Genomic DNA, 72,089 nt, shown 5'->3' with positions numbered 1-72,089 from the left:
CAGGGGCAGCACTGTTCTGACACATTTACCAAGTGACATAGAAGGCTGTGAGTTGTGAGAGTGGGGCCCAGAGTGGGAAAAGGCTCTGTGTCAAGGGTAGGTTGTGATACAGCAGCCCTGCTGCTTAAACCGTATGCCTAGCAGACCCTCTGTTATTAGAGGTATCTGTGGTGGGGAAACATGCCATGTGGAGTTTATGGCAAACCCAATAGGAGAGACAATGTAGACCCCTAGGGTTCTGGATCAAGGCCATGCCATCTGCAGTAGAGAATTATATACCATTTGAAAGAATGGCTCCTGGCATGCTAATGGGCCCTGGTTGAGATGCCGTGCTGAACCATGGGACATCATGTGACCATGTGGCCAGATTGCTCATGATGGTTTGGGTTCTGTTCAACCCACCAAGTCATAAGGTCAGGCCAGCCTAGGAGCAATCCATCATAAGAGAGAAGTGGGACACTGAGAATCAGCCATGAGCAGGGCGAGTGGGCACAGGAAAGCTGCACAGTCAGGTGGCCTAGACTCTCCCACCACCCCTGCATCAGCTCCTCTCTACACATTTACAATGTTCACATCTACAATGATGACTCATAGGCTCATGAGGGCTACATAGCCTCTTACTGAAAAAAGACCAAGCTTAATGTGTGGAAGAGTCAGATTAGCTTGTGTGTACAGGTAAGAAATGAACAGCGATTGCCTTAAAGCCCTTCCTAGGAGGGTCCTTGAAAGACAGAGAGAGGTAAGGGAAAATCCTCCCCCAAGCAGGAGGACCTTCAAACTGTGTACTTGATCATCCACTTTTGAGGGAAAAGAAGTGGCCTGCACAAAGGTTCATGGGCAACAGCGAAGGCAAGGCCCAGAAGGAGCAAGACTGGAAGTCTCAGGGGCAAGGACTATAGGGCTGAGGATGGAACTACGGGAGCAGACCTAGAACTAAGAGCTTTGCATTGCTTTTACAGCATGTCTACTATAGGGGAGCACCAGAGCACGTCTACTACAGGATAGGTCCTGAACACCAAGCTGGCAGAATGACTCACCAGCTGGTGTGAGCTAGCCTCTACCATTTCCCCCCTAAGCACTGGTACAAGTGGAGGATAAACACTCTTACCTCAGTAATGGAAGGTCTGCTTGGGCTCAACAGCATGGGTCCCTCCTACTCATTAAAGCCAACTTAGCTGGGCATGGTAGCTCATGCCTCATAGTCCCAGCAACTTGGGAGGTTGAGGCAGGAGGATCACTTGGGTCCAGGAATTTGAGGCTGCAGTAAGCTATGATCATACTACTGCCCTCCAGCCTGGGTGACAGAGCAAGATTTTGCCTCTAGAAATAAAAATTAAAAAATAAAGGTTAACTTGGTCATTGCCCCTGCTAAACGTCCCACCTGCAACCCACAGAGATGAATGCTAAGCCCAGATGGAGCATCATCTCTCAAAAAGACCCAGCCAGCCACCAAGTGGGAAGTTGGTTACGTTGCGCCTTTTCCATTCCAGGAAGGGAAGTATAATTTATCTTGATTAGAATTGGTACATATTCCAGGTATGGGTTTAGTTTTCCTGGCTGCAAGGCCACAGGTGGAACCTGCAGAGTGTTCCACTGATGTAGGAGTCCAGACAACATTGCACTGGACCAAGCAATCCACTTTACAGCAAAGGAGGTGCCCCAGAAAGTATTTGACAGAGGACTCTACTAGTCCTATGCACTTAGACGCTGCTGGCCTGATGGAAAGATGAAGCAGGCAGGCTTGTAAAGGAGCAGGTTAAGCACCGGCCTGAAGATGATTCTCTGCATGGATGGGACTCTATCCTTGGGGCTCTAAGTTAATCACCATTACATGGTACTATAGTAAGAATACACAGGTCCAGGAACCAAAGAGCTCGAGGAGGCACAGCCCTGCTCTCCATCACTCCCAGTGATCCTCTTGGGAAATTTGTACCTGGATTCTGTAGGCTTAGAGGGTTTGGGTCCAAGAAAGGGAAGAACACTTCCACCTGGGGACAGAGCAAGTCTTATTAAATCTTAAGCCATAGCTGCCACCAGGTCTTCTAGACTCTTGTGCCCAGAGACTAAGAGGTAAGGATAGGAGTTGCCCTTGAACAGTTAGCTCTGACGGCTTGGGAGCAGTGGGGCTGCTGCTGTACATGTGGTGGGGGTGGTGTCTATGTTGCTGTGTTTTGGTCTCCCCTGTAAATTATGATGGTGGACAAGTGAAGCCTGCCCAGCCTCAGAAGCTCAGGGTGACTAGGGGCTAAGTGACGAGGCTCAGGTCCACCCCACCGGGTCCACCATCAATGTCATCAGAGATGCTCACTGCGGGGACTATGGAACGGGTCAGGGTGGGGTCAGGGTGACTGCGAGCAGTTATAGTCCCAAGATTAGCTATAGCCACAGGGGCTGTAATTTGTCCCAATAACTGTCCCTTTGAGGTTTTCCCAGGCACAGAGAGACCACGAGAATCCTGAGGCACAGTTCCCAGACGGGGGGAGTTGTTGTACAGTGTGTACCTGAGCATGCGAGAAACGCGTGAGAGTGGATGTGTGATTCGCCACCAAGACCCCCACACCTGGGGACTAGCTCCCCTGTCCTTAGCCGTTAGGAATGTTAGCTGCAGTCAGCCCATAGACATGTCCCTTCCAAAGGGAACCACCACACCCTGGCCTATGCCCTTTCCTGGGGGCAGCTCCCACCTAATGCCCGATTGGTGAGGGGGGTGAAAAAACCCAGCCCCTTGCCTCAGTTTGATCCAAGGCTAAAGTGATATCTGGGCTCCAGAGCTCTCCATGTGGCTGCCTCTATTGCAACAGCACCAGTCTTACACCCTCCCTCTGTCACAGGGTGGCTGGCGACAGGCCCACACAGCCGAGCTGCAGGCGCATCTCTGCCTCCTGTTTTCCAGGGAACTTTAGCCTAAGACCACTCGCAACTGGGTCTACAACAGGCAACTCAGAGAAATAGAATAGCAACTTCTGGGTCAACTGGGACATCCACAGCACACTTTTCAGAGTTGTTTCAGCCTAAATTGGAAAGTTCAAGTGAACACTGAAGTAGAATTTTTATAACTCAAACATGTCCACACTACCCATCCTCAAGCCCTGCACCCCCACCCCCACCCTGCCTCCTTTCCTTCGTGAGCCGTAGTTAGTGGAACAAACATTCTGGGTCTGCAGTTTATTTGCCCTGCACTAAAAGAGCAGAAGGTAAATGCGAAAGAAAAAAGAAAAGAGAAACAAAAACACACGCTGAGAAGTGTTCTCTTTCCAGCCAGTCACATAAATGTCCATAATTAACTTTTTTGGGAGAAGTTTTGAGTATTTGTATCTAAATACTGACCACCACTGGGCGCGGTGGTTTACTCCTGTAATCCCAGTATTCTGGGAGGCTGAGGCAGGGGGATTGCTTGAGCTCAGGAGTTTGAGACAAGCCTGAGCAAGAACAAGACCCCCATCTCTACTAAAAATAGATAAACTAGCCAGGCAAGTGGAGGGCACCTGTAGTCTCAGCTACCTGGGAGGCTGAGGCAAGAGGATGGCTTAAGCCCAGGAATTTGAGGTTGTTGTGAGCTGTGATGATACACCATGACATTCTATCCAGGGCGACTAAGTGAGATTCTGTCTCAAAAATAAATAAATAAGTTTCAAAAATTAAAAAAAATAAAAATAAATATAAATAAAATAAAATAAACACTGATCACAAAAAGTGATCAGTAAAATCTCTGGAAAGTTAAAGGAAAGGCTTAAATTCCTATTTTAGTAAACTTGTGTGTTCAATTCAATCTTCCGTCATTTTAAAAGAAATTAAATTTGGGGGGGCACAAGGGGAAAAGTTATTATTCTGGCTTATATGGTTGGCTCAATGTGAACAGGTGTTTGAAATTCACTGTTGGATAAGTTAGGTTCAGATTCAAAACTTTACTTTGGTTAAAATAAATATTCCAAACTTTTTTTTTCTTTTTTGCTGACAAAACCTTGTTTTTCACCCCTTTTTCTTTTTTCCCCAAGCAGGAAGGCACAATCATTCTACAATACTGCCAAATATAACAAACATCTACAGATGGGTTGGTCTGCAGCTGGAGGCTTTAACTTTGTAGTATTTATTTGAAATGTCCAAGCCAGCAGAGCAAGGCTAAAGCAGAGTGGGCACAATCCACAATGTTTTGGCTCTGGAGCAAATAGCAGTTGAACTTAGTTTTTTCAGCTAAAATGGAATTTATGCAGATGTGCTTTGCACTAAATTCATTAAACAATTACATCCTGGTGCAGTTTTCACATTTTTGTAAAGGATCCGCATAAGCACTAATTAGATCTAAAACAATGTTACTGGGCAAATTACAGTGCCGATTGTTCAGCTAGCCTCGCATTCTGCATCTGCTTTGCTGTGATGATGATAATTTAGGTGCAAGCAATACAAATGCTGGGGTTTTGTTACATTTAATAGAAATATTTATTTAAAACATACTATAGATTAATTGGTAATGTAACCATTTTTAAAGAGCCTCCAAATGCTTTCTCACGGACCCTCCAGGGTAAAAATGCAATCTGTGAAGAGACAGTCTTTGCAACTTCTCACAATTGCTAACTGGCATTTCCTCAGTGAGGTTTGCTATTGAAAAGGCAACTTTGCATTTCATTTGGCTCCAAGTGCAAGCTGGGTTTGCTGGATTACAGCAGTGCCTTTCAGAGTGCTGTGGCCTGTGACGTGAAGTCATGCTTTCCTCAACAGCTTCCAGTCCAGGCAACCCACGCTACCTCTCTGGTGGATCAGTTTGAAAGGGTGACTTAGTATTGGACAATGATTCAATGTCTTGAGTATTTCAGACATCAGAGTATGGTTCTTCCATATTCATCTTCTATTTCATAATCATAATTATAAGAAGGCCTATTAACATTGAAACATAAAATCAATTCTGCAGAAGTGGGGACCTTCAGACAGGGTTTCTGTGGCAACTTTGAATGTACCAACTTAATTCAGGGCTCGCTCCAGCCCAGAGTCACCTCTATTATTGCTCTCATTCTAGACATTCTTTAACTGGCCTGGCTGGCTTTGCAGTCAGGGATCCTGAGTGTAATCGTTCTGTTCTTGTGCAGGAGAACCACTACAACTAGTGAGCATTATCTTTATTCCCGGGAAGGAGGCCAATGCGGTGAATCAGTTTGGCCACTGGTTTGCTAAAAACCACTCCTGTTGTTTGACTTTTCAAATGGTTACTTTTATTGTTTGATGGAGCCAGCTGTATAAGGGCAAGTTCAGTGCCAGCGCTGACAAAGACGAAAAGGGAAAATTAAACCCTGAATGTAATCAGTGCAAAAATCTCTCCTCTCTGTACAGGAATATACTGTACTAATTATTAGTGCAAAGCACAGCAAGCATTAATGGTGCTCTCAGAATTTAGCATCCATGCCCACCTTTTGGAGGGCCTTTCCATTTGATCCTATGTTTTTTGCTAGTAAGAGGGATTGAAATTAGAAGGGTGATGATTCCTTCTACAGACTTAATTGGTGAGCCTGAAATTGCTGTGCTGGTAGAATACGAAATTATATCTTCCTTGAAGGAAAAACATAATTTAGCACCAGGGCTTTGGGTTCTTCCAAGACAGAATGCATTATGCCCATATAAAAAAGGCGAAATCATATTTGTAATAAAAATGTTATTTTTTTTTAAAGACTCATAAAAAAAAAAAAAAAGAAAAGCATTAGTAATTACTAACTTGAACCCCAAGTTCTTATTCTTTCACCCTGGGAAGATATTGGTTCTACACTTTACTTCTATTTTGTGTTTTGTGGTAAGTGGCAAATAATGAGAATTTAATTTTTCCCAACTTAAAAATAATGAGTTATTTCTCAGACTCCCAAAAGTTTCCTTTGGATTGGTAGCAAACGGAGAGAACCCTAACCAAAAGGCTGAAATTTTAGAAAATTAGAACAACTAGAAGTGGGTTATTATGACCACTTTTTCGGTTGTAGCAGTGTTAATAACTCCTGTAGCTGACAAAAATTCTAATTAAATATGAAACAACAGACCTCGTGGAAAAACTGATTTCATTCAACTGTTGTACTTTTTGGCTAAAGGGAATCGAATTTTTGGTGTTGGCCTGGGTGATACCACCTTCCACTAACTTTCTAAGTCCCTGGACAGTGGCCATCTATGGCCCTATGGGCAACTCTTGGTTCCATCTTCTCTCTCTCCTTCTTTCCTGGCCTTTTTCCTTCTCCCATTCAACAAGAATTTCCGAATTGTTCCTTTGGGACAAGTACCCTATCAGATACTATAGAGCCAGAAATGAGTGAGCCAGAGGCCCTGCCTTTATAGAATTCATGATCTAGTAGGAGACAGCCACACGCCCTTATTCAACCAACACATATTGGTTGTTCCTGATAGAAATCTTAGGCTGTATATTGGGAAAAACCCAGAGGTTGGGTGTCATGTGGCTATAATCCTTATAAAGTAACTTTACCTATTAGTGAAACTGACCCCTGAATTTTATAGTTAGAACGTTATCTGACTAATATTGCATACCTGATATAACATTACTGTATCAATTGACCAACTAATATCCATCCAAGAAAAAATAACAAGTTAGCTCTAATTGAGAATACTGGAAAGTTCCTCGGTCCTCCAGAATAGCGCTCCATATGGCCTTGTAGAAATTACCGAGATTAAAATTCCCTCTTAAATGAATCTTCTTTAAGGAGCTTAACCCTTTAACCAGTTTGACTTCATATTAACCAGATTAACTTTAAATCATAGGACTTTCAAGCACTTCTGGTAGAAATTTGCCAGGCTGGATGTTGCTTCTGCACTAGCCTAATGGCTGTGTCTCTGCTTGCACTTCTAGCGTCTGTGTGTCCTTGTTCTGTGTATGAGAGGAGAATTTCACACTGGGACTTCTACGTGCATATGTCAGAAAGGTTTGACACTATAGAGAAATGAACTTAGGATAAACTTTAAGCGATAGAGTGTTAAATGAGTCTGCATAATCTGAAAGGAATTAATGTATTTGATCAAGCCATTTTTATCCATTGCTTTGCAACAAAAGGGAGGAACTATTGTGATGGGAGAAGAAGCCAGGAGCTTATGAATAGCAAAGACAATCCTGAGTATCTGGGGACTGAGGGCCCTATAAAGCACAAACAAAGCTTCCCGGGTGGATATGGGCCTAAGAGACATTAATACCTAATTATACCTGGAATTTTTCCTGCCTATTAGCACCAATTCCCCCTTTAAAACACTCAACAAACCACACATGTTAGGAGGAAGTTTGATACTGGGATAGACTGTCCTTTCTATACACATTAGATTCAAGTTGGTTCGACATTTTAAAGAACCTACTATGAGGTGCCAAGCATGCATATAATTTGAGGACATCATAAGGTTCAAAAGATATGATCCCTTTTTGCCTTCAAACTACTTAGTGGGGACAGGAACCATATACGTCATTATTCCTCAGACCTTCAAAGTACAGCACAGTATCTGGCTCTTATTAGGTGTTTTCTGCTTATTGGTGGAGACAGACACCTAACTAGTTAATTTCAATATAAAACTGGTAAGGAAGCCATGAAAGTTCATGGGAGAAGGCCCTAACCCAAACTCTTTGATAAAGGATTTGTACATGTTATCTGGGCCTAGAAAACTGGAGAGAGCTTCCAGACAGAGGCAATGGTATGAACAAAGTCATGGAGATATGCAAAGACATGACATTTGGAAAAACTACAAGTGGTATGGTGTTCACAAAGCCTAGAGCTCAAGGGGGATCATGGAGAGATAAACCTTGAGAGGCAGATACAAATCAGACTTGTGTCCTGTAGGCCACACTGAGGGCCTTGGATTTTACTCTGCAGGCAATGAGAAGGAGAAGGCATGTGAAATGTTTTCACGACAAGTCACCACTCTCATGTTCAATATTCTCTCACTCTCTTAGAATAGCTGATATGTATTGAATGCTTGCTATTTGCTAGTTGCACATCTGTATGTAGATGGCTTTGCATTCCCGTTTTATAGATGAGAACCTTGACACAGAGATTGAGTAACTTGCCTAAGCGCATGTTGTTAAGAGCTTGAGTTAAGTGCAGAGCTTGCACTTGAATCTAAGACTGTCACTGCAGCAAGAGACAAGGAGAGTCTGCAGGATCTCACAGAGAAGTAATACCCACCTTTCTGCCTTTCTGACATCCTCGGTCATAAGGGAAATGCAAATCAAAACCACAAGATAGCACTTCACACCCAGGAGGATGATTAGCATAAAAAAGCCGCATAACAACAAGGAGTGGAAAGGATTGGGGAAGTCAGAACCCTCAGATATTTCTGGTGGGAATGTAAAATGGTTCCGTTTCTTTGAAAAAGTCTCACAGTTCTTTGGCTGATTAAATACAAAATTACTGCATGATTCAGTAATTCCACACCTAGGTATATGTTGTAGACCAGTGATTATCAACCAGAGCTGTGCACACTGGTGTACCGTGAATTTTTTTTTTTTTTTTGAGACAGTCTCACCATGTTGCCCTTGGTAGAGCTGTGCCATCACAGCTCACAGCAACCCCAAACTTGGGCTTAAGTGACTCTCTTGCCTCAGCCTCCCCAGTAGCTGGGACTACAGGCACCCGCCACAACACCTGGCTATTTTTTTGTTGCAGCTATTGTGGTTTAGCTGGCCCGGGGCAGGTTTGAACCTGCCAGCATGGGTGTATGTGGCCGGAGCCCTACCCACTGAGCAACGAACACCACCCCATGAAAATTTATAAAGATCATTAATGAAATTCTTTTCAAAAAAATTTCAAAGCACAGTAAGTATATTCCTTTTTTATTCTTTTTTTTGGGAACAATATCATGTGTGTGCTATAGAAGTTTAACTATGGGTTCAAGTGTCCTGTGATATTTGAAAAGGTTGAAAAACAGTGCTATAGACAATGTTAATATATCAAAATTCATATATTAAATCCAAATGCGTAATATTTGGAGGTGGGGCCTTTGGGAAGTGACTGTGTCACAATGGCAGAAGCTTCGTGAATGGAATGACTCCTCTTCCTGCCATGTGAGTTTACAGCAGGAAGATGACCATCTGTGAGCCAAAGCATTTCCTCCCCGACATCGAATCTGTCAGCACCTTGATCTTGCACTTTCCAGCTTCTAGCACCATGAGAAATAAATATCTGTTGTTTATATGCCACCCAGTTGATGGTATTTTGTTAAGCAGCCCAAACAGACTAAGACAGTATACATCCAAGAGAAATGAAAACACACATCCACACAAAAATTTGTACAAAACAAACGTTCACAGCAGAGTTATTTATGATAGCCAAAAGGTGGAAACAGCCCAAATACCCACCACAGGTGCCCACCACAACACCTGAAGGAAAGTACTACCAAATCCAAAAAGGGGGGGGGGGGACCAGATATGTAGCAGCACCCCTCGCCCCCTACCATAAGAATGTGACCTTTTGTAACTGTCCTAGGAAATAGCCCCGAGCTGAAGCAGATAACCGGTAACTGGTTCTGAAAGAAAAAAGCTAAGCAAATGTTTAACTGCTGATCTTGTCTTAAGACAGATGAGTAATGAACCAGAGTTCTTCTTATCTGGAAAAGCCCCTATGTCTGTTACCCCTCCCTAAAGCCCCTGCTATGTCTGCTACCCCTCCCTACTTTATGGTTTTTGCCTTTATAAGCTTGTAAAACCTGCTGTTCAGGGCTTGACTCCTTGGCTCCTAAAAAAGTTGCGAGTCAAGCCCCAGCATGCTGGAATAAAATCCTCTTGCTGTTTGCATCAAGCGCCGTCTCTTGCGGTTGATTTGGGTCATCATCGCTCAGGGCAGAGTGGGGGGTCCTGCCCCAAGTCTTTCACACCCAGCTATTTTTTGATTGCTGTTCGGCCGGGGCTGGGTTTGAACCCACCACCCTAGGTATATGGGGCCAGTGCGCTAACAGCCAAGCCATTCTTTTTTAAGTGATGAAAATGTCCTAAAATTGGCTGTGATGGTGTTTGAAAAACCTGTGGACGTACTAAAAACCACCTACTTGGGCATTTTAAATGTGTGAATTTTATGGTAGGTGAATTATATCTCAATAAAGTTGTTTGAAAAGATCAGCTTTGAAGTTCTCTGAAAGGAATCATCAGGATCTCATTCTACGAAAAATTAATAATTCCCTTCACATGGGTCAACTTGATTCAAAAGGTGGTGTTTTTCTTATCAAGCTCCGCTAAAAGATAAGGTCATGGGTAGGAGTCAGAAAATTGCATTCAAATCCCAGCTTTGTAAGTTTTCAAACATTGGACAAGTTACTTAACCTCTCTGTAAGCAGCCTTTTCCTCATCTGTCTCATGGGAGCACTGCTGGTAAGTCTGCACTTTGTAGGGCTGTTGCGTGGACTGAATGAGACTGGTTGGGTACACTCAATTAATACCTGGTTCCAGCAGGTGGTCCAAGCACACTGGTAATTATTAACAACAACTGATGTTCATGTTAATTATAACATGAGAGAAAAAAGAGTTAAGAGAATAAATAACTTCGTGAAATAATCTCTTCAGATTCCAACAAAACAAATAGTCAAATCAGTATTAAAAAACTAGACTGTAGGCTCGGCGCCTGTAGCTCAAGGGGCTAAAGTGTCAGCCACATACACCAGAGGTGGCAGGTTCAAGCCCTGCAAACAGCAAAGACAACTACAGTCAAAAAATAGCCAGGTGTTGTGGTGGGCACCTGCAGTCCCAGCTACTTGGGAGGCTGAGGCAAGAGAATCATTTAAGCCTGTGAGCTGTGATGCCACAGCACCCTACTGTGGGTGACATAGTGAAACTCTGTCTCAAAACAAACAAACAAACAAGAAAAAAACCTAGACTGTAATGGTTTAATTTGATTTTGTCCTGGGGACAGGAAACAATGGTTTCTCACATCCATTAGGAGGACTACTATACGGAAAAAAACCCAGAAAATAGCAAGCATTGTTGAAGACGTGGAATATCGGAACCCTAGTTCACCGTTCGAGGAATGTAAAATGGCGTAGCCACTGTAGAAAACAGTATAATTATGTTTCAAAAAATAAAAACAACAGAATTATATGATCCATTGATTCCACTTCTGTGTATACACCCCGAAGAATTGAAATCAGGGTCTTGAACAGATGTCTGCATACCCATATTCATAGCATCCTTATTCACAATAGCCAAAAGTTGAAGCAATCCACATGTCCATTGATGGACAAACGGACAGACAAAAATGTAGTAAATGCATACGATGGAACACTGTTCAGCCTTCAAAAGGACATGTGGTACAACAGCGATGAACGTCAAGGACATTACGCTAAGTGAAATAAGCCAATCATGAAAGACAAATGCTGTCTGATTTCACTTACATGAGGTGTCCAGAGGAGTCAAACTTACAGAGACAAAAAGTAGAATGGCAGCTGTCAAAGGCTAAGAGAACGAAGAGTTGTTGTTTAATGAAACAGAGTTTCAGTTTTGCAAGATGAGAAGAGTTTTGGATATTGGTTGCAGAGTAACGTGAATGTACTTAACACTTAATGAGCTGTCCACTTAACAGTGGCTAAGGTAATTTAATTATGCACATGTTACCACATATTTTTGAAAAAGCAATGGCTGCCTGAGTTATTAATTTGGTGTCTGAGGGGTGTTGCAGGGTCATGAATAAGAGCTGTCTTTGGACTCCCACAGACTTGGATCAGGATTCTGTTCCACTGCGCCTCAGCTGGGTGACCTGGTCAAGTTCCAATCAGTGTAACCTGGCTTATTGTACCCTCAATGAATCCCCAACAATAAAAAAAAAAAAAACAAAAAAACACTTCTCTGAGATGGAAAGTCCTTGATGTTAAGCAGGCCTCTCTACCCAGCAGTGAAACAGGAGCAAAGGAAGACTGTACTCGTGGGTCATGTTCATTATTTTCCCTACTATTACTACATTAAAATGTACATATTAGGCATACATAAGTGCAACCATACAACTAGGGTTGCTGGATAAAGCACAGGGCACCCAATTAAATTTGAATTTAACATTAATGATAAAAAAATTAATAACAAGTAACAAAAACACAATTCTTAGAAGATACTAATATGAAAACTTTTTAAAATTGTTTATCTGAAACTCAATTTTTTTTTTTTGGTGGGGGAGACAGAATCTCACTTTGTCACCCTGCGTAGAGTGCATAGAGTGCTGTAGCATCATAGCTCACAGCAACCTCCAACTCTTGGACTCAAGTGATCCTCTTGCCTCAGCCTCCCAAGTAACTGGGACTACAGGTGCCTGCCACAACGCTCAGGTAGTTTTAGAGATGGGATCTTGCTCTTGCTCAGGCTGATCTTGAACTTGTGAGGCTCAAATAATCCACATGCTCCTGTCTCCCAGAGTGCTAGGATTACAGGCCTGAGCCACCATGCCCGTTCTCTGAAATTCAAATTTAACTGGGTGCTGTGGTTTGGATGTTTTTCCTCTCCAAACCACGTGTTGGAATTTGATCTCCAGTGTTGGACGTATCTGGGTCACGGAGGTGAATCCTTCATGAATAGATTAATGCCCTCCCTGGGGAGGAGTGAGTGAGTTTTCACTCCCTTAGCTCCCATCCCTAGTTGGTTGTTACAAAGAGCCTGGCCCCAGGCACCTCCCCTTCCTCGCTGCTTCTCTCCCCATGTGATCTCTGCACACTTTAGCTCCTGTTTACCCTCTGCCATGAGTGGAAGCAGGCTGAGGACCTCGCCAGATATACAGATGGCCATTCTACAACTTTTCAGCCATCAGAATTGTGAGCCAAATAAATCTTTTTTCTTTATAAATTACCCAGAATCAGGTATTCCCTTATAATAACACAAAATGGACTAAGACATTGGCTGTCTTATATTTTGTTTGCTAAATCTGACAAGGCTGCATATACTGTTATTGATTGTTTTTTTTTTTTTTTTTTGCAGTTTTTTGGCCAGGACGGGGTTTGAACCTGCCACCTCCAGCATATGGGGCCGGTGCCCTACTCCTTTGAGCCACAGGCACTGCCCATATATTGTTATTGTTTTTAGCACTCAAATAAGTGACAAAAGTTAGTCTTCAGGAGAAGAAAAACTTTTTTTTCCTCAGTACCCAGCAATTCTTCATTCTGGTGTTGGGCTATTATCAAAGAGGAAAGATGGACATATGGCTTGATGACTAAAATGACAACTGATAATGGGTCTGATATATTAATCTTCTATTTTGTCTCTTAATTATAATTGGTTTGAAACAAACAAAAACATTAATGAGTTAATTGCTTTATTTTCTTTTCTGCCTCTTGTTTCATTAAGCATCTGTGAAATATCCTTTACTCTGCCTTATATCCTTTTCTCCCCCCCTTTTCCTCAAAAGCAGAATTTTAACTGTGAATATGGTATCTCTGAATGACTACATGGAAGCCCCGCTTTGATAAAATTAATAACAGTTAAGACAGCCATCTAACAAAACTTTAATTAGGGACTTCTCCTTCCATTTTTCAGTGTCTGCGATGTCGAATGTGATTTAAATACTGCTGGCCCTACTTGCATTCACCAGACAGTCTCCTGCTGGGGACAGTGCTGTGTCATTAAAATGGAGTCCACTGAGAGAGACAATAGTCACATTCACTAAATAGAAGCATAAAAGCCATGGCGAGTATTTTTCAGGCCTTATCTCAAGATAGTTATGTAATAAATGCTTATGGATTTGATTGATTTGCTCGGTAGGCCCCCTCTGCTTCTCCAGGAGAGTTTGTGTTTAATTTCTCTAGAGTGTGATGATGACATCCTGAGAACCAGGAGCTGCAGGTGGGGTGGGAGGAGGACACAGAGGCCAGCTCATGTTCTGCTCCTGGTGAGTCTGGGACTTGAGTGTGTCACTGACCCTGAGCAATTGTGGATAACGAGAGCACTTGAGAGCGGAAGAGAAGGTACCTTCCTCAAAAGAGCTCTGAAAATACCACAAGCCCAAGCATGTGCGCAGAAAGCTCTTCCATTTGGGGGCAGCTCCAGCTTTCCTCAAAGTTGAAGGTGCTCAGGATGGGTAGCCAGCTTTCTCTGGTCCCCCCAGTACTTCCTGCCCCATGGACGCCTTTTCTTGCCCCCTATAGCATCATTAAGCCATCACTCCTACTGGGGAATGTCCTAACTGTGGCCTTCTTCGATGAACTCAGCTGTGTAGAGGCCCAACAGGGGACCTCAGGGAAGCTTAGAGTGTTGAGAAGCCACTTCCCGACCCCAGCCCCCCTTCCAGGGACATGGCAGACCTAGGGGTATTAAAGTAATAGTCAGTTTATTAAAATGACACATTTAAAATCCCAGTCTTGGTGGTGCCCGTAGCTCAGTGGATAGGGATCCGACCTCATACACCCAGGCTGATGGGTTTGAACCCAGACTGGGCCAGCTAAAACAACAATGACAACTGCAACAACAACAACAAAAAAATAGCCAGGCATTGTGGCAGGCACCTATAGTCCCAGCTACTTGGGAGGCTGAAGCAAGAGAATTACTTAAGCCCAAGAGTTGCTGTGAGCTGTGATGGCATGGCATTCTACTGAGGGCAACATAGTGAGACTCTGTCTCAAAATAAATAAATAAATTAATTAATTAATTAAATTAAATCCCAGTCTTCTAAAGCCTTTAAATTTATGTTATATATTGAGTTAATTGTATAACTCATAATAATGTTAATACACAATTTACAAATTTGACAAATTTGATGGCTGGAGTTGAAAGGACTAAATTTCCCCTTAAACTATTAATGTTATTTATGTTAATGATTAGTTTCCTTTAAGCATTTTAATCCATGATGATAAATTTCAAACAGTTTGCTTCCTATGCAACTAAGCAAATGCCTGATCTGTCTTAAGTTAATGACCCTGACAAGCAAAACCTGGCAGTGGTTGTTTTTTTTTTTTTTTTTTTTGTAGAGACAGAGTTTCACTTTATTGCCCTTGGTAGAGTGCCGTGGCATCACATAGCTCACAGTAACCTCCAACTCCTGGGCTTAGGCGATTCTCCTGCCTCAGCCTCCCGAGTAGCTGGGACTACAGGCGCCTGCCACAACGCCCGGCTATTTTTTTGTTGCAGTTTGGCCGGGGCCGGGTTTGAACCTGCCACCCTCGGTATATGGGGCCGGCGCCCTGCTCACTGAGCCACAGGCGCCGCCCCCTGGCAGTGGTTTTAACATTTTGTAAATCTGATGAGTTGGGAGTTAATGACTATTGTGACTCCTACGTTACATTGAGTATTTAGCAATGTTGACAAAGTTGGTAATACATTCTCTTAACATTCAACTGACCAGCTATAAGTCTCAAAATAACACTTTTAAAATTGTAGCCAGCCAGGTGCAGAGCCCAAAAGCGAGGTGAAACCAAAGGTGGCCACCTGGGTTCTGGGCTAAGAGAGCCAGTGTCCTGTAGGGAGCTTTTGTCATACACAGCAAAGCAGATGTAGGTGAGAGGAGAAATTCTGTTTCAGATGTGTGTTTTGAGAAGTGTCTATCAGGCAGCTGGGAATGTGAGGTTGAAGGTTGGAGTAAAGATGTCATTCCTACAGATGAATGGCCAATAAACACATGAAAAAATGCTCATCGTCTTTAATCATTAGAGAAATGCAAATCAAAACCACTCTAAGATATCATCTAACCCCACCAAGATTAGCCCATATCACAAAGTCCCAAAACACCAGATGCTGGCATGGATGTGGAGAGAAGGGAAAACTTCTACACTGCTGGTGGGGTTGCAAATTAATACAGCCTTTTTGGAGAGAAGTATGGAGAATCCTCAAAGACCTGAAAGTAGACCTTCCATTTGACCCTGCAATCCCATTACTAGGCATCTACCCAGAAGAACAAAAATTATTTTACCACAAAGACATTTGCACTAGAATGTTTGTTGAGGCTCAATTCACAATTGCCAAGTTGTGGAAGCAACCTAAGTTCCATCAACCCATCAACGGATCAACAAACTGTGGTCTATGCATACCATGGAATATTATTCAGCCATTAAAAAAGACAGAGACTTTACATTGATCTATTGTATAATTCTTTTGTTTTTAATTTCATTTAATTCTGCTCTGATTTTGGTTATTTCTTTTCTTCTGCTGGGTTTGGGGTTGGAATGTTCTTCCTTCTCCAGTTGCTTGAGATGTTCCATTAAGTTATTAATGTCCTCTCTTTCCGTTTTCTTGAGGAAGGCTTGCAGTGCTATAAATTTCCCTCGTAGGACTGCCTTTGCAATATCCCAGAGGTTCTGATAATTTGTGTCCTGATTGTTGTTTCATTCCAAAAATTTGGTGATTTCCTTCTTAATCTCGTCTATAACCCATCTATCCTTCAGCATAAGGTTGTTTAGCTTCCATGTTTTTGTATGGGTGTGCAGGTTCCTGTTGCTATTGAGTTCAACTTTTATTCCATGATGGCCTGAGAAGATGCAAGGGATAATTTCTATTTTTTTAAATTTGCTGAGGTTAGATTTGTGGCCCAGGATGTGGTTGATTTTGGAGTATATTCCGTGGGCTGATGAGAAGAATGTGTATTCAGTTTTGTTGGGATAAAATGTTCTGTAGATGTCTGTTAAGTCCAGATGTTGAATGGTTAAATGTAAATCTAAGGATTTCTTTGCTTAGCTTCTTTTTGGAGGATCTATCCAGCACTGCTAAAGGGGTGTTAACATCTCCAACTACTATGGAACTGGAGGAAATCAAGTTGCTTATGTCTTTTAGAGTTTCTCTTATAATTTGGGGTGTGTTCTGGTTGGGTGCGTAAATATTAATAATTGAAATCTCATCATATTGAGTATTACCTTTAACAAATATGAAGTATCCATCCTTATCCTTCCTTATTTTGGTTGGTTTAAAGCCTATTGCATCTGTGAATAGGATTGCAATGCCTGCTTTTTTCTGCTTTCCATTTGCCTGCAGTATAGATGACCATCCCTTCACCTTGAGTCTATATTTGTCTTTTAATGTAAGATGAGATTCTTGTATGCAGCAGATATCTGGCTTGAGTTTTGTATCCCAGTCAGCCAACCCGTGCCTCTTTAGAGGACAATTTAAACCATTCACATTAATTGAGAATATTGATAAGCCTTTCGAGAGTCCGGTGGACATTTTTAATCCTTTTGTGACTGTGGAAGTTGGAATTTGATCAGAATTTTCTGGGTGGGTTTACTTTTGTGGTGGAGGATTACACTGGTCTATATGGAGGATAGGTCTGAGAATATCCTGGAGACCTGGTTTAGTTGTGGCAAATTTCTTCAACATGTGAATGTCATTAAAGTATTTAATTTCTCCATCATAAATGAAACTCAGTTTAGCTGGGTACAGGATCCTGGGTTGAAAGTTATTTTGTTTTAGGAGATTAAAAGTTGACGACCATCTTCTTCTAGCTTGAAAGGTTTCAGCAGAGAAATCTGCAGTTATTCTAATATTTTTCCCCTTATAGGTGATGGTTTTTTTTCATCTGGCTGCTTTCAGAATTTTCTCCTTCATATTAACTTTAGTGAAATTGATTATGATGTGTCTGGGGGATGTCTTATTCAGGTTGAGTCGTGCTGGAGTTCTGAAACTGTCTGCTATCTGAATTTCGGAATCTCTTGGCATATCTCGAAAGTTCTCATTCATAATCTCATGGAGAAGAGATTCTCTGCCTTGTGAAGCCACTTTATCACTTTTGGGGTTCCCTATAAGACGAATATTGATTTTCTTAGAATTATCCCAGAGCTCTCTAAGAGAGTGATCTGTTTTTGTCCTCCATTTCTCTTCTTCTCTGAGAGTTTGGGAGTGTTAGAAAGCTTTTTCTTTAATATCAGAAATCCTTTCTTCTGCTTGCTCCTTTCTGTTACTGAGGGATTCTACTGAGTTTCTGAGATCTTTGAGGGCTGCAACTTCTTGTCTCAATGTGTCAAAATCTTTGGTCATTTGGTCTTTGAATTCGTTGAATTCTTGAGACATCTTTTGGGTTATTGCTTGGAATTCTAATTCAATCTTATTTGCTATCCAGATTCTGAATTCGATTTCTGACATCTCAGCTATTTGTTTGTGCATGGATGGGATCTTGTGCTGTGTCTGTCCCATTGATCCTTGTGGGAGTTGATCTACTCTGATTGTTCATATTGCCAGAGTTTTTCCTTTGATTTCATCTCACGATTGTTTTTCACCATTGCCTCTGGCCATCCTCAGAGTTGGGGTGGTGTCTCTACCAGATTCAACCCCAGGGGGATCACTCTATTGTTGCTGGATCTTTGTAGGGAGTGGCCCTGTGTAGCTCTTCTGGGGCTGCCCCAGCCAGGGAGTTCTGGTTGTGGGAGTATCTCCGGAGTGTGACACCCCCTGATCCAGCAACAGGGTGGGGGTGGTGGTGGTGGTGGGGTGGTGGTGCACACGGTTCTGGGAGTGCCTGGCACCCAGTGACTTTGGCACCCAGGGCCCAAGGCTTCAGCAGTCTCTGGCCAGGAGAAGGGCTCCCCACAGAGGTAGGGAGCTCTCCGGAGGGCACGTGGCTTCCAGAGTCCCGGCTCCCAGAGTTTCTGGTCAGGGCGTGGGAAGGCCCAGCGGGTAGGGTAGCAGGTCCTGGCGCAGCTCTTACCAGTGTCTGGCTCTTACGGAGGGGAGGGTGCCGATCGTAGGTCCCAGCGCAGCTCTTCTGGAGGTCTGGGAGGGTCCTGGCGCAGCTCTTCTGGAGGTCTGGGAGGGTCCTGGCGCAGCTCTTCTGGAGGTCTGGGAGGGTGCCGGTCATGGGTCCTGGTGCAGCTCTTCTGGAGTTGGGAGGGTGCCGATCAGAGATGCTATTCTTAACCACTATATCACATTCCTCTATTAAACACTATGTTTACAGTGTTTCTTCTTATGATACACATAAGAAGAAAGGCGCTTTAACTTTTTTAAACAAGAAATAAATATGATTTACTTCTTCCAGAGACTTAAAAGACATCTTGAAAGCATTGAGTTTCCATTTGTGGTTGTTTACCTTTAACTCAAAGCAAGATTCAATATAGATTCTTTATTCTTAAAGAATTGACAATTAAATATGGAGCTTGTTGCCTCAACAATTATATTTTTAATAGAAGAAATTTTAAATGAAGTAATATTTATAAAGGTAACCTGAATTTCTAGAACTTGGGAATCATTTACATTATAAAGAACTTCCTTACTCTGTGTGAATAAGCTTAAAATGTGGTGATGACTAATATTGTTCACAATATTATAGCTATTCCTTTAAATATACAAAGCTCTAAAGTCTCGAATTAATTGTTAATGGTACTACTGCTCTTGAAGTGTTATATTGTCGATAGAGAATGTATTTGTTCCATAGAGAATTTTATTTTATTTTATATGTTGTAATCATTTTGAGTGGACCAGAAAAGTCAGTATCTGGCTAAGTCATGAAATATTTCAGACTTCTCTTTTCTGTTTTAGGTACGTTTTAACTAAATACATTCAGGATGCGAGGATCGAAAATTATCTGCCCAGTGTTATAGAAGAGGAAGATCACATGCACTTTGATTAGAAATTTATACTCAGCAAAGCTGTCTGTTTCCATACATTTGTACTTATTTTATCTTCATGTCTTAGTATTAAAGTTTTGCTTAGACAGTCTCCATCTTGCCCCTACTAAACTGAGAAGAAATGGGACACACAGAGGCTGGAATACCTGAAGCATGTGTGTGTGCCAAGATGCCAGGCGTGAGGGGTACAGCAGCCTGAACATCTTTGCATCTTTGGAAGAGTCAGTGTGACCCTGAATGACTGAGAGAGAAACACACAGGTGGAGAAGTCTATTTCCTTCCACTGGGAGATCTATCTGTACTAGATGAGTCTATGAATCTGTAGGCTCCTTTCATCTCTACAGAGTCTCTGATTTCTTGTCTCCTCTCAAAGTCTTAAGCAAAACAGACATTTATTAATGGTATCAGACACAAAAGGTTATGTTATATGGCAGCAAAAAAACAACTACACATCTCAGTGACTTAATGCCACAATCGTCTATTTCTGACGTAGGACATCTGCTGTGGGTTGGTTGCCCTCCCAGGTGCCTCTTCTCCAAGCTGTAATGTGACAGTCAAGGCTGATTGTCATCTTGACAAGAGATGACTCAGCCATTTTGACAGGAGGCCTCCTTGACTACCTTGACAAAAGATGAGACACCAGAGGGTTGGGTGCACCCTCTTCTACATTTCAACCTGTGACATTCACAGGTCCATCAGACAGAATTAGCTACAAGAGGAAGTGTGGTGGGCAATACAGTTGCACGCATCAAAACAAGAATCATTTATGCAAAAGCAAATAGGTTCCAGACCTTTTTTCTTAGGGTGAACTTGAGGAACCATAGTGAAAGTGGTCTATCTGTTTGCATTATTATTGTTCATTAATGATGGGATGAATGTAAGTGCTAGAAGGCAATGTGATATTGTTTGTATGTGTCTTGGTATCCTCATCCCTCGCACAGCCTGTGGGGTGTGGAAGGAGTTCAACAAAGCCTTGTTGCACAACTAAATGAATGAATGAGACACAATATCCTTATCCTTAACTTCACAAGGTGTTTCTGTTCCTGTTCTTTCCCAGCAGATTCTACCTCCAAAAGGCCTTCTATAAGCCCTGAATCCTTGCTGTAATTCATCTTGAGAACTAGAAGCCATGGCCTTCAGCTCTGGTAGCAGTTAGGAAGCAATAGAAACCAAGTAAGGTGCATTTATTTCTGCTTCGGATGTAATCACTGCTATAATTGGTCCCTTCCTTGACTCTCTTTCCTAAGAAGCAAATTAGTCTTCAGATGAATTTTGCATGCTCGACCCTTTGGCCAAATCTTTAGCCAAATCAGTCAGCCATCCTTTGAATATAAAATGCTCTGGCCACCATCGGCCTTTATGCCCTTTGTAGTTTTTCTCAGAATAGTAATAGCCCTTATGCTAACCATACATTGCCTCTCCCCTAGTTCCCTGGGGGGGTGATGGCACTCCTCTTGTGAGGTGGTTTGGTACTGCAGCCACTGCCCAGATAATGGCCTATCTTGACATTTTGGCTTTAGATTTCCTACAACACACTTTCATGAATGAGCAAATGGTCCTTGGCCAGACTCCTAAAAATAACTTGTTTTGCCTGCTGCCTCGACATCTGACTACAAAGTTGGTGATATGTATTATTAAGTAAATGTGAATTTAACAGAAATACGCTGTGGTTTTATGCACTGTTAATCGTACGCTGTGGTTTGAAACAATGTCAGGTTTTCTACTGAGGTTTTCGAGTTTACAGATGAATTTGGATACGCCAGAGTACTGGGTTCTTTTATTTCTCCTAGCGAAATCTTACAGTCAGGCTTTGGTTTCCTGCTTCAGGCCTGGTGTCATGCAATAGAAACTGTGTATGTACATGGTCATATTTTCATCTGTGTGCAGGCTGCCCCCTTGGGGTTTGAACATTAGTATTTGCTGATTTTTCCTGCCATATACATTTCAATGCAAAGAGTTTCATTTAGATGTAGAAAGGCCTAGAGGTGTGAGGAGGTGTAATTTTTCAATAATGAGCTTAGTATGTATAAAAAGGTAATGGGCAGTTTTATATGGACTATTTATAAATGACTGAAAGGGGAAACTAGCACATGCCATTCGTGTTACTAGGATGAGACAAACTAGATGAAAAGACTCTCTGTTTATTCAAGTTTAACTGATCTACATCAAAAGATTCAGAATGGATGGAAATCAGTATTTCAAAAAGACAGCAGGCTGAATAAAAAAAATATATAGCATACAAAATTAATCCCAAGAAGCTTTCTTTCATTCTGCCTATAGTTGATTAGAACACTAGCAATAATAAAGGAATAAAAAAATGATGATCCAATTTTTGAGTTATTGGATGGCCTTATGACTATAATCCAATATTTTGACTTTGGACTCTTGTTTGAAAGCATCTTTGGTTAGAAACCAGGTTAGTCTTAATTGGATATGATCTACTTTCTGGATTTTTCTAAATGAAAAAGATTAATCATATTTCATCATACTCTAGCCATTTATTTACTAAGAATGCACGAATCCTTTTAATGGTGTTAAATGAGTATCCGGATTATTATTATAATTATAGTTTCCCAAATTGTTAATAGTCTAATTGCACTTATTCAATCTTTCTTTCTTTCTTTTTTTTTTTGACGGTTCATATGTTTGTTTATAGGAACTCAGTCCAAATGTTTAGGAGTTGGAGAAATTGTTTAAGACAGTGGCACATTATATAGGCACCCAGCTTAGTCCCTGCTCCCTAGAGGTTAGGACTGAAATTGCAGTGAAGTTAAGCATTTTGCTCATGATCACTTGATCACCGGTGAGTGAGGACATGGCTTTAGCCCTTTCAGATCAAGGTGGAAACCAAGGGCTGTGACATCTGCATTCAAGGCTCCAAGAAATGATGTGTTCCATTATACTGCAGAGGTAAACCAAGTGAAGCCTTCTTGATCTTTGGCGAGTAATAGATTCAGCAGGGAGACTTTTAAAAAGACTTATCCCCAGACCCCATGTCCAGACCCTATCCTTGGAGACTTGTATTCAGTAAGCCTGAGCTGGTGACCCTGGCTTTCTATTTTAGGAAAAGCCCCCAGGTGATTCTAATAGGCATTAAAGGTCATGGATTAGTGACCTAGGCCACTCAGTCAGATCTCCAAGTCTGGATGCACGGAGAAAGATTTGGAGGAATAAAGAGATTAGTCCAGTTCTGGCTCCACACAAGAAAGCATGGGCAGGCTGAAGAATTCATGATATTTTTCCTGCAACTCAGAGGCATGGTCAGGCAGCTGAGAAATCCCTCCTCCTTCCCCAAGCCACAAAACTCTGGCAGATTCTTAGTGATTTCTTTGTAGTAGGTGAGAGTGGAATAATTGCCTCACATCATGTTAGAAACCTTTTTTCTTCTACATCTCTTTAGAGATTCTTGAGTCCCCTGTGGTTACAGGACTGGGAAATCTCAGGCCACCAATCATTTCTCACTGACAATGAAGACCACTCCTGAATCTCGAGTCTCACTATTTGCCATCCCCTTTTCCTAGCCCTCTGGAGTCCTGGTCATTCATACTGATCATTCAAAAACAATGTGAGTGCCCACTATGTTCCAGGCTTGTTACAAGTGTGAGTCCAGTAATCCTAAACCAAATAATCCCCAAATGGAGCTTCCTGGAACCATAAAGAAATCATTTGAAAGTTTTTTCATTTTTAAGTTAAAATTCTTCCTGGTTTTACAAAAGCATTTTTGTACAATTGCCTCTTTTACCCTATACAAACATCAGATTTTACTTAATTAATACAAACATTTTAAATTCACTTTTATATTTTTAGTGAACAAGCCAAAGCATTAAAACTTGCTTTACTTTTCACTCAGGAAATAGACAAATCCTCTAAAATTTACCTTCTTCCTATCACACGCCTCAAACCTCTGGAACAGAGCTGAACTTCAAAAATCAAACTATCAAAGGAAATAACAATTAACAGTAACAGTATCTTCTGGACGGTTATAAAAATAGAGGTTGTAGGGCGGCGCCTCTGGCTCAGTCGGTAGGGCGCCGGCCCCATAAACCGAGGGTGGCGGGTTCAAACCCGGCCCCGGCCAAACTGCAACCAAAAAATAGCCGGGCATTGTGGAGGACCCCTGTAGTCCCAGCTACTCGGAAGGCTGAGGCAAGAGAATTGCTTAAGCCCAGGAGTTGGAGGTTGCCGTGAGCTGTGTGAGGCCACGGCACTCTACCGAGGGCCATAAAGTGGGACTCTGTCTCTACAAAAAAAGAAAAAATAGAGGTTGTAAAATTTTGTAAATAAATGTGGGAAGCCTCATGATAAAATTTGACAGACAGTAACTTGACGTATGATGTAAGCCACAAACTTGTTATTAAGGTGAGATGGAATCTTGGATCTTATTCCTCTTGAATCAATTATTTTTTAACCAAATCATGTTTCCTCAAATGTATTATCTTTGATAATTGCCCAGAATTTGAGAGAGACATTGGTTTATTAAAACCTTCATGATTGATTCTCAGGTGAATATGGAGTCCATTCTGTCTTTCTGTGTGTTTTTGAGGGGGCTTAACCCTACTAAAAATACCCTAAGTGATCTGATTTTGCACAAACATCAGGCAGCTCATAATCACAATAGCCTATAAAATATACAAAAGTAGCATAAAAGGAAATGAAAAAGCTCTATCTGCCTCAAAAATCCATTGTGGTCTCTAGCAATAGACTCCCAGACCACCACTTAAATGCATTTTCAAAAACATAACCCCCCTATGGAAGCTTTTCTTAATGTTTTCTATAAATGTTAAAAATTACCCCTCATCTTGAAAAAAACACACAAATAAGGAGAAAGAGCAACAGCAGGAATAAAAAGAACAGCAGTTGGCCAGAGCTTGTCATTAAAGCCGCATCATCATGGGGAGTTCATCTTCCATTATCAGAAATGTTTGAGTCGTACATGTTTCAATATTAAGGTGACCCAAGAAGATTATGTTATGACATAATGGGATGGACCTTTAAGCACGTGGCCCTTAAGTGGGCCTTTAGAAAAGTTAAAAATAGGGATATTATAAATTCTATTTTCTGTCTATTTGTCAGGCTCTCTTGCGGTTAGTTTGGGGCCATATGATTGAGTTCTGGCTGACAGAATGCTGACCTATGTCAAATGCTGTTCTAGGCTTGGGCCATGTAAATCTCCCTTGCATGATCCTCCATCTCTCTAAGTCTATTCTGTAGGGAGTTAGGAGGCTTACAGGATGCTCCAAGTTGCTGATAGCCAAGATAAACTTGATCCCTGAATGACTGCATGGAACAGAGGTTCCCACATGCTTCCCCCATCCAATCAGCCATGTTGGTTATTATGTCAGAAATAAACCTTTTTTGAAGCCTTTAAGGTTGGAGGTGGCTAGTTGTTCCAACCACTAACATTTCTTATCCTAATGCTACATGTATTTGTTATACATACTGAATACATGTTTTTGGCCAGGCGTGGTGGTTCACGCCTGTAATCCTAGCACTTTGGGAGGCCAAGGTGGGTGGATTGCCTGAGCTAAGCCTGAGCAAGAACAAGACCCTATCTCAGAAAAAAAAAAAAAAATGCCAAGCATTGTGGCAAGTGCCTGTAGTTCCAGCTACTTCAGAGGCTGAGGCAAGAGGATCAATTGAGCCCAAGAGTTTGAGGTTGCTGTGAGCTGTGATGCCACGGCACTCTACCCAGAGTGACAAAGTGAGACTCTGTCTCAAAGAAAAAAAAAAAAGAATACATGTTTTTGCCAGATTATAACATCTGCTATTTAAAAATAGTCTTTGTTATGCTGCTATCTTACATGATATATTCCATTTAAAGGTGTGAACCTTAGTGGTGATAAATATATTACCTTCCCTGGTGCTTTAAAGGGTATCTATAAAGCATCGGTTAGAATTACATTCAGCTGCAGGTGAAGAAATACCAAATAACAAGACTTTAAATAAGATTTTAAACATGATTAATTTCTTTTCCTAAATCAATAACAAATATCTATTTTTATTTTAAAAACAAAGAAAAGAACTAACTCCGCCAAAACCTCATATTTTCATCACCTAAAACTAGTAAGTTGACACACTTGCTTATTGTTTTTTTCCTTTGCTTTTGAATTATTTTCTTAACATAAATGGTGTATATTTAAAATATACAACATGATGTTTTGATATACAAATACATAGTGAAGTGATTACTACGGTCAAGGTAATTAACATATCCATGTCTTTACACAGTTACCATTTTTTGTTTTTTGTGGTGAGAACATATATGATCTATTTTCTCAGAAAATTTCTAGGATATAATACACCATTATTAACCACAGTCCTCAGGCTGTACAACAGATCTCTAGAACATATTCATTTTTCACGATTGTGACTTTCAGCCCTTTACCCACGTTTTCTCATTCTCCTCACCCCAGTAAGCATCATTCTGCCCTCTGCTTCCATGAGTTCAATCATTTTAGATTTCACATATAAGGAAGATCGTGTAGTATTTGCCTTTCTGCGTCTGTCTTATTTCACTTAACATAATATCCTCTAGGTGCATCCATGTTACAATGACAGGATTTCCTTCTTTTTAAAGGCTGGATAGTATTCCACTGCACATATACCACATTTTCTGCATCTGTTTATCTGTTGATGCATATACAGGTTGATTCTATGTTTTGACTATTGTGAATAACGCTGCAATGAACATGAGAAGGCAGGTAACTGTTTGACATACTGATTTCATTTCCTTTGGTTATTTACAGAGAAGTGGTATTGCTGGAAAATATAATAGCACTATTTTTAATTTTTTGAGGGACCTCTTATACCATTTTTTATAGTGGCTGTACTAATTTACATTTCCACCAACATGATTTATTTTTTCTAGAAACAAACTTGGGAAGTGGGTAGTTTGGGGCTAGTATGTTTGGGACTTACTTTAGGAAGTCATTAAATTCAGAAGTTCCCTGCTCACCTCTCCAGCTTCCTGGTAGTATGACTGTCACCTTCATGATCCATTATGTCAGCTCAAGCTCCAGGCATCGAAAGTGACAAACAAGAAAGGGGTCAAAAGGCATATTATTACAACTATCTTTTAAGGAGTCTTCCTGTAAGTGTTTTCCTATACAAAACACTTCAACTTCTATTTAATTGTTCAGAATTGTCATATGAGTGTAATTATCTGTAAAGGAAGCCAGTCATGTGCTTTGTAAAAAGTGAGAGTTTTATCATGAAGAAGGAAGGGAGAATAGCTATTAGGGTAGATGACCAGATTTTACTGCAGTTAATAAGTGCAAACTTCTTACTGTCAAGAAAAAAATTGGCTTACACAAAATGCAATTTTAGACACCTCTGTGTATATATACAGACTTTTTTGCTTAAGTGTAAAAATATGTAATGGATAAAGCTTACTGTTTTTATTCTAGTATTAGCCCATCAAATTTCCTCTGTAGTCAGTGAATTAACTATTCTCCAGAGTTTTGGGCATAATCATAACTGCATTAGACAGCAGAAGAAGAATAAGGGTACTTTACATTTTGCGTATCAGAACACATAGACAGACAGCCATGTGCTGAATGGTCACCCATGAACTGCATATATGACAGTGGTCCCATAAGATAATGTAGTTTCATCACTAAACCTGACATGGCTGTCTTTTTTTTTTTTCTTTTTTTTAAGGTTTTTTTTTTTGGCTGGGGCTGGGTTTGAACCCGCCATCTCTGGCATATGGGGCTGGGACCCTACTCCTTTGAGCCACGGGCACCACCTTTTTTTTTTTTTTATTAAATCATAGCTGTGTACATTAATGTAATCATGGGGTACAATGTGCTGGTTTTATATACAATTTGAAATATTTTCATCAAACTGGTTAACATAGCCTTCACGGCATTTTCTTAGTTATTGTGTTAAGACATTTATATTCTACACCTAGTAAATTTCACATGTATCCTTGTAAGATGCACCGTAGGTATGGTCCCACCAATTACCCTCCCTCCCCTCATCCTCCTCCGTCTCAACATAGCTGTCTTAACATCATAGCACACACATTATTCAGATGTCTGTGGTAATGCTGGTGTAAACACATCCTCTACACTGTCAGTCATGTAAAAGTAGAACACATACAATGTAAGGTGCACACACTTTATAATGACAAAAAATGACTGTCACTGGTCTATATATTTACTACACTACACTTTTAATCATTATTATAGAGTGTACTCCTACTTATTAAAAAAAAGTTAACTGGGTGGTGCCTGTGGCTCAGTGGGCAGAGTGCCAGCTTCATATACAGAGGGTGGCGGGTTCAAACCTGGCCCAGCCAAACTGCAACAAAAAAATAGCTGGGGGAAGAGCTGAGCCCGGACTGGTGATCAGCACCCTCCTGGTCCTCCGGAAGACCTGAACTGTGACCCACGATCAGCACACTCCCAGACCTCAGAGAGCTGTGCCCTCCCGGACTCTGGTAAGAGCTGCGCAGGAACCTGCTACCCGCACCCACTGGGCTCCCCACACCCTGACCAGGAACTCCAGGAGCCTCGCAAACCGGTGTCCTCCCTCCTGTACCCTCCCTGCCTCCACACCACCTGCTCATCTGGCCAGCCCTCTGGAGCCCTGCCTGCTTCTGCAGGGAGTCCTTCTCCTGGCCAGAGACTGCTGGAGCTTTGGGCCCTCTATGCCAAAGTCACTGGGCACCAGACACTCCCAGAACAGTGTGCGCCACCCCAGCCCTGTTGCTGGATCCAGGGGTGTCACACTCTGGAGCTGCTCCCACAACCGGAACTCCCTGGGTGGGGCAGCCCCAGAAGAGCTACACAGGCTCACTGCCTACAAAGATCCAGCAACAATAGAGTGATTCCTCCAGGGCTAATCTTGGAGAGACACCACCCCAACTCTGAGGACGGCCAGAGGCAATGGTGAAAAACAATCATGAGACAAAATCAAAGGAAATACTCTGGCAATATGAATAATCAGAGTAGATCAACTCTCCCAAGGATCAATGGGGCAGACACAGCACAAGATCCTATGCACAAACAAATAGCTGAGATGTCAGAAATCGAATTCAGAATCTGGATAGCAAATAAGATCGAATTAGAATTCCAAGCAATAACCCAAAATATGTCTCAAGAATTCAATGAATTCAAAGACCAAATGACCAAAGATTTTGACACATTGAGACAAGAAGTTGCAGCCCTCAAAGATCTAAGAAACACAGTAGAATCCCTCAGTAACAGAATGTAGCAAGCAGAACAAAGGATTTCTGACATTGAAGAAAAAGCTTTTGAACACTCCCAAACTCTCAGAGAGAAAGAGAAATGGAGGGCAAATACAGATCACTCTCTTAGAGAGCTCTGGGATAATTCTAAGAAAACCAATATTCGTCTTATAGGGATCCCCGAAAGTGATGAAGTGGCTTCACAAGGCAGAGAGTCTCTTCTCCATGAGATTATGAATGAGAACTTTGCAGACATGCCAAGAGATTCTGAAATTCAGATAGCAGACAGTTTCAGAACTCCAGCACGACTCAACCTGAATAAGACATCCCCCAGACACTAAATCATAATCAATTTCACTTAAGTTAATATGAAGGAGAAAATTCTGAAAGCAGCCAGATGAAAGAAAACCATCACCTACAAGGGGAAAAATATTAGAATAACTGCAGATCTCTCTGCTGAAACCTTTCAAGCTAGAAGAAGATGGTCGTCGACTTTTAATCTCCTAAAACAAAATAACTTTCAACCCAGGATCCTGTACCCAGCTAAACTGAGTTTCATTTATGATGGAGAAATTAAATACTTTAATGACATTCACATGTTGAAGAAATTTGCCACAACTAAACCAGGTCTCCAGGATATTCTCAGACCTATCTTCCATAAAGACCAGCGTAATCATCCACCACAAAAGTAAACCCACCCAGAAAATTTTGATCAAATTCCAACTTCGACAGTCGCAAAAGGATTAAAAATGTCCACCAGACTCTCGAAAGGCTTATCAATATTCTCAATTAATATGAATGGTTTAAATTGTCCTCTAAAGAGGCACAGGTTGGCTGACTGGATACAAAAACTCAAGCCAGATATCTGCTGCATACAAGAATCTCATCTGACATTAAAAGACAAATATAGATTCAAGGTGAAAGGATGGTCATCTATACTCCAGGCATGTGGAAAGCAGAAAAAAGCAGGCATTGCAATCCTATTCGCAGATGCAATAGGCTTTAAACCAACCAAAATAAGGAAGGATAAGGATGGACACTTCATATTTATTAAAGGTAGTACTCAATATGATGAGATTTCGATTATTATTATTTACGCACCCAACCAGAACACACCCCAATTTATAAGAGAAACTCTAAAAGACAAAAGCAACTTGATTTCCTCCAGTTTCATAGTAGTTGGGAGATTTTAACACCCCTTTAGCAGTGCTGGATAGATCCTCCAAAAAGAAGCTAAGCAAAGAAATCTTAGATTTACATTTAACCATTCAACATCTGGACTTAACAGACATCTACAGAACATTTTATCCCAACAAAACTGAATACACATTCTTCTCATTGGCCCACAGAACATACTCCCAAAATCGACCACATTCTGGGCGACAAATCTAACCTCAGAAAATTAAAAAAAAAATAGAAATTATCCCTTGCATCTTCTCAGACCATCATGGAATAAAAGTTGAACTCAATAACAACAGGAATCTGCATACCCATACAAGAACATGGAAGCTAAATAACCAATGCTGAAGGATAGATGGGTTATAGATGAGATTAAGAAGGAAATCACCAAATTTTTGGAATGAAACAACAATCAAGACATAAATTATCAGAACCTCTGGGATACTGTAAAGGCAGTCCTAAGAGGGAAATTTATAGCACTGCAAGCCTTCCTCAAGAAAACGGAAAGAGAGGAAGTTAATAACTTAATGGGACATCTCAAGCAACTGGAGAAGGAAGAACATTCCAACCCCAAACCCAGCAGAAGAAAAGAAATAACCAAAATCAGAGCAGAATTAAATGAAATTGAAAACAAAAGAATTATACAACAGATCAATAAATCCAAAAGTTGGTTTTTTGAAAAGGTCAATCAAATAGATAAACCTTTGGCCAACCTAACCAGGTAAAAAAGAGTAAAATCTCTAATTTCATCAATCAGAAATGGTAAAGACGAAATAACAACAGACACCTCAAAAATTCAAAAAATCCTTAACGAATATTACAAGAAACTTTACTCTCAGAAATATGAAAATCTGAAAGAAATCGACCAATATTTGGAAGTACGCCACCTATCAAGACTTAGCCAGAACAAAGTGGAAATGTTGAACAGGCCTATATCAAATTTTGAAATAGCATCAAGTATACAAAATCTCCCTAAAAAGAAAAGCCCAGGACCAGATGGCTTTACGTCTGAATTCTACCAAACCTTTAAAGAAGAACTAGTACCGATATTACCAAACCTCTTACAAAATATAGAAAAAGAAGGAATACTACCCAACACATTCTACAAAGCAAACATCACCTTGATCCCTAAACCAGGGAAAGACCCAACAAGAAAAGAAAATTATAGATCAATATCACTAATGAATATTGATGCAAAAATACTCAATAAGATCCTAACAAACAGAATCCAACAGCACATCAAAAAAATTATACACCATGATCAAGTGGGATTTATCCCAGGCTCTCAAGGTTGGTTCAATATACGTAAATCTATAAATGTAATTCAGCACATAAACAAACTAAAAAATAAAGACCATATGATTCTCTCAATTGATGCAGAAAAAGCTTTTGATAATATCCAGCATCCCTTCATGATCAGAACACTTAAGAAAATTGGTATAGAAGGGACATTTCTTAAACTAATAGAGGCCATCTACAGCAAACCCACAGCCAATATCGTATTGAATGGAGTTCAGCTGAAATCATTTCCACTTAGATCAGGAACCAGGCAAGGTTGCCCATTGTCTCCATTGCTCTTTAACATTATAATGGAAGTTTTAGCCATTGCAATTAGGGAAGAAAAGGCGATCAAGGGTATCCACATAGGGTCAGAAGAGATCAAACTTTCACTCTTCGCAGATGACATGATCGTATATCTGGAAAACACTAAGGATTCTACTATAAAACTTTTAGAAGTGATCAAAGAATACAGCAATGTCCCAGGCTACAAAATCAACACCCATAAATCTGTAGCCTTTATATATACCGACAATAGCCAAGCTGAAAAAACAGTCAAGGACTCTATTCCTTTCACAGTAGTGCCAAAGAAGATGAAATATTCAGGAGTTTACCTAACAAAGGACGTGAAAGATCTCTACAAAGAGAACTATGAAACTTTAAGAAAAGAAATAGCTAAAGATGTTAACAAATGGAAAAACATACCATGCTCATGGCTGGGAAGAATCAACATAGTTAAAATGTCCATACTACCCAAAGCAATATATAATTTTAATGCAATTCCTATCAAAGCTCCCTTGTCATATTTTAAAGATCATGAAAATATAATACTTCATTTTATATGGATCAGAAAAAACCTCAAATAGCCAAAACATTACTCAGAAATAAAAACAAAGCAGGAGGAATCACACTACCAGACCTGATACTATACTATCAATCGATAGTGATCAAAACAGCATGGTACTGGCACAAAAACAGAGAAGTAGATGTCTGGAACAGAATAGAGAACCAAGAGACGAACTCAGATACTTACCATTATTTGATCTTTGACAAGCCAATTAAAAACATTCAGTGGGGAAAAGATTCCCTATTTAACAAATGGTGCTGGGTGAACTGGCTGGCAATCTGTAAAAGATTGAAACTGGACCCACATCTTTCACCATTAACTAAGATAGACTCTCACTGGATAAAAGATTTAAACTTAAGACATCAAACTATAAAAATAGTTGAAGAAAGTGCAGGGAAAACTCTTGAAGGAATCGGCCTGGGTGAATATTTATGAGGAGGACTCCCCAAGCAATTGAAGCAGTATCAAAAATACATTACTGGGACCTGATCAAACTAAAAAGCTTCTGCGCAGCCAAGAACATAGTAAGTAAAGCAAGCAGACAGCCCTCAGAATGGGAGAAAATATTTGCAGGTTATACCTCCGATAAAGGTCTAATAACCAGAAGCCACAGAGAACTCAAACGTATTAGCAAGAAAAGAACAAGTGACCCCACCACAGGGTGGGCAAAGGACTTGAAGAGAAACTTCTCTAAAGAAGACAGATGGATGATCTACAGACATATGAAAAAAAAGCTCATCATCCTTAATCATCAGAGAAATGCAAATCAAAACTACTTTGAGATATCACCTAACCCCAGTAAGAGTAGCCCACATAACAAAATCCCAAAACCAGAGATGTTGGCGTAGATGTGGTGAAAGGGCACACTTCCACACTGCTGGTGGGAATGTACACTAATACGTTCCTTTTTGGAAGGATGTTTGGAGAATACTTAGAGACCTAAAAATAGACCTGCCATTCGATCCTATAATTCCTTTACCAGGTATATACCCAGAAGACCAAAAATCACAATATAACAAAGACATCTGTACCAGAATGTTTATTGCAACCCAATTCATAATTGCTAAGTCATGGAAGAAGCCCAAATGCCCATCGACCCAAAAATGAACTAGCAAATTGTGGTACATGTATACCATGGAATATTATGCAGCCTTAAAGTAAGACGGAGACTTTACCTCTTTCATGCTTACATGGATGGAGCTGGAAGATATTCTTCTTAGCAAAGTATCTCAAGAATGGAAGAAAAAGTATCCAATGTACTCAGCCCTACTATGAAGCTAATTTATAGCATTCATATGAAAGCTATAACCCAACTATAGCACAAGAATATGGGGAAAGAGCTAAGGGAGGAGGGAATTCAGGGTGGAGGGAGGGTAATGGGTGGGGCCACACCTACGGTGCATCTTAGAATGGGTACAGGCGAAACTTACTAAATGCAGAATACAAATGTCTACATGCAATAACTAAGAAAATGCCATGAAGGCTACGTTGAACAGTTTGATGAGAATATTTCAGATTGTATAGGAAACCAGCACATTGTACCCCTTGATTGCACAAATGTACACAGCTATGATTTAACAATAAAAAAAAATAGTTGGGCGTTGTGGCAGGTGCCTGTAGTACAGCTACTTGGGAGGCTGAGAGGAGAGAGTCGCCTAAGCCCAGGAGTTGGAGATTGCTGTGAACTGTGATGCCACAGCCCTCTATGGAGGGCAATAAAGTGAGACTCTGTCTCTAAACAACAACAAAAAAAGTTAACTGTAAAACAGCCTCAGGCAGGTCCTTCAGGAGGTGCTCCAGAAGAAGGCGGTGTTACCATAGATGACCACAGCATGCCTGTCACTGTCCCTGGAGACCTCCCAGAGGGCCCAGACATGGGACAGGAGACAGGGATATTGAGGATCCTGACCCTGAGTAGACCTGGGCTAATATTTGTGTCTTAGTTTTTAACAAAAAAGTTTAAAAAGTAAAACATTTATTTACAAATAGAAAAAATGCAAAGCATGGGGACATAAAATATTTTTGTATAGCTATACAATGTGTTTGTGTTTAAGTTAAATATCATTGTAAGAGTCAAAATTTAAAAAAACATTAAAAATGTGTAAAGTAAATAAGGTATGGTAAGCTAAGGTTAATTTATTATTGAAGTAAAAAAAATTTTAAATAAGTTTAGTGTAGCCTAAGTGTGCAGTGTTTACAAAGTCTAGAGTAGCACACAGTAGGTCCTCACATTTGCTGACTCACCCAGAGCAACTCCCAGTCTGCATGGTCCATTCATAGGAAGTGCCCTATATGGGTGGATGATTTTTTTATCTTTTATACCATATTTTTTACTGTACCTCTTTTATGTTTAGGTCTGTTTAGATGCACAAATATTTGCCATTTGTGTTACAACTGCCTACAGTATTCAGTATAGGAACATGCAGGACAGGTGTGTAGCCTCAGAGCAACAGGTGTACCACGTGTGCATATAGCCTTGGTGTGCACTAGGCTATATTATCTAGCTTTGTGCAAGTACCCTACGATGTTTGCACAATGAAGAAATCGCCTAACTTTGCATTTCTCAGAACCTTTTCCCATTGTTTTTTTTTTGAGACAGTCTCACTTTGTTGCCCTAGATAGAGTGCTATGGCATCACAGCTCACAGCAACCTCCAGCTCTTGGGCTTAGGTGATTCTCTTGCCTCAGCCTCCCAAGTACCTGGGACTACAGGCGCCCGCCACAACACCCGGCTATTTTTTTGTTGCAGTTTGGCCGGGGCTGGGTTTGAACCCGCCACCTTTGGTATATGCGGCCAGCGGCCTACTCATGAACCACAGACGCCGCCCCCTATTCCCATTGTTCAGTAACACACGACTGTAAGCAATTACATGAACATATGAGCATAAATAACAGGCTCTGCCCCTGAGGCCTGGGATTTTTTTTTTTTTAGAGACAGAGTCTCACTTTGTTGCCCTTTGTAGGGTGCTGTGGTGTCATAGCTCACAGCAACCTCCAGCTTTTGGGCTTAGGTGATTCTCTTGCCTCAGCCTCCTGAGTAGCTGGGACTACAGGTGCCCGCCATAACGCCTGGCTATTTTCTTGTTGCAGTTTGGCCGGGGCCGGGTTTGAACCCGCCACCCTCGGTACATGGGGCCGGCGCCCTACTCACTGAGCCACAGGCACTGCCCTAAAGCCCGGGATTTTAATCACAGCACCATGCTGCCTTTCTCCTGGCCCCTTATGATATCCTGGATCCCCATATTGTGTTCATTGTATTGATTTACAAATAGATAGTCTCTATTCTGGCTCTGTTTATGTCAGTGCATGTGTATCTTTTCTTTCTACTACCCTACTACCATATAGACTCATGGACAAATTCTGGTAGAATAATTAAAAAATAGGCTCGGTGCCTATAGCTCAAGCGGCTAAGGCACCAGCCACATTTACCACAGCTGGCGGGTTCGAATCCAGCCTGGGCCTGCCAAACAACAATGACAACTAAAAATAGCTGGGCATTGTGGTGGGTGCCTGTAGTCCCAGCTACTTGGGAGGCTGAGGCAAGAGAATTGCTTAAGCCCAGGATTTGGCGGTTGCTGTGAGCTGTGATGCCACGGCACTGTACGAAGGGTGACAGCTTGAGGCTCTGTCTCAAAAAATAAATAAATAAAATAAAATAAAAAATAGATAACTCTCTTAAAAATGGATATTTGGTAGACACACCTTTCTTTGTCATGTTTCCTGTGTGTGGACTCTATGATCCAGGCACTATATATGTATATATACCAGATTCCCCCCTGTTTCCCAGGACATCAATGACAACGTCTCTCTCTCACACACACACACACACACACAAATATATAACATATATATTTTTGAGACAGAGTCACCCTCTGTTGCCCAGGCTAAAGTGCAATGGTGTCATTGCTCACAGCAACCTCAAACTCCTGGGCTCAAGTGCACCTCCTGCCTCAGCCTCCTGAGTAGCTGGGACTACAGATGCACACCACCACATTTGGCTATTTAAAAAAATTCTTTTGCAGGGATGTGGTTTTGCTATGTTACCCAGGCTGGTCTCAAACTTCTAGCCTCAAGGGATCCTCCAACCTAGGCCTCCCAAAGTGCTAGGATTACAGATATGACCCACTGCCCCTGACCTATACTCCATTTTTTTCGGTTTTAAAATTGCGTCTATCCTTCTCCTCACTCTCCACTCAACCATGTACATTCCAACACCATATTTGCCCATGCCTCTAGTAAAACAGAATAAGAAATATTTTATTCCAGAGATTTTGGGGTTTGGAGGACCCTCAGGGGTTAAGTATTGGGAGCCCTCCAAAAGTAATTTCTAGGGCTCATTAAGTACCTATCATAGAGTGGCTCAATGCTCTACAAAGGACTACCTCTTCATTTCCCACTAACCCTATAAGGAAAGTACCTGCTATTATTGTCATCCTTGTTTGTACAGAAGTGGAAACTAAGGTGTGAGTAGCTGGCTAGGGGTAGCTTGATGCTCGGGGCAGGTGGTCTGCCCCTGAAGTCTGGGGTTTTAATCACAGAGCCATGCTGCCTTCCTCCTGGACCTCTATGATAACCGGGATACCCATAGAGTTGACTGTGAACCAGGCACACTGGTGGAGCGTTGCCTTATCCAGCGCACTCTGCTCAAACACAACCCATCCCTGGGAAAACCTTCAGTCTAACTAGGAAAATACCGTAACAGTATACAATGAGACTTGAATACCCAACACCCTATCTATAAGAACCTGCTGATCTCCAGGCTGAAGTGGCCTCACGACTGCAGAATGTAGAATCAGGGGGTTCACCTTTGTGGCCGCTGACATAGTTTTGTTGATCTCCTTGCCTTGCTGTGGCAGACGCTCTAGTTTGGAGGTTTTACTTCAGGCGAATTGTGCCGTGCCATGAATTAACCAACAACCATTTTCCAGAGCACACGGCACCCCCCACCCCCAACCCCCAGTCATTTATTTGCAATCACGTTCACATATTCTGGGCATTGAAAGTTGGTTCAGTTAACAAGGAAGAAGGAAGCTGATAAAGATATTGTTAATGGATCTCTTTGTGCATAAAAAGAACTCCCATCTTCCCTCCCACAAGCTGTCCTGAATTCCCCTTTTCCTTCTCAAAGTTTTACTTTTTCTCGGAATGTCTGCGTGTGCCATATGACAGTGATTTTCGGTGGTAATTGCTTTATTCTTCAATAAGAACCTTTACAATAGCAAACTCCTACAATACTTATGTGTAAATTAGGGCTGTTCCAAGGCAAAAATTGAAACTTACACATCGTCCTTTCTGACAAATTCAAAAAATTCCCCTTGAATGTGAGTCGAATTTTATGCCAAAAAATAAAAGCATAAAAAAATCATTAATTCTTTCTTTTTTTTTTTTTTTTTGCATGCAGAGTTTCATGCGTTCGAGTTTACTATAGAGCGGACAGATCATTAATTCATTTCAACACAGCCAGCTTACCAGGAAAAAGGATGTTTCCTTCTGCTTTGTACAAAAATCGGGTGGAATTCTATGTATGTGCAATTTTAAAATTAAAGTGCCCTCGGGCTTAAAACGATGCTGGTAAGTGGGCTTCTTATGTAGGGTAGAGGGTGGCTGTGTCCCCCCACAGCAGGGCCGGGCAGGAGGAAAAAGCAACACACCTCTTCTCTGAGGGGCCCCCCAAAGAAACGATCCTGGTAGCAGTAGCTTTATTTTGCTCACTTGCAATAGCAACAACAAAACGATGCCACAGACGAAAACTGTCATGTTCCACCCACTCCATCTGTCCTGTGCTGTGCACCCACAGCTCCCCTCATTCTACAAATTAATCTTTCACACATTTTTTAACAAAAAAAGTGTTAATGTTATAAAAGAAAAAAAAAGGAAAACAGACAAGGCTGTGTAGAAAATAAATTAAATTTAAATTTGATGGCAGTTATGACTTTTTTTATTGACTATAAGAGAAAACAGTCACATCAAATTGGTGCCACTGGCATATAATTAAAATTACAGGGCACCCTTAATGATCTCTGACAATGATCGCGTGTGCTTTTTTTTTTTTTTTTTTTTTAAATATAGCACGCACATTTTGTCCAATTTGGGCTCTTTTTTCCTGTTGCTTTTGTCCTCTTTCTGAGTGGATATTATTCATGAACTGAGTCTTTATTATCTATTTGGCCATCTGCATAGCATTGGCCATAGTCCCCTGTATTGTAATTGTGAGTGAAAATAAGGACTATTGGAGATTGAAACACTAAAAATAAAAAATAATAATAATATGCTTTAAGAACTCCAAAGTAAAAAGCGTGAAGAAAAACAGTTGGGATGGAGGTGAGGTCAGGAGGCACGTGGCTTGGAGGTAGGGGAAAAAAAACATAAATCATTCCATTCTCTCATTTAAGATAATAGATTTCTAGCTATTCACTCTGCCCAAACTAACATGTACTTGCTTTGATAAGATAACAGGCAGTATGAAAGTGATGCTTCTTCGTGCTAGAATGTCTTTGAAAGAAAAAACAGAATCTTTGTTCTCAACTCAGTTCTCTCTTGCTTCAGAAGTCTACACATCTCTCTGGGAGCAGCAGCACAGCTATTCCAGTATCCCTTGGCCTTCAAGATTTCAGACACTGCATTTTCATGTTTCCTGGGTATTTGTTCCCTTGTTTCTAGTTTAGTGAAGGGAGATTTATTTTTTGGCTTGGGGGGGGGGGTTTGAACCCACCACCTCCAGTATATGGGGCCAGTGCCCTACCTCTTTGAGCCACAGCGCCACCCAAAGGGAGATTTTTTAAAAGTTAAACTATTAAGATACATTTCCAATTGAAAAATTATATATTGGGGCAAGATGTACGAACTGAAGATTGGTATAATTGTTTTATTTCTAAAACTTTGCCTAATTTTTTTGGTTATCTCCATACATTTTCCTCCCCCCCCCCCTGATCAATTTCCATCTGAAATTCTCTTAATCACAGTTGTTTTTCCTTCCACGTGTCAGGTCTTCCCTAGACAAGGCAAGGCCATTTGGAAGGCCATCAAAACCAGCTGATTGAAAGACTGAAAGATGAATGTGGATTAGCAAAAAACATCTTCCGGAATAGAGTAAATATATAGGCTATCAGAGAGTTATGACAATATCGTGTATGTTTCAAATAAAAACATATCATGGTCTATTTGTTTTTTAATGTTTCTTGATTTTTTTTTTTTTTTTGCTTATAGTTGATTCCTATTGAACTTGAAGAATACGCAATTAAAGCAATGCTCTCTCTCTCTCTCTCACACACACACACACACACACACACACAACTGCTTGGGCTTACTACCAAAGCAGGATGAATTCTGTCAATTATCTCATTATTTAGAAAATGAGTTATTTACTTGCATTTGATAGTGGTCTAAAATAACTTTCTCTTTGTGTTTGCCTTTCTCTCTAAATTGGTTCATGTATGTATATAGTAACAACCTAAATGGCATAAAATTTTCAAATTTGGAAAGTTCAAGTGAAACACTTTAATATCCACATTGATTTACCTAAAAATAATGAAGAAGTTCTAAAACCAAGAGAGATAACCCAGTTTTTAAAATAGCCACTTGTCTATTTGCTCATGGTAGGTAAAATTTAGGCCATAGGTTTTTATTTATTTTCATACCTATGTAACTTGGTGGAGAGGGTACTTAGTCATTTAAAAAAATGACTAAAAGCTAATTTATTATTTTTATATTAATACTAGTTTAATTACAAATAATTACAATAGCCACCAACCAATTTTAAACATTTCTATGTAACATTAATGTTAATTTTGAATAGCAAATATAAATTTATATGTTAATGTTATATGTTTCTTCCATGAAATCTATGGAAAATAAAAATATACTATTCTACACACCCGTTTAAAGCCATATAGTTCCATTTTCACTAGATTGGTGTGATAATCATTGCTATTTTAAAATCTCATCCAGATGTGTTTTTAATAGTAATGATTTCTCTTTAGCAAACTATATTTCAGGTCTGATTCTGTAAAAACAAAAAGTTAATTGCTCCCCCACACATAGTAACATGCTTGCTCTTAAGAATTCACAATTGAGAGTCAAAATTTTTACTTTTAAAAGAATGAAGTGATTGGGTGGTGCCTGTGGCTCAAAGGAGTAGGGCGCTGGCCCCATATGCCAGAGGTGGCGGGTTCAAACCCAGGCCCGGCCAAAAATTGCAAAAAAAAAAAAAGAAGTGATTAAAAATCATGAACTTAGAAAGTCTTCTTCTAGCAATATGACATGATAAACACTCTTTTAATAATACTAAAAGGGACTATACTTGTGTGAAATGGTTTAGGCCAAAATCACATGCCTCAGCCCTTCTTTTATATTGTTCCTCCAGTGTCCCCAAAGTATTTTCTTGTACTAAACATTATCTGAATGCTAAATATTACATCTTATCCATAGCTTACTGATGCTCTGAATCTAACTAGAAATTCCAAGGCAGAATGATGAACAAGGCCTCTCTCTCCACTCACTTTTATTCTACGGGAGTTTTAGGGTTATTTTAAAAGGCAGGGTTGGAGGAAGGAAGTGCTAATGGACTTAGAAAAAGTAAGCTCATTCTTGGATAACTCTGTAGCTGTTTTTAAATGATACAGACTGATCATCTCAGAAGCTGTGTAGGAAGAAAGGATCTCAATCAAATTTCTGACCAGATCCTTCCTTATGGCTGTGAGAGTTTAATTTTCATTTAAACAACAATAAATATAGGCATAAGGGTTTGAGATGAATTATGTAAGCCCTTTAGCTATAACCATTTCATTCTGCCACCAAATGAGCTGCTGTTCTCACTTTGTTTTATGGGCTCTGCGTAGCTCATGTTATTATATCTGCCAAATAAAACCCAGCAAACCATGCAAATGAAAATATAATCTTTTATCTCTCATAGTCACCGGATGCACCCACCCAATATACACAATTTTATCGATTCCTCTGCACCAGATTTACTGCTATTAGGACCCTAGTGTCTTAATAGGATCTACAGAGAGAGAAAACATCTCTTTCTTGGAGGCATCTTCATTTATATCCACCCACAGTATAAGTCTTTAGTTGAAGCTACACTTGAAAAGTCAGGAATAACTCCTTTCATTATATTTTTTAGCTTGTCTGTGTGGCTCATTTGAGATCATGGATTTTTTTCCCCTTAAGAATAAAGACCTGAATGACTGTATATTTTCAAAGCATGGCACCAGATTTGGTTCTAATTTGGTTAGAAACAACTGAGTTTTTTCTTTTGCTTCAGAGTGGGCTAAATATCTGAAGAACAAAGACTTGGTGAATTGATGACAGACTAACTCTGCAACTCACCATTCCTCATGTGGGACCTTGGACAAGGCACTTAACCATTCCATCTCAACACTCTCCTCCAAGTAATAAAAATGACAATAGCTTTTATGCCTATAAGACATATTTTGAGGAATAAAATCTCCAAAATGCCTTAAGGATGAAATACTCTTGACATACACTAGAGAATGGCTAAGTTTTTTTTTTTTTTTTTATCAGGAATAGAGTCTCTACCATGTCTATCTGAGATATTTCTTTTCTTTTTCTTTTTTTTTTTCTTTGCAGTTTTTGGCTGGGGCTGGATTTGAACCCACCACCTCTGGCATATGGGGCTGGCACCCTACCCCTTTGAGCCACAGGTGCTGCCCCTATCTGGGATATTTGTATGTTGGGTCAGAGTACCTCCAAGAAAGGAAATGGACACTTGTCTGGTCGTCTGCATAAGAAGCTCGACTTCTCACTTTATTCTGAGTTTGAAGGGTGCAGTTGAACATGTAAAGCACTTTTATTCCCTCCAGCCTCTGGAAAAATCCAAAAGTATAAGTTATTTCTTTCCATATCTTCCTTTTTCATTTCCTTCCTTTCCACCCTCCTTTCCTTTCTTCTTACCATCTCTCCCTCCCTCTCCTATAAGTATTCCTATTTTTTTGAATGTTTATTATGTGCCAAGCATCATTCTAGATGTTAATGATATAGCTATTATTATCATAGAAAAAAATCTCTATTCTCATGGAGCTTATATCCCACCAAGGAAGACAGGAAACCAAAAATAGAGTCAGTATCTTTGGTAATGGGAATTTTCCTGGTTCACATCTCACAGTAGGTTTTCTTTCCAATGCTAATTCATTCATTTAGTTATGAGCCAAGCCAGATGTTTTATACAGAGACTGATGTGCCTACAAGGTCTTATGTCTGGTAAAGGTGTGGTGACTACCTCCGAAAGCATGACTATTAGTGAAATGTAATGCATTAGACTAACAAATAATTCACATACCTCAGTGAAATGTCAATATAATCCCACCACTTTCCCTATAAAGTCAATCTAAACTACTTATTGAGTGTGCTATGAAATTCTGACCCTATATTAAGAAACATCTAGTTTGTATCAAGCAGGTCTTACCAGAAAAACCAGCCAAACTAGTGACCTAGGTGCCTGTGTGTACACACGCACACACAGAGTTGCCCTTATTGTGATAACGTCATATCTGGAAGAATTAAATACTGACGATATTTTAGTCCCCTTTGCTTTTGGAATATTTCATGAAGCATTGTTTATGGATGATTACCAAGACATCGTTTGACAAAAAATAGTGGCACAGATCAGCAGAGCCCAGGATGGGGTACTCACATCTCTGCTGTGTTTACCTGGCTGTTGCCATCATGAGCCACTAGCACAGACCACCGCTCCTTGGAATCTTTCCTTCTCTTTACCTCTCTTTGATTATCCTTCTTTTATACTATGACCATCTTCATGGTACTTTAAAGTCCTTCCCCTTCCCTGTAAAGCTATTGTCCCTTAAATTGCTCACCTCCATCTACCACTTGTCTCTTTCTAAAATGCTCTATCTGAAGGTGTCTTTGTTACACAGTCTCTTATTACTGTTCTGTCTTAGGGAGCCTGTGTTCCTACATCTGTCCTGTCTTCCAAGTGCTAAGACATGGCTTAGCACTGGAAACCAATTGTCAGTCCATTGTTGTTTTTCTTTTCTTTTTTTTTTTTTTCCGTTTGACCCAACCTTTCTTTTTGACCTGACCTTGCTGAATAGCCTCAGTTTTATAAAACAATTTCAGAGCAATGGGTCCTTACTTAACCGTGTGCCACTATGCTAATATACAGAGACAGGGAACAAAGAAAGCTTCAAGACCCCTAGAAGGAATTTGAAATGTGTTTTCTTTGAGTTCATATTCCAAAACCACTTTTCCTATTGTCTCCGATAAAGCTATAACGCTTCAATTTAAAATGCTTATTTTTACTGAGTTTAATTTAGATACACATTTGCATTGTAAAATGGGTACTTTAAAAATAATCATTTTAGTCTTAAGCATAAATGCTAGTTCTTTGTAAGGGAAGTAACTTCCTGAGTTGCATGTTATCGCTAAGGGCGAAGTAAATTTCTGGAGTGAGATTTAACCTTCTGTCTGCTCTTTTTACTGGGAATAGTTCGAATTTGGTATGTATCAAGACTTTTGTGTGAAATTTGTGGAATTTCTTTATAACCAAAGACTTTTATTAATACAGTTTTATATTATTACAGCAGTTGGGATTGGCAAACATTAATTAGGCACCAACAATATACTAGCCACTGAATGAACAATAAAATGTACCTTTATCCAGTGAGTTCATAATGACATTTATATCTTACGAGGCTATAAATAAAATGGGAAATGATATTATTTCATGTGTGGTTGGCTCCCAGCACATGGCGGAAATTTCACAAGAACCATGATGATGCAGTTCTCTATTTCTCCAAAGTATTGTCAAATTCTCAGTAAATAAGTTTTACATCTATCATTTTCCTTTCTGCTGGTTTAAAAGCTAAGAAGGTACTGCATTCAAGAGTGGAGCAAGCCTAAAAGGAAGGGAAAACCTCTCCCTGTATCAGAATGCAAGCAGACAATGTTTCTATCTCCTAGTCAGAAAGCAGAACATCTGACTCATGGGTACGCAGAGTCAGTACCTCCTGGTAATCTCTCTAGTTCTGTCCTTTACCTTTTCTAAGTTCATTTGCACCCCAAATTTCTACAAGCTCCAATTTAAGTTAGAATATTAGCATTTAAATATTTAGAAGTTTTATTTTCTCATTTTGAACAAACTACTGCTGTACACTAAATATTTTGCAGAATTTTAGAACAATCAATACCCCTGAAAGACTTACATTATTGAAAAAAGGGGGGCATGAATATCATAGGTTGATTTTAATCTTTCTTTAACAAAACGTACTTTTCTGAAAAAGCCATATAGTTAGTTGAATTATTTTAAAAATTAAATCTAAAAAAAGCCCACAGATGAAATAAAGGCATCTTTTAATTATCCAAATGAATACAACCTTCAACACAGCGGATCAACTCCAGCATCTGGTTTTTTGGAGGTGTATGATTTTCAAAGGTGGTAGACTTGTCCATGCAAATTCGTTTTGTTTAGGATAGTATTTAAATAATTTTTAACTGATGGAACTCCCATAAAAAGATGACAGGAAGGTATTTCTGTGGAGCAAGGAACAGAGCCAGCCAGGGGTTCAAACGTTGCCTGGGATTGATTTATTGTACATATATACAAAGAGAATGTTGAATATATTCATAGTACAAAATTTACCACAAAAGCATCATTGTATGCAATTTTTTCCTTCTAACTGCCTTAAGATATAATGCATTTTATGGGGGCAACTGGAGGAGATAGAGGGGAGGGAGAAGAAAACGGGGAGGGGTATGGGTTGGCTGGCTACTGAAATATTTCTGTGTTCTTTCCAAATTCTCTGAAGTGGCCAGTCTTAGTACCAACCCAGCCTGGATCACTGGCCTTCTTCAGCCACAATGCAGACTGTAAAAGCTGTCATTTACAATAAGCAACTGAAAACTGATTACACAGCAAAAACAGTTTTGGAATGATGGTGTTTTTTATTCCTCTCTGCCTTTAACCCTCAACAGGTTTGAACTACTGGTACAGGCTCATTATACTTTTAGTATAAGGGTATATCCCCAAAGCCCTGGGCAAATCTGCTAAGGATCTTTTCTCCAGAGCTTATAGTAACATTATTTCTGTCTTTAGGGCTAAAAATCAGGCTGAATTACCTCCAATTTAGGACTTAGCTTCGTTTCAGAATTTAATAAATAGATTTAAGTCTCACAGAATTTATAACCTAGTAAATGATTGGTGTATGCTTTGCAGAATTATACATATTTTTAAAAACCATAGAGTACAAAATACGCTCTGTGTTCATTTCATCATTGTGGTGTGCGTTCTAATTTGTTCATTTGCTTTTTTAATCATCACTGTCTCAGCCGTGCTTCTGAGATTCTCTTTCCCTTTAGGCCACATCCACCTATTCATTTCTAAAAGCCAGAAGAGAGAGAGACACACAGAGGGGGGAAAAAAGAAACTAAATAAGTTAATAGAGTTTCAGTATGCTACTGAAAATGAGTGGCATAAATAGAAACATAAACAAACTTTTCATTTTAGTGTGTTTTTTTCTCTCTAGATTCAAAATCAGGTTAACCTCTAATCACATTTTGTCACATTTTATAGTTCGTATTATAAATATTACATCTGAGAATATCTGGTCTTTTATTATTGTTTAAATTTTTAAGGAAAAATTCCAATTATACATGAAATCTCTAAGTTTATAAAAAGTCAATATTCAAAAACTAATTTCACAGATAATTTTTTCAATGTGACCTATTACATAAAACATAGCAACATAGCAAAAACACTGATTTTTTTCCTGAGATTTGACCTGTGGCTCCCATTTAAAAGTCAGATGTTCATTTTATGGAGTTGCTTATCAAATTAAATTTTATTTGGTCTATCAATATTTACTACTGTTAAATTGTTACTGCTTGAAATGGACATTATTAAGACATAAAACTTGTTTCCTGGCAAAAATGATTCTGTTGTATCACTTTAATTTCAGGACTCCTAGAAAAGTATGGATTAATTGGAAATGTACTAGCCTGGGATTCTTCCAGAGAGTAAACAATGGTATATTTTTCTGAGAGTTTGGAGTCTGTGCTTGTTGCCCTTTTTCTCCCCACTCTGGGAGAAAAATAGATTATTGGCTAAAAGACAAAACAAACCAAAACCAAAAACCAATTCTGTCAAATAGTTTTGTATCATGGTAATTTGCTCAGCCTGTTGAATGGCGATAAACAGACCCTACTTTGAGGAACTTACTTGAGGGGGGTGTTCAGACTCTCACTTATTACCTTCCATGGTTCCATGAGTATTGAATAAAAATAGGAGTCATTCCAATGAATCCCCAACAATAAAAAAAAAAAAAAAATAGGAGTCATTCTGCATTAGGACACTTCCGATAGCAGTCTTAATTTGTTTAAAATCTATATGGTGATGACTTTCCAAAGGATTAAAAGTATCATTTGTACCATAAATTCATAAGACAGTTTAAAATTTGAAAAAGACAGAGAGTCAAAAAAATTTTTTTAATATTAAAAAAGGAGAGAGAGAAAGTACTGTCACACCAGGAACTATAGATAAAATGTTAGTAGCAATTGAAGGGTGACATTCTTACATTCATTCAATCTGTATTTCCTGGCCACACAACTCAGCTCTCAAAATGGATTCTAGTAATGACTATTAGAAGAAAAGCACAATGGTTACAATTTTTGAGGTATCAACGTGCCCCCCTGCAATCTCTGGCACTGGGCTATTATTCTGTTGGTAGGTACATCCTGTAAAATCATTTACAGAACTTCGATTTGGCTTTAGATGCCATAGAGCTGAGTTTTTAAGTTTTGGGGGGATAACCAGAATGTTCTAATTTCCCCATAAATTTACTCTTTAATATTCTGACATTATCAATTACTTTATGTCTATTCATCCTGAGTTCTGTTGCTTTCCTTATTTTTAACTTTTAGTGAGAAACAGCTTTGAGAATGCAAACACTTTTTTCCCTCTGAATTTGTGATGAAACATGTAACCCCTTTTTACATCTTGGGTGTGTGAGAGAGACTCATCAATAAAATTTACAAGTTACTCTAACTTGTAACATGTCAGAAATTGGGCCTTCTATCAAAAGACTAAAAAAACCTAGAATTCATCAAAAGCACAGATACAAGAATAGACTTCATGGAATAAAAAAACTCTAGTTTTTGTTGTTGTTTGCTTTCTTCTGATAAGCTGGCCTTGATCCAGTGATCAAGCCTTAGGGCACAGAAGGATTGAGCAAAGAGTGGAGAACACTACTGCTGTTTCTAACAGTATATTCCAATGCCATTTCAGTTCCAGGAATTTTGTGTTCTCCTGTTTTGACTTCATTAGCAATTCAACATGTCTGATTTGCCCACACAATACTTTCAACTTACTTTACCCATTTGACCTGGAACAAAGTGAAAGCACATTTTGCCCAGTTGAAAAGTCTCCTGGCAAGTTGGTTAGCAACAGGCTTGCCAGTCCGGGGTCAGTTAGCAAACAATAAATACATTTCTTTAGACAATTAACTAGCATATTCACTTCTTCACTATGCAGTCTTCGATTTTATTTTCTTGAATCATATTTTCCCCATTTGTTATTGAACTTCTTCCTTGTAATTCTTGCCTCAATAAGATTTCCAATTGAGGAAATCAGTCGCGTCCGCGGCGGCGACTAACACAGTTTAATTGCAAAAAAACAGGTATCGAGTAAAACTTTATTCGAAGAGAAGGAAAAGCTACACAACTGTCTATCATCTTCCCTTGAGAGTTTAAAGTTGTGGCTAGATACGTACCAATTAAGGAGTTAAGCTAAGTTATCTACAAGTATCAATTTTACTGCAATGCTCTAAAATTTGGTCACTTGGGAATGTCCTTACTTGTAACAGTTTAAGTATACAGGGGACGCGAGGGCTCTGCGAGAAAAGCAGGCGCTCTGCTCTGTGACAGGACGACGTCGGAACCACCACCACGAACTGCCTGAGCTGCTCGCGTCCTCTGCGCCCCGATATACACCTGGACACCACAGGGCGGAACAAGAACGTTTCTTAGTCCTATTCTCCTGTGCTCCGGCAGGCGAGGACCTGGAAGTCGTCCCCCCCACGGAAAGAGAGCCACCTAATGCCGGACTCGAGTCATCTGTGTCGCCGGGTGCACTGCCTCCCGAGGATACCTGCGTAACTTAGAGCAGCCAAGCCCTACTACGTTTAAAAGTGTATTTATGGTTGTCACCGTGCACATAGAAAAGCTTGCTCCGCACCCCCAGAGTGCTCGGGGCCTCTGAGGCTGGAAACAAGCCCCTCCCAGCGCAGCTGTCGCCGCCGCCTGCGGGCTCCTTTCACTTTCTCACGGCCAAGTCACCCAGAGGGGCGCCGCTGCTGCCACAGCCGCTGCGCCCGAGGACTCCGCCCCGTGCCACTTCGCTTTCGGCCCCCGCCCTCCAGGGCCCCGCCCACCCCAACAGTCGCTTCATGCGATTGGCTCGTGCGGGCGGCAGCTCCGGTTCGCCTCTACCATTGGCTGAAATCCCTTGTCAGTCCGACGATTGCCCACCACTCTCTCCGCCTTCCTCAAAAACCGCCCTCCTATTGGAGGAGTCTGAGGACTAGGGGCGGGCGGGGAGCGCCGGTCCAGCCGTTTTCGGTCAATCGCAGAAGCCTAACGCCCGGAGGGAGGGAGGCCGGGGGAGGAGAGGGGCGGACTGAGGGGGGGAACATCTGGCCGGCGCCGCCGCGTGCGTGCGTGGTGCGTCCTCCCGCCCCCTCCCCTCCCCCGCCCCCGGCCCCCCCCACCCGGCCCGGCAGCTCCGCGCTCGCTCCCTCGCTCGCTCCCTCGCTGTGTCTGGCAGGCTGCGGCCGCCGCTGGGCTGCTGCCATGGGGAGCCGTTGAGAGTGGGGCCCTCTTCGCTCCGCCGCGCTCCTCCGGCTGCCAGCGGGGGTGGGTGGGAGGGAGGGGCGGGGGGGAGCGGGCGACGGAGCCGGGATTGGGGGGTGGGGGGGCCGGGAGGGAGGGGGGCAAGAGGAGGAGGAAGCCCACCAAGTCCGGCGGCGGCGGCCGGGAGCGGGAGGAGGAGGAGGAGGAGGAGGCGGAGGACGCGGCGGCGGCAGCGGCGGGGACGCAGTGACTTAGGGCCGCTCCTTGTGAGTCCCGGCGCCCCCTCCGTGCCCCGGCCCCCTTGCGGGCGGGGGGCGCTAGCTGTGCGGCCCTGGCCGGCGGGGTAGCGCGGGCGTGGGGCGGGCCGCGGGCCGGGCCGGGGGCGCCCCCGCGAGTAGAGTTAGTTTGTGTGGTTGGAGCTGTTGGGGCGGCGGGGGGCGGCGCAGCTGCGGGAGGCCCGGGCGCGGGGACGGGGCCGCTGCAGCTGCGGGGTCGGGCGGGGTGCGGGCTCGCCGGCTCTGCGCCGCGCCCCCCCCCCCCCCGCCCGGCCGGTGCAGCTGCAGCGCGGGGCGGGCTCCCGGCCGGTGCAGCTGTGGTGGCGCCTCTCGGGTGCGGAGGGCGGCGGGCTGGGGGAGGGGGCTTGGGAGCCGCCGCAGCTGCAGTGGCGCCCGGGACGGCCGCGGCTCCGGGGACCGGTGCAGCTGCAGTGGCGCCCGGGGGGAGGGGGCCCCTCCCGGGCTGGTGCAGTTGCCCGGAGGCCGCGGGAGCTCGCGCGCTGTGGCGTCGGGGAAGCGGTAGCAACCACCCTCCTCCCGCTGGCTGCTTCTTACGACTTTTCTTTTGTTGTTGCCGTGACCCGGGTCTGTTTTGGAAGGTGTTTTCCTGCTGCACCGGCTCTACGCCCTCCACCTCCTTCCCTGTGGTTTTAACCTTCCTCTTTCCCCGTGTGTTTTATGCGCAGCGAACTAAGTAAAGATTTGCATTTTCTTCCCCACTCGCCACCCCCCGCCCCGACCTCTTTGAAAAACAACTCCCCCATCCTCACAAAACCTCTCTGGATCCGCGGTAGCGAGACGGGTTGGGGTTGATTTGTGGAGTGGGAGTCGCTGGCCCATTGCGGTGCTTGGGACTCATTAAACTGTCACTCCCCCCCCACCCCACTGGGTAAATGGGGTGATTAATGCCTGATATATTGGAATGGGGCGAGGGTGTTAGTGGAGAGTAGGTTGTGGGTCTGGGAAGAAATTTATTTCCAAAGATTGCCTCCCAAAGAGGCATTCATAATTCTGTCATTCACTGCGAAGTTAGAGAAAGTTAGGTTTGAGACTTCAGGGAAAGCGAGAAAGACAGGACGGAGTCGTTGGGTTTTGTTACTCTTTAACTTTGCTGCCACGGCTTTCTGATGGGAAGCTTTCTTTCCTGCGTCTGCACAGACTCTTGGGAGGGTGAAAGGAGCTGGGGCCTGAAGAACTGGCGTCTCGGCCCAGGTGATAACCACTCTGTTCCCAGGGGAGCCTTTCTAATGGGCACGGAGTGGTTATCACCTGGGCTGGGACCAGCGTGCCTCCAGCTCCTTCCCCACCCCTCGCCCTTCCAGGAGTCTGTGGAGAAGTAGTTGACATTCATAGATGTCACAGCTCCCTGCACGGCACTGGTCAGCCCCTGCCCGGGTGACGTTCCATTTTCATCAGCCATTAGAAAAGACCCACAAACTCCATTTAAAGAGTTCCCAAAGTTACTAAACCTGGCTTTTTTTTAACCTCCTCGCTGAAAGATTTGCTTGCGATCATAAACATTACAGAGCGACCCCCCTCAAAAGATTGTTACAGGACATAGGTCAAGGAGAAGGCCAGGTCCAGCTTTTTCTGAGCAGAATGATGAGCTGGGCAAGTGCAGCATTCATTTTAAGTGACTATAGCAGGTTGCATCAGTTTATTAATCGGTCTCATTGAACTCAAGTACTTTCCAGGATTTCAGAAAGTACAGTTTCAGCTTGTTGGTACTGAGAATTGAAATTTGCATTAACCGTGGCAGTGTGAGAAATCTTATCAAGAAGGTAGTTGTATATAAGTAATTAAGTAAGAGTGAAATAATAAGGTGATCGAGGCAGAAGTAATAAGTCTGCCAACATTTCCGAGGCATGTGTACCATTATCTCAGCAGAAAAAAAAAAAAGTGCGGTAATAATGTTGAAATGGGACTGGAGATGTCAAATGGGTTGGGTTTAAAAATATCCCTAAACTGTCTTTGAAACTAAACGTTGGAGTTAAATAAAAGTGAATCTGGATTTCCTGAATAGCACCGGGGCTTGAGTGTGCTGTCAGTATGTAAGCCAGTCCACCAACTTAAGACAGAAGTGTTGCTATTCCATAAATACAGTAGAACTCCATATGCTGAGTTTTTCAATTTCTTCTGTTAGAAAGTTTGGAAAAAAAGGAAGACTTTGAAGTATTTTGTTTATACTAACAGAAGAGAAAAGTTCTCCTAAGAAAAAGCTGGTGGCAGGAGTGTAGAGGAGTAGCATATGGCATTAAAAGGAGCACAGCTGGAGGTAGCATTTCCATCTGAACATGATGTCAGAGCAGCTGACAGCCTGCCATCCCTCAGCCTTTTATTCTAACACACAGACAGGGAGTTAGTGTGTGCGGATCTGTGGTGGAGAAGGTATCTCATTCCTCTCTAACATCATCTCCACTTTGCATCTGTCTCTCTTAGTCTGCTTTTTTTCCACCGATGTAACAGACCTGGAGCCAGCAAGACTCAGAGGAAAGGACTTAATCAGGTTTATGTGTCCTAAAGGTAGGAGTAGCAGATTAGATGGAGCATATTTCTGTTTTGGTGTTTTGTTTATTTAATTAAAAAAAAAAATCACATTACTTTCCTAACCCAGTTTAGGAATAATATATGATTATTAAATGAACATCTTACTGGAGTTCAAAGTCTTGAGCTTGTTTAGTTTTAATTTTTTTATCCCTTTTACTTGAGCGAGTAAATGTTGATACACAGAAATATTTCAAGTTTTGAAATGTTCAGAAAGGGTTTGAAATATGGCTTTTTGAGATCACTTTGGATTAAAATGGTTTTTTTGTTGTTGCTCACTGCTGTTGAGATTCCTTTTTGCTTTGGGGGTGGGGGAAGAAATAGTAAACTGTCTGGAATCCAGCATTCAAACTTATATGAGAAGATTATTCTAGTTAAGGAGCTAGATTGTTGTGTAATTAATTCCACTGTGAAACTTTATTCTTCAAAACATTCAGCAGCACTACTGAAACATGCAGCTGTAGTGCTTTTGAAACTGAAGATTTTTTAAGAAGAAAAAAAACCCAAACTTTTGTCCCCAGGAGAATAGTTTGACTGGTTTCCTCATTTCTCTTTCAAATATATATTTAAGAGAGCTTTTATTTCAGCATAACAATAATTATTTGCAGGAGTTTTTGTGTTAGCGACTAATTTAGAACTTGTAGATTTGAGCTGACTGAATTGGCCAGACAGCTGTAATCGCACTCCTCTATTCTTAATCTCTTTATCTGGGCAGCAGCTGCCATATGGCCACAGTCAGCTGGATCAGATGTTTATAAGCTTCCTTCTTCGTCCCTCTCTGTCCTCTCAGCCTCCTAATTTGATCACGGCTACCTTGTGAGCTGCCCTCCAATCTTTATTTTTAGCCCTCTCAAGGATTAGGATTGATGTTAGCTGTGGGGCACTTAAAGTGATTGTATTGTAAATCTTAGTTTATATTCTGGCTGTGGCATCTTGCAGAATGTGTTTGGGGTTAGGATGAAAGTTTTCGTCTATCTTGGGCAAAGCGTAGAAGAAGGGAAGTAATTTCTGAATATTAAATTAAGTGTATCCATTCCCAAAATGCACTTGCAGAGATGGGTGGTGTGGAGACTTGCTTCTGGTCACAGGAAAGGTGAAGTCGGGTTTTCTTTATTTTTTCAGAGTTTACCCACTGTAGTTGAATTTTGACCCTTTGTACATTTTTGCCTTTCTTCTCCCTCCATTTCACCCTCCCTCACCAGAAAACAAGGGAAACCATGCATATTTGAAAGAATAGGAGCTAGTGGGAAAACAAAATATATCAAGTTATGTTGAAACAAAGTATTTTCTGTTGACTGAGGTAAGGCAGAGCCAGAAAAAAAAAGTTTCTTTTTCTAGAAAGGCTTTTTGTTTTGTTTTGTTTTTAATGTGGAACCTGGGAAGCTTCTGAGTTTTATTTAAGCATCATATGCCTTTATTTTAAAAAGTTTGAATTAATTTTGATATGGAACTCATTTTGCTTTGTAAAGGATCAAAGTTTAGATGAGAATTTTCGGAGTTAAATAAAGACCCTGTGGTTCCTAATGGTCTAGAAGTACAGATTATACAAAGAAATATAACCGTATTTTTTTCTCAGTTCATTTAAAAAAATCTTTTGGATTTGTTCATAGTAAGGATGATCTTTTCCATCTGTTGGTGTAGTTCCTTCTGATCTTGTACATGTGTGCTATACCTGCAAATCTTAAGGCATTAACATCTGTTTTTATACACAGGGCTTTTGTTGTTGTAACACTCTGACTTTAAAAGTAAGTTGTTTGCTAATTTTCTGGAGTAATTATGCGATTTCATTTTTTTTCCTTGATTCAGCCAAATGTGTGTGTTTAAACTGTGCTTTCTAAGTGCAGTTAAGTATCAAAAGTAATATAAGAAAAAGGACATTAGAACAAGTCTTCTTGAATCTTCCAGAATATGTTTGGGACGTTTCTTTGTTTGTTATGTGAGTTGTTCTCTCTGAACGAAAGCTATTTTACAGATTTTGCAGGACGTAATTTGATGAGTGGAGTTAATTAAATTTCTCCTGAAAGAGATTTAAATTCTTCTTACTAAGAAACTGTAGTTAAATGAAGGTTTTTAAAACTTGACTGAAAGTTCAGGGAAGGTGGAGATACATCAGAGACTGTTTGGGGTAAGGAAGTTCGGAAAGTGTACATTTTTCTTCTTGCATTTAGGTCTTGTGCGTGTGATTTGGTAGTGCTTGAGTCGTAAGCCTGATTAAAATTCAGGGACATGTACCTCGGCGGCCAGAGCCGAATTATTTTTTTTTATATGGGGACTAGGGCGCTGGAAAGTTGTTCTGACCAGGATCTAATGAGAAATTCCTCTCTTTGCAGGTTATGAAGACAGTATGGAGTTTCCAGACCACAGTAGACATTTGCTGCAGTGTCTGAGCGAGCAGAGACACCAGGGTTTTCTTTGTGACTGCACTGTTCTGGTGGGAGATGCCCAGTTCCGAGCGCACCGAGCTGTACTGGCTTCATGCAGCATGTATTTCCACCTCTTTTACAAGGACCAGCTAGACAAAAGAGACATTGTTCATCTGAACAGCGACATTGTTACAGCCCCCGCTTTCGCCCTCCTGCTTGAATTCATGTATGAAGGGAAACTCCAGTTCAAAGACTTGCCCATTGAAGACGTGCTAGCAGCTGCCAGTTATCTCCACATGTATGACATTGTCAAAGTCTGCAAAAAGAAGCTGAAAGAGAAAGCCACCACCGAGGCAGACAGCACCAAAAAGGAAGAAGATGCTTCAAGTTGTTCGGACAAAGTCGAGAGTCTCTCCGATGGCAGCAGCCACATGGCAGGCGATTTGCCCAGTGATGAAGATGAAGGAGAAGATGAAAAATTGAACATCCTGCCCAGCAAAAGGGACTTGGCAGCCGAGTCTGGGAACATGTGGATGCGATTGCCCTCGGACTCAGCAGGCATCCCCCAAGCTGGCGGAGAGGTAGAGCCACACGCCACAGCAGCTGGAAAAACAGTAGCCAGCCCCTGCAGCTCAACAGAGTCTTTGTCCCAGAGGTCTGTCACCTCCGTGAGGGATTCGGCAGATGTTGACTGTGTGCTGGACCTGTCTGTCAAGTCCAGCCTTTCAGGAGTTGAAAATCTGAACAGCTCTTATTTCTCTTCACAGGACGTGCTGAGAAGCAACCTGGTGCAGGTGAAGGTGGAGAAAGAGGCTTCCTGTGATGAGAGTGATGTTGGCACTAATGACTATGACATGGAACATAGCACTGTGAAAGAAAGTGTGAGCACTAATAACAGGGTACAGTATGAGCCGGCCCATCTGGCTCCTCTGAGGGAGGACTCGGTCTTGAGGGAGCTGGAGCGGGAGGACAAAGCCAGCGACGATGAGATGATGACCCCGGAGAACGAGCGTGTGCAGGTGGAGGGGGGCATGGAGAGCAGCCTGCTACCCTACGTCTCCAACATCCTGAGCCCCGCAGGCCAGATCTTCATGTGCCCTCTGTGCAACAAAGTCTTCCCCAGCCCCCACATCCTGCAGATCCACCTGAGCACGCACTTCCGCGAGCAGGACGGCATCCGCAGCAAGCCGGCCGCCGATGTCAACGTGCCCACGTGCTCGCTGTGTGGGAAGACTTTCTCGTGCATGTACACCCTCAAGCGCCACGAGAGGACTCACTCCGGGGAGAAGCCCTACACGTGCACCCAGTGCGGCAAGAGCTTCCAGTACTCGCACAACCTGAGCCGCCACGCCGTGGTGCACACCCGCGAGAAGCCGCACGCCTGCAAGTGGTGTGAGCGCAGGTTCACGCAGTCCGGAGACCTGTACAGACATATTCGCAAGTTCCACTGTGAGTTGGTGAACTCCTTGTCTGTCAAAAGCGAAGCACTGAGCTTGCCTACTGTCAGAGACTGGACCTTAGAAGATAGCTCTCAAGAACTTTGGAAATAATTTTATATATATATAAATAATATATATATTATATATATATAAATAGATCTCTATATAGTTGTGGTACGGTCTAAAAGCAGTCTTGTTTCCTGGAACTAAAAAGTTGGGATATTAACTTGTTTTTGCACTTTAGAATAGCATGAGAATCTCACTAATTTAGCATTCTGATAAAAGAAACTTTAGAGTATGTCAGAGAATAGAGAGGTGTTTTTCCTTTGAGGGGGTAGGGGAAGTAAGCCAATAAGAACCTTTTAAACAAATCGTCCTATCACAAAATGCTTTCATATGGCTTAATTTTGTCAACTCTGCATTGTCTTTTGAGCTCTTTTTTCCCCCCAACGATTTTTTTTTTTTTTTAAAGTAGAAATTCCCTCCAGTTTTATTAGCCTCTTTATATGTCTCAAATTGCATGAAATTTTTCTGGCTGTTGGAAACCTGAATGCTTTTAGACCCAAATGGAAAATTTCTGAAATGCTGGATTATCTATTTTTAAACAAGCAGTTGACTTAAAACTTTCTGTGGCAACTTCTGGTTTTCTGATGGTTCCCAGTGAGAGAAATTCTGAAAGTACACTGGGATCACTGGGACACTGTCTTGTGAAGGTTTGCTTGGGATGAAAAGGATATTGCAGCTTCCACAGTGTTGAACTGTGTGTTTAAAAATGTGAATTACTGTTATTGTATACTGTAATTGATTACATGGGCTGGGGGGGTGTCAAAGAACTTGACAGGTCGTGTTGATGCTCTTAGTTGAGTCTTGAAAAGTAAATATTAACGCTACAGAAATGCATGAGTTTCAATATATTTTTTGTCTTTGTTTGCATTGTATAACTTTAACGAGTGAGTTTAAAATTATTTAATTTCCTTAGAAAAGTAGCACCATTTGGAAAAAAACTGGTGTTATGAAGAACGTAAATGCACTGTTTTTATTTTTATTTTATATAATTTAAATTGACTTTCCCACTGTCTTTAAGTTGAAACTGTTAAGCTGAATAAAAACTTAAGCTGCAAATTGATAACTTCGCTACATAGCAAGGAAAATATAAATGTTTACAAACGGCTTAAAGATTTGCATGTGCAGTGTGCATTTATAACAAACTTCTAATTGCACAAAACCCATGCCAGCTCAGAGTTTAGGTGTACACATTTACCCAGTTGAGCATTTTTAGAATAACTACTGCACAAATTGACAATAGGTCATTCTTTTCTTTTTCTTTTTCTTTTTTTTTTGTTTGCTCCCCTTTTCTTTTTTCTCCCCTTCTTCCTTACCCTCCCTCCCTTGCTCCCCCACACCCCCTTACCCCCTACTCATGAAAAGATTCTATGGACTGAAAAAGCCCCAGGCTGAAAGGACTGGACTGCCTTGATTGACATGGGGAAGGGGGTTAGTAGACTATGTGTATCACGGCAGCAGAGGCTGCAGCCCAACGTGTGGTTTTAATGACCAGCACGCAGGGCAAAAGCATTTTGCACAGTGTTTGTTTTCCTGTCTTGCACTTACAAATAAGGTCTATGGGAGTAGCATGGAAAACGTTTGCTGTTTTTCCCTTTTTTTTTTTTTAATTGCTTTTGTTTAAAATTTGATCGCCTTAACTACTGTAAACATAGCCTATTTTTGTGCTTAAGATACTGAATGGAAAACTCCATTGTGTGTTGCTGGACTGTTTTGGAAATATTTGGTCAAATGTGTGTTAATTTGGCTGTAATGGCATTTAAAGCAAACAAACAAAAAAAGCTGTGAAAATGGCCTTGGAGCATTATCTTTAGTTACTTGAAGAGTTTTTAGTTTTTTTTTTTTAATACAGTTTATGTTAAAATAATTTTTATTAATTTAGAGAAGACAATCAATGTCTGTGAGAAAACGGACTTTCTTTTGAATTTTCTTTTTTGTGGTCATTGTGAGTGATTGCTTTTTTCCTTTTCTTAGTTTCACATTCTTCCTTTGTTCTAAAACTTAGACTGACATCTAGCTTTGACAATCATAGTATGTTTTATTTTCCTGAGGGGGGAATAACTTATAATGCTGTTTAGTTTTGTACTATTGGTGTGTTGGTGAATTTTTAAACTGTGTGCTAACTGCAATAAATTATATGAACTGAGAATCTCGTGTGCAGTTTTATTGTGATTATTATATATAGGTTCTACGTATGTGTCATATATGACATCTTCAATGTCAGTTTTATTCAGTTTATGAAATACCACTCAAATGGAAATACGTAAACATTCTAGTCATTTAAGAAAAAGCTCAATGCACATTTTTAAAATGTGATCCATTTTCTGTGATCTGTATCAAGAACATTGAGGTAATTCTCCAGAAGCTTATGAATCCATGAAACTTGAGTGGCAGTGTAGGTTTTTCATAGTACAGCTGTACAAGTACTAATCCATACACTGTAAATCACTTTTCATCTGTAATTTTATCCTAAGTTGATTGGTCAAATCTATTCTGTGTTCTGGTTTAAGTGGAAAATTGAAGGAGGCCGGATGTCTTAATTTTGGAAGACTGCTTGGCTAATGACTGGAGTTCAAGGCAATTGAATTAGGAAGAATGTGGTTGTTCCAGAGGAGCTATATGCTTACTTCTTGTTGCTGGGAGCGCTTAAAAGTTCCCAGATTTTAATTCTCAAGTCTTAATTGTAAGATGTAATTAATACATGTACCATTAAAAGAACTCTTCCTGACTTTTTTTCAATCAGCCCAACTTCATGCTTATCTAGTTGGGTATATGTCAGGGTAAGAAGTGTTGCTGGTTGACCTGGGAATTGACAGAATGCTTTTCACATGTGGGGCCACAGTAGAGGAATTGTCATTAACGGTCCCAAGTGCAAGTAGGGCCCGACACCCAGAGGTTTTCTAAATCCTGAGATCTTAAATGCCCATAACTTCCAATCTTAAAAATACACATGAAAATACAGTTTTACGTTACTACTGTTAAAACTAAGTAAAATACTTTTGTATTAAATGGCCCTATGGTAAGGCTAGTATATGTTTAACCTCCATAGATGCAGGATATGAGGTCTAAAGTTTGCAAATTATTATGAGCTCCTTGATGGCCTTCAGTAGGAATCCACAAAGATTTTATAAAGTACAATTTGCAATCCTTCATCTTTTTTTTTGTTGAGGCAGAATTTCTAGAACATACGATTCGCACTTGAGTTAACCAGCCAGACATTGTTTCACCTGAAAAGGAAATGTACACTTGACTTCCACAAAATAATTTTTTGTTCAGTTAAAAGCTTAAAGGGGGGGGAAGACTATTTTCAGTTCCTGTAGTAATTGGTCGAAGTATCTCAAAGCTTCCTGAAGATGTTGAGAGTTTATAATTTAGTTCCCCTGACTAACGTCTAATTTTAAACAAGGAACATTATTTTAATGAACTTAACTGAATATACTTATAAGAACAATTATTTTGATGTGTAATGTAGAATAACTTCTTGAAACATTCTTTACAAAACTAGAACAGAATATCAATTACACAAATTAATCACACTTGATAAGTGAAATGAAGGAACCCTTTTATTAGCCACACTTAAAAAGGGAATTAATTTGTCATATATCTCATTGGAAACCATTAAAATCGATTCCTCCTCCTTTGACAGCTGGCTGATACATAAGTACATTTTAAATATGTGGTTTTATTTACTTTTGAAAACATCTGTTTCTTTTCGATACAAACGTGGGCCCAGCAGTGTGTACTAGGTATATTCTAGGGATATCCAAGAAGTACAAAATGTTAAGGATACTGGTTTTGGATTTCCTTCCCGTTAATCATGCTACCAGATTAAGAGGTGAGTCAAGTACAGTTTTTCTTTAACAGACTTGTCAGGACAATAACCTATCTACAAACAGGTTACCGAAAGGTTAGAAATAGGTGAACATTATCTGAAAATTGTAACATTAAGATATCCACAATATTCATTTTCCAAGTAAATCTTTTTTTTTTTTTTTAATTACCATCAAAGAAAAGTTTTTGGTTTTTTGCCCAAGACGTGACACTAATTAAACAATCTGGAATTTCCAAGTTGTTTTTTTTAAAGACATATAAAAATTATACAAAAACTTGACTTCAGAAATCCCATTTTTTAAAAACAGTCTTAACGATCTCAAAATTTCCTAATTACATGACTATTTCATTTCTATAAAGCTTAGAATATGCTTTGATTTCTAATGTAATGAGGGAAATTTTCACATGCCTCTGGATGGGAAACTCAGAAAATTCTAGATTTTAATTTTTAGATAGTGATCTAAATTTTTGTTATAAATGTTGTATTGCAATGTTTGAAATTGCTGATGAGGTTCAGTGAATTGAATAAGTGTGAATTTTGAAATGCAGAAGAGAAAAACTACATCCTTCTCTGTAAAGTCATTTGCCACTAAAATGCTAGAGATAATCATTTTAAAAAATAAAAGAATATTCTTCAAATATTCTTCAAATTGATTATTCAAATAGCTTTTAGGAGTTCCATTTTGGCTATAGACCAAATTTATTACATGGATAGGATTTTGTCCCTCATGTTAAATTTTTCTATCTTTAACGTAAAGAAATACTTTTGTATGTGATCCTTTGGTTTTAAATGTAGCACCACTTATCTTTTGACTTCAAGTCAATTAGTTCTATAAAAAGAAATAGTGTATGTTTCTAGCTTCCTGCTTAAAATTTCTCAATATTATAAAATGATAGCTAAAGCAGTCAGATTTTATTGATTACACTGAGGATCTGAGAAATACTAATTCATATTCAGAGATACTTTACAAATGAAACTTTTTGTATTTTTGCAAACCGACTCCATGAAAAATCTTTGCTAATTAACTATTGTCATTTCTCGTGGAAGAAGCTGAATTCCAAATTCAAAACATTGTAAAGGGTGAGGTTGGAGAAATGAAACCATGGCATGAAAAGGTTTTTTCCTAAGCCTAAATACCTTGCAATTTATTTGCTTACACTAAATAAATTGTTGAATTAATTATCGAGATATTTCAGGGCCATAGAATAGTTTTTTCTAAAATATTCAAGCACTCAAAAGAAATCAGTAATTTTTTTTTTTTTTTTTTTTTTTTGAGAAAGGATGAATTATCCCAGTAACTTTAATCACAATTCCTAGGTCTATGTGAACATATTACTTTTCTTTGGCTGAGGGGTAGTTTGAAAAAACAAAAAAGAAAAAAATCCTTTCAAAGACAAAAATTTTTCTTGAATTTTTGGGCACTTACTGCTAAATAAGGTTTCTCCTTTTCTAATCTTTAGGAATGGGTTTGCAGTTAAACTTGCAATTTGCTATAGGAGGCATTCTCTCTAGTTAGTTTGGCAGCAGAGGAGTGAAAACCCAATTTGGCTTTAAAATATAGCACATTAGTCAGTAACAGTTTCAGTGAGGGTATTTAAAGTGGCTTGGAGAGGCCGTTCGACACCCATACAGTCCATTCACGAAAATGACTTATTTGCAGTTTGCTATCATCTCTGTAGTTAATCATTAAATCAAGTAGCTTTTGCTAAATGTCAATATTCCTGGTTAATATAAATACATAGGAATTTTAAAAAGTCCTATCCCACCCCCAAATATGCAAGTTTGTAAAAGGTATATTTGGAGTTAATATGAAGTGGACCGTGAAAAAATGTGTTCAAATATTGGTGATCGCTCAGAGGATGATTAAATCTCTCATTTTGATTTGTAATACATACACAATAACACTGAACTTAAAAGAATAGCATAACATGTATATGGGCTGTGCCAAACCATAGCTAGCTTCAGCTGTGTGACGGAACTTAAAAATGTATCTGTATTATACATGATTTATTAACATGTATTACTTAAAACTATGAAAGAGGACATGTTCATTTTATTTAAAAAAATCACACTTAATGCAGTTTACCTTAGAGGGCATTATAGCGAAGACCCTAACATTTTCATGTCTTATGCTTTGAAATGATCTTTGATTAAAGTAAGAGATTCTTCATCTGAATCTCTTAAAATTTGTTTTTAAAAACAGACTTAAAAATATATGTATACCTTTTCTGTGGACCATTTCTTTGAAACTATATCTGGTAAATGAGCTGTTTGGTAATATTGAAATGCCAATTGTATGTTTACTAGACAGCACTGCTCCCTAAGGATGTCTATTTGGACACTGTTCGGAAAAGCACAATAGTACAATAATGGTAATTAGAACATTTAAGAAAAGTACTTATTGCTTATGAGCCATAACTATCGTAAAAGTTAGTGCCCTCTGTATTTAGTGTAAAAAACAAATGCATTTTTTTCTTATTTATAATGGTTTTTCTGTCGCTTAAAATCTTCACCAAGTAGAAGAAATTTGAGCAGAGAGCCATATCCTAAGAAAACTTAATTTATTAAAGTTATTTTTATAACTACCTGGCTTTGAGAAGGAAGGTCTCCTGCTTACGCATGTGACAGAAAGGAGAAATGGTACAGGTTTATATTTAAAGCATAGTCATTATACACAAGCCCTCAGGAGAAAATTTCTCTAAGTTCGCTTCAGATCCTCAAAATGTTTGCAACTGAATAACCCAGAAGAAACCGAAGTCTGGAAGATGAAATATTCCTTTAAGTTCTGATTTTTGGTTGAGACTCAAGCTCAAATCCGTATTTGATAGTTTGCTCTCTATTTTTCTCAATGTCCCTTTATTTACTAGAAGAGGGTAAATTTTATGCACCGAGTGATTTTGACACCACGGCACAACTACATTTCCAGCCAAGTTGTTTTGTGTCTGGATGTCTACCCTTCGGAAAAAAATGGAAAGAAATTTAAAATGAAAACTTCATTTGAGATTGGCTCTGTGTACAGCTCTGCACTAGCACACGATGTATTTCCACTGAGGGAGGACCGAGTGTACAGCTGAAGGAGCTGAGACCTTTCTGGGGCCTCATGATAATAAACAACATCGATCTACCCTGTTTCCCCGAAAATAAGACATCCTCTGAAAATAAGGCCTACTTACAGGAAAGATAAGATGTCCCCTGAAAATAAGACCTAGCGCATCTTTGGGAGCACACCTTAAAATAAGACACTGTCTCATTTTCGGGGAAACAGGGTAGATGAAATCCTCAGGTTAAAAGAAAAAAGACATTTAGGGAATATGTTGGGTCGCAATGAAGTTTTGCTTTTCATAGTATGTGTGAAGTCTACAAAATGTGATTTCTCACATTCTATTTATATGTTATTTTACTTGAGGGATGCCTCAAACCAGTACTAGAATCGCTTCTGTGCAAAAAAGGGAGAGAAGCAGGGTTTGTCATCATTTGTTTAGTTTGCTTTGTAAAGGTGCTTATTTTGCAGTAAAAAGAATACTTTAGTCAAACTACAACAGGCGGTTTGTAGGCTTGACCAGAATGGCAGGATTTTAAGTGATTGAAGTGTTTCTGCTTAAAAGTCAGTCAAATAACGCCCTCAAAGACTAAGGCAATCAATCCTCAGCGTTGTTATTCTTGTTTAGTAATACAAATATCGTTTTTTATCTCTCCTGAAATAACATAACTTTTAAGCCGTATAAACAAAAACAATTCCAAGCTTACATCTGTGTCTTGAATTTTAAAATTTGCTTTCTGGACTGGTCGCTTTTGAAATGATGAACCAATTTTATTGTTCAAATTATCAAAACCTAATGGCCAGAATGGTCAAATTATTCTTCCTTATTTAAAGACCTCCAGGCTGTGTCTGATAGCCTCCCTTTAAGATTGCTGTATCCCATGTTCTTCCACAGAGACTAAGCTAAAATCACAAAACCTTAGAGCAAAAGTGACTTCAAGTTCATTCATCCCGAAAGTGGACACTGGGCTAAGCACAGGGAGAAGGTGTTCAAAGTTCTTTGTACCTATTTCATACATTTCCCAAACCTTCGGTACCTATCATTTTAGAGATAAGGCTTTTCTTTCCTTAGGGGCACACAAAGGTTGAATTCCTTGATCCGGGAACATCCTGGATCAAGTCAGAATCTGAAATCTGCATCCTGTTTGTGCCTATGTAATAAAATTTGCATTATGCAAATAGATTATTTACCATGATGGTACTTTCCATTGTCTGCTATATAAATGTACCAACTAAATCTAAGATTGGAATGATACTATTTCTTTTTCTGACTTTGACCCTAGCATCTATTTTAAAAATATAAACAGCAGAACGTTCTCCGGAGGTGTCCAAGGAGGACATGTTTTGACCCCGCTTCATTTGGCTCAGCAAGACCTGAAGCCCTGTCAGGATTCTGCTGACTGACATACTCTTCCCTCTCTGTTCCCAGCTATGAAAGGGTTGCTTGGGTTTCCAAAACATGTTATTTGTTCAACCACAACGAGGCACTGCTCTTTGCAGGCTAGTAACTGCAGGGCTGGCAGAGCTGGTGCTGGACGTGTGAGGAGAGAAGAAACAGGGACCTCGAAACCTGTCTGCAGCTGAAATGGGAACATTGAGTATCTCTCCACTGAATCTGAAAATTGGCTTGATGTTGGGGAATGCTTTTCACCTCCTGTCAGCATCATTGACTACAAAGAAAGCTCAAGAGAAAGTGGAGGAAGATCTATCAGTGAGACACTCAAGGAATCCACCCCGCTACCTTCATTTCTCCATTTGCAAGCCCAGGAGAATAATCCCCATCTCACCTCTTCCTTAGAATCACGTGAAAATGAATGGGCAAAAGCATTAAGCTCTCAGAGAAAAGACGCTACATAAAACTGAGGTGACATCTCTATTATAATAATAATTATTTTTTACAACGTGATGACATTTTTCCTTATCTCAAAACCTTTCCGACCAATGTGATTTTTTTTTTTGTCAGTGTGGATGTTTATGATTTAAATTCATCGAGCACTGAGAGTTCAACTTTATTTCAGTTTTCAGCAGGCCCCAAGGAAAGCAGTTTCTACATGACACGTGAAAATTAAAGCACCTTAGTAATGAAAAAGATTTTACCTTCTCAGGTGGGGCTGGCAGGTGTATGCACCTGGTTAGGTGTGCAAATCTCACATAACATATCATGCTTTTGGTTCCTTTCTCAAATTTCAAATTTCCCAAAGCCCGTTTTGAATCTCTATTCCAAAAGCGTAAGTTGGGTACAGATATGTCTATATCTATATATATTTTTTCCTATTAAGGCTGAAGAAACCAATACTGAAAGATCTGGTTCATTTTTATTCTTGTATCATAAGTATAAAAAACAGCATGATTAATACATGTAATAACAAGCAGGCACAACTCCCTAGGGCAGTGCACGTATTAAAATGATTTACCTAGAGATTTAAATGATTTACTCTGATCTCACCAGGAGAAGGTGGCACGTGCCAAATCAGAGCTCAGAGCATCTCAATCTCAGACCTCACTCCATCTATAAGCTATTTTATGTGCTGTTACAGCCACATTTTGGTGCAATGCAAATCTATGGTTATACCGAACCATAGCAAATGAATCCATTTGGAGGAAGATACACCTGGTAAAAGTCTACATTGCAATGGAGTACAACACCACTATGCACAATGCTGCTTCTAAAGCAACTTTGAATAAATATTGCACAGATCAAACTTAAGATCCAACTTTTTCACGTTAACAGGGCCAAGTATTGGATGGCTTCAGAATCCTCATTCGGCCTGTCCACTTTGCTCTTTGATGCAATGCCATTTCACAAAAGCATTTGAGCCACAGTCATCTATCCCCCCCCACTTTCCTTCTCCCCTTGCTATAATGACACACATCTTCCTTTTCATTTTATTATTTTCATAAGTTTTTTTAAGGCAATGGCTGTCACGATATATGTTTGGTGACATAGTTCTTTTGGTTGGCATCTTTAATAGTTTGACTTAAAATAAAAGAAGTTGAAAAACAAGAACTGAAAACAAACAAGCCCCCCCCCCGCCAAAAAAAAAACAACTTCCCTCTGCTTGATACCATAGACAAGAGTCCAAAGGACATTAGCTGCTCCATTGCACACATTGGAAGAGAGAGTTTGCTGTGAGCTCAGTCCTTCTAATAGACTGGCAATTCTGTAAAAGGTTCGGGGTTTTGTTTAACCATTTCTGCATGTGTTTTTAATGAGCTCATGATGGTTTCGAACAAAGGCCAGGTTGTGTGTTTTTACAGCATTTTCTGACCTGATTCCTCCCTGCTGACTTGGGGAGTGGGCACCTGTGCTTCTCTCCTGGCTCACCTATGGGAGCCGAGGTGTTGGGGCCATCTCCGGGCCTGTCTTCCTGCCAGGGATGAATCATGCAGAAGGCAGAAGGGAAGGAGTCTCTTTGTTGACAGCTTTCCATCTGGACTTTGGATATGGCTGATGGTTCATGTAGAGCTTTGTTTAGCTGGAAGGCCCAATGGAAGTCAGCTCCTCTGCAAGGGGTCAAGAATGTGTAAAACATCAGTGAGGAACTGCCTAGGATTTCATCTGCAAGGCTCAGAGAAGCATTTGCCTCTCTGAGTTTCAGGAACCCAGGTTAGTGAATGTGTATGACTGCAGCTTTGACAGGTCGGTATTTAATAGTCAATAGGATCATTTATAGCCTCATTCAGATAATCCAACCAGAGTACACCTGAATAAATACATCAAGTTCAGGTGGCTCAAAGCTAACGCCTTTTGAGTTTAATAATTAAAATAAACAGAGCTGTTAAGATGAATTTCACTTTGTCATGTATAAATGTAAGAAGCTCCAGAAAGGATGGTGTTTTGTGATTCATATAGGAATATGATGGATGTATGATACATTTTCTGCAGCTATTTAGAAAAAAAAGATTATCTTAGTCATGGGGTAAAGTTATGTGAGGCATTGCACCATCCAGCCTGTGTCTGGGCCAGTGCAGATTTTTTCTTTCTTTTTCTTTTTCTTTCTTTCTTTCTTTTTTTTTTTGTGAAAGATTACTTCTTGGCAAACTAGATATGCAAACGCCAGAATACAGTAAAACCACATTTAATTGGACCTACTTGCCAACTTCTTGAACACAGCTTGGATTATTCCACTGGAGGCTGCTTCTGTTAAAAGCTGGGGGAGGAGGAAGTGGCATATTGACAAGGCTTCAGATAATTTTTTTTTTTCACTCGAAGTACAATTATGCAATGAGCCAAGTTTGGAAGTATTTTACTATGTTTAATAATTATTATTAAAGATATTGTAAAACATATGCATTTGTTAAATGGAATGTAATGGGAGTAAAATCCTGTCATAAATTTTACTTTGGATTTATTTTCCTATTTTGTGTTTTATTTGACAGCCTTCCAAATTGATTCTAGCCCAAACCATGCACTCTAATACATAGCATACTTGATATTAAAGTGAGAATGCGGGTAATTTATAGAATCCGAGTGAGAACAGTTTTCTTCTCTTAGCCAGCCTGTATGGAATTGGTACCTCTATTCAGGTACCAACTGATACGTAAACCATACATGGAGTGTGAAATAATGGGAATCCAGAAATCTTCCCCATGTTCTCCCACACAGATGCTCCAAACCCCAATGCCCCGGGCATGCTATTGTTCAATGGGAGAATAGGAGCGAGGAGAAGGGTAACTATTTCTTTCTGTGTGTGTGTGTGAATCTGGAGGAACTAGACTCATCTCTGGGATTCAGTGATAAGCCAGAATTCCACACAGGTGAGTGTCGACGCCGGGTGATGCTAAGTTATGCTGCTGTCCCTAACTTGGAAAGCTGGGAAGCGTGACCCCAGCGTGTTTCACATCTTGAGCTTCAACACATTTCTATTGTCTTCACAGTCTCTTTTTCAAGGAGGAAAAATGCCCCTGAAACTGAACTTCTCGAAACTGAACAAAGGTGTCATCTCTAATGATTAGCAGGACGCTCAGATTGTTTGCACCGAAATCCACCTGCTCTGTGAAAACCCCAGGATTTTCTCACTTTCCCACTCAAGCTGCTTAGCGACTGGGCCCTCTCTCCCGAGCGTGGTTGTGTGTCAGTTTGGCGTCTGTGTGCCCTGCCATTTCATTATTTTCTTGTGCCCTTCCACAACAAATGAGCAGGAGTGGGGCGGGGCGGGGCAGCCTGCTGACAGAGGGGGACAGGCCCCCGTATCCATCTTACAGTCCTGCCATGGGCTGCCTGTCCTTCTAGACAGGAGTCCTTGGAGGCATTCCTAGGTGTGTTTTGAACGTGTGCCCGAGGCTTGGGAAAGCCTCGTGCGGCTCTGCTGCTGCGTGGGGTGGAGGTTTGAGGGGGTGGACTGCAGCAGCGTGAGGCTTGTGTGTGCAGAGGGGACATGAGGACATCTGGACTGCCTCCCTGTGAGCAGGGCTCCCGCTGCAGGCCTTTGAAAACTCGGCCACAACAGCCCCCAGCGCCTTGGAACTTTCTCCCTGGAGGATGTAGAAGAGCCAGTGCCCTTGATTTCTTGGATGTCCACAGACTTGACCCAGGCAGGGCTGCCCAGGAGCAGTCAGGGTCAGAGTGAGGGCTTGGGAGCATTCCACAAAGTGCCTGTTTCCGAGAGCCTGGAACTGGGAGTGAGGGGGTGACATGGGCTTTGCCCTCAAGTCCTCTGCTAACTAGCTGTGCGTTCCTGAACAAGTGACTTCATCTCTTCATCTTTAAAGTAAACCTTTTGGGGCAAATGACTTTAAGGTTCTTGCCAGCTCTAAATTCTTGGGATTTTTTTTTTACCTGTTTAACTGAAATGCTGATCGAACTTGGGCTAGGAACAAAGAAATACTTTCCAATTAGAGTAGAAATGGTGACTAATATGCTGCTCAGGCTTCTGAGGCTCCTTGTGATCAAAGACACACTCATTCTGATAAAGGGGGGTCATGGGCCTGGCTGGGGAGCGTTTCCACCAGCCTGTGGGTTTTAATATCTAACTACATTTATGCCTGTGGATGGTAGCCACGTGCTAGACACGTGCTTTCTTGCCTTTGGTCAAGTCCAATGGGTTTTGGGTTAATTTTTATTTTTTAGTAGAAGAAACCCAGAGATCCTAAATAGAAGGCAAGAGCTTATTTAGTTGCACATTTTTTTAAATCCCTAAACACCTGCTGTTAAGAAAGGTGATGGGGACAGTATCACCTTTGTTCTTGTTGGTGGTGGTTATTTTAACTAGCAATGAACAAGGACAGACTCCTCCTGAGAGGCTTCCTAGCTAGGGAGTCATTCCCATTAGCCCCATTAGCAAAGTGGTTTTCTGTCTGTTCAGCTGCCTCACAGTCTTGGTTGGACAGCTCCCTGCCACCTTCCAACACAGGAGCTTGCCTACAAAAAGGCTAACTCTGGTAGAAAGCAGCTTCAACCAGAAGGGGACACCCCAAAGACCATTGCTATGGATGTGGTTCATGGGATGTGGAGCGTCCAAATGCATTGCTGACGGGCCTAAAGATCAGAGATCACCTGAGTAAGGTAGAGACTGTGTCACACTTGCAAATGAACATTCAAATCACACAAGACCAAATTGTTAGTGGCAATCATAAAAATGCCACCGTCCGCCATCCGCAGCCAGGCCCCTCACCTCATCCTTCCCTTTATTTCAAGCGTGTACTTAATCCATTTCAGTATGAAGGAAACCTCTACCCGTGCTGTGCGAAGAAACAGTCCAAGAGGATGATTGTGGACTCATTTGCATAAGAGTCTAACTCAAATATTTTCACTTTAATTTTTTTTTTTTTTTCATGCTGGAGTCACAAAGTAAAAGGGTTGAGGAATTCAAGATTAGCATGTAAGTGAGACTGAAATAGGACTATGTTCTCATATTAGTTAAAACTCTTTGGTTTCAAGGAAGAGAAATCCAACTTAAGCGAGTTGAAGCCAAAAAAGAATTTTATTATAAGGCTCTTGGACTCCTGGGAATCCAAAAGAGGAATATAGATAGGCCTCTCCAGCAGCTAGAAGTAGGAGCTCAAAGGCTGTCTGGATGTGCTCTCCCCTCCGAGCCGCTGACTCTCTTTCTGCTGATTGGCATTTTCTATTCCTCAGTCCACATGGTGGAACAGGGCTGCCAACTGCTGCTGCATTTATAAGTCTTCATCTTCAGACACCCGGAGAGAGACTGACTTCTTTTGTCAGTTGCAGTTTCCAAATCCTGGGCGAGGGCTCTGATTGGCCTGCTTGGATCAGGTGCTCCTCTCTTGACCAATGGTCGGTGCCAAGGGCGAGGCCCATTGTACCTCCAGGCAGTCCCCTGTGGGCCTCATGTCGTTGAGGACACATGTGTGTGTGCAGGGGCCAGGGAGCAGCTCCCAGGAGACTGGGAGATGGTTCCCTGAGATGAGGCTGGTGTTGAGCTGACAAAACAATAGGGACCCATTACGTTGCTCAATTAAAATGAAAGGGAAGCCATGGGAAAATAGGATTCACTTGGAAGTGAAAATAACGTATTCTCCCTGTGGTCAAACAGCACTTCATTTGTAATCTATGGCCAAATGGCTAAGTGAAATAGTACTGTATGTTTTAAAGGATTGTAAAATTTTAATGAATTTTCATTTAACTTGTTACAGCTAATCTTCCTCCCTTGTCATTTCATAATTTAGGGGCATGTTCATCTATATTTTTCTGAAAGCCTGAGCTGGCTGGTCCTGCTGAAGCCATGGAACTCAATGGTTGAGCTTACCTCTCAGCTACTTAATACCCACGCAGGTGCCGTGTGGGCGGGGCAGGGCTGGTGGGACAGCAGAACACACACACACACACACACACACACACAAAGAAGACCTTTTCCCCTTTTTCTTTGTTTGGGACACGCAGAGATGCTGTGTTAATGAAGAGCCCTGCATTGCAGCAGGTGTGAAATGTGCTCTGTCCACCTGGGGACACAAGAATCAGTGAGGCAAGAGCCCCATGGTTGGTTAATGTGCATGAGGCCCTCAGAGCCCAAGCACCTACAGGTTATCACCCAGGGTATTAGCTACCAGCAAAGCCGCACTAACCCTCTCCTGTGCTTCCAGCGCCACCCTCCTGACACACATCTGTCTCCTGGAAGGAGAAGCTGAGCCTCAGGGAGAGGACCACGTGTTTGTTTTAAATGGCAAACACAGCCGGTTTGGGTGTGTGGCTCACCACTCCATAGGTATTCATTTTCCCATTGCTAAAGTTGCAAAGCAATCAGAAGAATGATGGGTAAGAGATTGAAGGAAGCTCCTGATCAGAGTTAGATCCTCAAGGTCAAGGTAGAGAAGCATTGATTCAGGATGTCACAGATTGTAGAAAACAAGGATGGACATTTGAGGCACTCTGGACTTTGGGCTTGCTTTTTCTGCTCAAATTATTGTGATTTGTATTCCGGAGATTTTAGGCACTGACAAAAGATGCTGTCTCCAGCCTTTGTTGATCTCTCTCTCCACCTGCCTGCCTCATGGAGAGGGTGCAGGTCCTGGCCTCACCACTTCATGGCTGTGTGAACTTAGGCATGTGACAGACTCAGTTCCTCACTAAAATAGAGATTTCAGCCACTCCCTCTGAGAAGGGCAATGAGGACTGGTGAGTTGATACCTTTCAGGTGACAGCAAACGACCTCAGACTAGCTTGGGAAAGAAGGGAGTCTATGAACTCACATAACCAGCAATCTGGAAGTGGCAATGGCCTCGGGTATGAATGGATACAGGGACTCAGGTGATAATATTAAAGTTCTCCCCTTCTGTGTTTCCTGTCTCCATCCCATCTTCGTGAGGTTACTTCTGTATTTCCTGCTGGAAATGGGCAGGCTTTCTTCACATGACAGGGGCAGAAAGAGGCCGAGAGAAAGAGTTGAAGGGCTGAAGCACAGAAGAGGGAGATTTTACCCAGAAGTCAACAATAGGTTCTATTCCTGGGTTCCTGCCTAGGAAAAGCAAATGTAAGGTGGGTGGGAAAACAGTGATAAGATAAAGGGAAAATATTTATTAGGCGATGACTGCACACTTGACCCAGAGGATACAGCAGTCCCTGGCCTCATGGAACTTCCCCCCTGCTAACAAAACAATGAAACAAAAATGGTCATAAACTATCACACTGTTGTAAAAGCAAAGTACACAGCAAGTAGGACCTCACTGAAAAGGGGGTCCAGCCTGATGATGTGCAGGAGAAAACTTATAGGAGGAAGCAATAGTAAAATAGAGTTTAGACTTGGCGCCTGGGGCTCGAGCGGCTAGGGCACCAGCCACATACACCTGAGCTGGCAGGTTCGAATCCAGCCCAGCCCCGCCAAACAACAATGACGGCTGCAACCAAAAAATGGCCAGGTGTTGTGGCAGGTGCCTGTAGTCCCAGCTACTGGGGAGGCAGAGGCAGGAGAATCGCTTGACCCCAGGAGTTGGAGGTTGCTGTGAGCCGTAATGCCACAGCACTCTACCCAGGGTGACAGCTTGAGGCTCTGTCTCAAAAAAAAAAAAAAAAAAGAAAGAAAGAAAGGAAAATAGTTTAGCCTATAAATAAGAGGGTGGAAGAGTGTTCTGGGGGAGGGATCAGCAAGAAGACAAGAAAGAGAACAAGGCAGATTTGAGGAACCTGTTCGATCTTTCTCTGTTCAGTCCTCCTGACTAGAGCACTGGGGGGCCGGGGGGGAGGGGCAAGGTATATATTTTTTCCAGGGCTGTCTTAACAAATTCCCACAAACTTGATGGCTTAAGACAACAGAAACATATTCTGTCACTGCTCTAGAGGCAAGAAGTCCAAAAT

At 41.0% G+C, this 72,089-nt stretch overlaps 1 protein-coding gene and 1 long non-coding RNA gene across 3 annotated transcripts; both read left to right on the top strand.

Moving 5' to 3' along the window:
- Window positions 1–48,911: 48,911 nt before the first annotated feature.
- ZBTB18 (zinc finger and BTB domain containing 18) lies at window positions 48,912–57,612 on the top strand. 2 transcript variants are annotated; one of them, XM_053607261.1, is made up of 2 exons: window positions 48,912–49,045; window positions 53,929–57,612. In XM_053607261.1, exon 2 carries the CDS (start codon window positions 53,943–53,945, stop codon window positions 55,509–55,511), a length of 1,569 nt encoding a protein of 522 aa, XP_053463236.1. In that variant the 5' UTR covers window positions 48,912–49,045; window positions 53,929–53,942; the 3' UTR covers window positions 55,512–57,612. The 2 variants fall into 2 exon arrangements, with proteins under 2 accessions (XP_053463236.1, XP_053463235.1); XM_053607260.1 differs by lacking the exon at window positions 48,912–49,045 and adding an exon at window positions 50,377–51,577.
- A 7,885-nt stretch (window positions 57,613–65,497) lies between these two features.
- LOC128597643 (uncharacterized) lies at window positions 65,498–71,973 on the top strand. The gene is made up of 3 exons (XR_008383305.1): window positions 65,498–65,942; window positions 66,942–67,093; window positions 67,214–71,973. It is a non-coding gene; the product is annotated as an uncharacterized LOC128597643 (long non-coding RNA).
- Window positions 71,974–72,089: the final 116 nt, after the last annotated feature.

Source organism: Nycticebus coucang, chromosome 10 (assembly GCF_027406575.1).
Source record: "Nycticebus coucang isolate mNycCou1 chromosome 10, mNycCou1.pri, whole genome shotgun sequence".
Classification (NCBI taxonomy): domain Eukaryota; kingdom Metazoa; phylum Chordata; class Mammalia; order Primates; family Lorisidae; genus Nycticebus; species Nycticebus coucang.
The sequence above is the reverse complement of the archived record's forward strand: the minus strand, read 5'-3'. Positions and strand labels throughout refer to the sequence as shown.